Source organism: Nelumbo lutea, chromosome 3 (assembly GCF_056320005.1).
Source record: "Nelumbo lutea isolate HS-2025 chromosome 3, American lotus-T2T, whole genome shotgun sequence".
In the NCBI taxonomy this organism is placed as follows: domain Eukaryota; kingdom Viridiplantae; phylum Streptophyta; class Magnoliopsida; order Proteales; family Nelumbonaceae; genus Nelumbo; species Nelumbo lutea.
This window is the reverse complement of record NC_142686.1, coordinates 1,582,954-1,641,005: the sequence shown is the minus strand read 5'-3', so window position 1 is coordinate 1,641,005 and position 58,052 is coordinate 1,582,954. Positions and strand designations below refer to the sequence as shown.

The 58,052-nt window shown below is 37.8% G+C and overlaps 2 protein-coding genes and 1 pseudogene across 12 annotated transcripts; 2 read left to right on the top strand and 1 right to left on the bottom strand.

The window, feature by feature from the left end:
• The first annotated feature begins 1,334 nt into the window (after nt 1–1,334).
• APO3 (APO RNA-binding protein (DUF794)) lies at nt 1,335–3,082 on the top strand. Its single transcript, XM_088975176.1, has 2 exons — nt 1,335–1,914; nt 2,068–3,082. Exons 1-2 carry the CDS (start codon nt 1,529–1,531, stop codon nt 2,900–2,902), a joined length of 1,221 nt encoding a protein of 406 aa, XP_088831302.1. The 5' UTR covers nt 1,335–1,528; the 3' UTR covers nt 2,903–3,082.
• Nucleotides 3,083–5,468: 2,386 nt separating this feature from the next.
• Nucleotides 5,469–37,315, bottom strand: LOC148862322 (ubiquitin thioesterase otubain-like protein). 10 transcript variants are annotated; one of them, XR_016109985.1, is made up of 12 exons: nt 37,050–37,309; nt 31,604–31,842; nt 19,924–19,989; nt 19,660–19,743; nt 19,395–19,517; nt 18,379–18,431; nt 18,143–18,192; nt 17,970–18,070; nt 13,061–13,349; nt 12,543–12,790; nt 8,053–8,271; nt 5,469–5,817 (listed from the first exon to the last, which is right to left on the bottom strand). XR_016109985.1 is itself a non-coding variant. In XM_088978466.1 (10 exons), exons 2-9 carry the CDS (start codon nt 31,769–31,771, stop codon nt 13,083–13,085), a joined length of 912 nt encoding a protein of 303 aa, XP_088834592.1. In that variant the 5' UTR covers nt 31,772–31,842; nt 37,050–37,315; the 3' UTR covers nt 5,469–5,817; nt 13,061–13,082. The 10 variants fall into 10 exon arrangements, 7 of the variants coding, with proteins under 7 accessions (XP_088834592.1, XP_088834596.1, XP_088834598.1 ...); XR_016109987.1 differs by having other exon boundaries at nt 31,604–31,880; nt 37,050–37,261; XR_016109986.1 differs by lacking the exon at nt 12,543–12,790 and having other exon boundaries at nt 5,601–5,817.
• On the top strand, nt 37,211–57,650 carry LOC148862321 (protein BONZAI 1-like; annotated as a pseudogene). Its single transcript, XR_016110805.1, has 16 exons — nt 37,211–37,288; nt 43,508–43,600; nt 46,385–46,441; nt 49,175–49,363; nt 49,473–49,605; nt 50,185–50,248; nt 50,337–50,439; nt 50,525–50,639; nt 51,507–51,542; nt 52,012–52,029; nt 53,157–53,165; nt 56,060–56,206; nt 56,341–56,495; nt 56,857–56,970; nt 57,132–57,228; nt 57,357–57,650. The product of XR_016110805.1 is annotated as a protein BONZAI 1-like (transcript).
• Nucleotides 57,651–58,052: the final 402 nt, after the last annotated feature.

Below are 58,052 nucleotides of genomic sequence, written 5' to 3'. Positions count from 1 at the left end.
TTTGTGAAGGTTTTTCTACCTTTTCTCTCCATTCTCCACTTTTTCAAATCAAACACAGCCTTGGAAAGGCAATATTCCAACGATTTAGGATTTGTTTTGGATAATATATGAATGAGGGGAAAAATTAAAAACTAACAATAAACTGATTCAATTTAGAGTCGCCAATTTGTGAGTGGTCATGTTTTAGGGTTCGGTTTTAGATAGAACTGGAGAACCACTGACCCGGTGATCAAATCACTAAACTGTTGACTTAAGCTGTGGTTTGTGGTTTAATAAAATTTTATTTAATTTTTTAAAGAGCATTAATGGATAAAATAAAGTGGATATTGAAAGATGGGGAAGGATTGAGATGAGATCAAGGTTTTTAAAACCAATCCGGAGAATGAACCAATCAGGGGTCCAATTCTCAGGTTGAACAGTTTGATCGTACCAATCTGGAGAATGAACCAATCAGGGGTCCAGTTCTCAGGTTGAACAGTTCGATCGTTTGAACTGAAGGGTTAGCCCGTTTTGACAAAAATTAAAAAAATAAAAGACGATCAAAACGGTTCAAATGGTTAATCGCCCAAATCAGCATTTATTGACCAAAACCAACGGTTTTTAAGAAAATTTTGGTTTTGGAAAAAATGAAACCGATCACCTGACCAGTTCCCAGTTTTTTAGATCCGGTTTTAAAAACCATGGACGAGATATTAGATCTGACATCGTTGAAATCAAAGAGAGATAAAAAAGGTTGGGGGAGAAATGTCGCTGCTGCCGTTTCTATCACCACTGCCGTCACCATCAGGTGATTGGTGAACATTGTTTTCTTTTTCTTCCTCCTCTTCTGGTGTGCATGCGTGTGTGTAACCCCTATTTATCCTAATATTCCAATAGGAAGATTAAATCTATCAAATTGCTTAAACCGTTTGACCCTAATGATAAATCATTAACCCGAAAACCGGTGATCAAAGCGATTCTTTTTTTTTTTTTTTGGTTTTTAAAACTTTGATCAGCATCCATCGGTGGGATAGAAGGGGTAGTTGCAAGGTTTTCAAAATTAGTCTAAATCAGACGGTCAGACCGGAAAACTCAGGAACCAATTAGGTGACCAGTTTCATTAACCCAGAATCGTTATTTCGTCAAAAATTATTGATTTAGTCAACAAACCGCTGACCCGGGTGTTTAAACCGTCCAATGATTTGGCCATTTTTTATTTTTTTTAAATTTTTATATTTTTATCAGAACGGGCCGTTTATTCAATTCGAACGGTCGGACCGTTCGACCCGGTAACCGGACCCTGACCGGTTCGTGGTTCGGTTTAAAAAACCTTGGGTAGTTGAGCTAACGGCTCCATATCAAAATATCCATTTTCCTTCGTTGCTCTTGAACAGGTTCTTTTGAACTCGGTCGACCATAAAGCCAAACCAAGCACAAGCAATAACAAACCATGGAAGCCACGATTTGATAAATATCACCTCAGGAGTGAGAACCCAATTGCTGCATCTAAGATTTTCGATGTAATTCCCCACTGGGGGATTCAGGAGAGATGCAGAAGAGAGTAGTGTGTGGAATTTCCCATCTTCGGAAATTGCATTTCCGTTCAAACTCGAGCATCTCTTTCGCCACGGCAAGGACCCGAACCCTAGAAGGAGGGGCTGATGATCCGATGTACACAGACGTACCGAAGCCCCCTAGGAAGAAATCGGAGAGGAAACCCTACCCGACGCCCATGAAAGTTTTGATTCGGAGGGCCAAGGAGGAGAGAGAGGCGAGAAAGGCTGAGCCTTGTAGGATGCTCCAAGAAGCTCCTGCTAACGGCCTACTCGTTCCCGAATTAGTCGAAGTGGCTTACCGAGTCTACCGATCCAGGGAATCCCTTCTCTACGGCCTATCGATGCTCGTCGATGTCGTAGTACCCGTTAAAAGATGCAGGTACCAAATTGCTTGCTTGCTTGTTTCTCGCTTTATCGATCTCCATCACAATGTTCCGATTGAGTTTCAGACCGGGTTAACCAAAACTGCATTGCATTGCATTGCACTGCCCTTGATTAAACATGTTTTTCTACTTTAAACTTGTGTCCACAGATTCTGCTCTGAAGTTCACATTGGCGATGTGGGACACGAAATTAGGACATGCACCGGGCCTAGGAGCGGTTTCCGGAGCGCCACTCATGTATGGAGGCGAGGAGGCATCGAGGATGTGGTGTATTTCCCCCAATGCTACCACCTCCAAGACCGAGTCGGGAAGCCTAGGATCAGGCACGATGAGAGATGTAAGGTCGTGAGACTGCCCGCAATCGTTGAACTGTGTATACAGGCAGGCCTAAACATCATAGATTATCCCACAAGTAGAAGAAAGAAACCAGTTTACTGTATCGAAGGAAGGATTGTAGATTTCGAGTCCAAAGAAGAAGAACTGGAGATGTTGGAAGATTCACAACAACCAGAAGTTCAACCATGGAACGAGAATGACGAGGAAAAGAACATGGGTAGTAATAGTAGTAGCAGTACAGTGGGTATTAGGACACTAAACTCATGGTTTGAGATGATTTCAGGAGCTAAGAAGCTCATGCAGAAGTACAGCGTGTGGACGTGCGGATATTGTCCAGAGGTTCAAGTGGGACCCAAGGGACACAAGGTGAGGATGTGTAGGTCATCAAAGCACCAGTCTCGCAATGGCTTGCATGCATGGCAAGAAGCCACCATAGACGATTTGGTTGGGCCCAACTACGTTTGGCACGTTCGAGATCCTCATCATGGACCAGCTTTAGCCAATGACCTGAAGAGATACTATGGTAAGGCACCCGCCGTGGTGGAACTGTGCGTGCAGGCAGGTGCTCCCGTTCCAGATGAGTATAGAAGCATGATGAGATTAGATGTGGTTCCTCCCCAGCCCGATGAAATCGATCTTGTTGCATGATTTCGTTATCCTATATGAATTAATGCCAGCCTAATTTACACTTTTCGTGTCCCACATCACCATTGATACTCAGATTCACAGTTGGCGTTGCAATTCTTCTTTTTACTGTGTTCTAAGAGACTTTGTTTCTACTCTTTGTTGTTATTTAGAAAAAGCTAAATCATTTTTACTGTGGAATAAGGCTTGGTCTTTGATGCTTGGCTTTGTAAGAACCGTGGTGTATAGAGAGGAAGAAAGGGTTGATGAGCTTACTGAACTAACTTCGGTTTCAGCTAGCCACAATGAAGACTACTGGAACTGCAGTTTCAATAAGATATTGGAAAAACCCCATAGTTAAGTTAGAGGATAGAAGAAAATAGGGTATTTTGGATTTTGGTCGAAGCAATTTTTAAGCCAAACAAGGATAGAGTAGAGTTACGAAAAATTTGTTAGGCACAAGCGACCACATTTGAAACTTGAAAGGCAACTCATGCGAAGCTAATGGAGGGTTTCAAGTAAAAAATATGACTCATCATAAATAACAACTCTTGAACTAGGGGTAATCATGGGCCTAGGCGGAGCTGGTACCTATAAAAAGAGGCAGTGTGGCCCGGCCTTAATAAGCCTGATCAGGGTCAGGCTTCTGGACCTAGAATATACCACAAACTTGCGGGCTGAGCTAGGCAGAGCTTCCCGTCTCGGCATGGACTGCTTCGAACCAATGTTTTAAAAACAGATCCAGAATGGGAAATGTTTTGGCTTTTGGTTCGGCGGTCAACCATTCAATCCAAACAGACTGGCCTGTTGAAAATAAAAAATGGCCAAAATGACGGTTCAACAACTCAACTAGTCAGGTTAATGGGTTGTTAACCAAATTAACGATTTTGGCAAAAAAAAAAAAAAAAAAACAAATTAGAGGTGAAATAGAACTAATTGTTTGGCTGGTTTTCAGGACGAATGGTCCGACCATCTGGTTCAACAACAATTCAAAAACCATTCTAATCATCACCCAATGGCTTAGTCAAAACTCGTTCAGTCCAAGCAATCATAATTTTGTGATCAATTATCCAATTACGGTGATCTTTATATCAATTTTGGATGATGTTTGACATCTATGCGTCCCAATGCACTTGCGTTGTTATTTGTGCCAAAAAAATTCTTTCGATCTCAAATTCCAATTTTTAGCATTTTTATAGATAAAAAAAAGTGAAATAAAATACAAATTAAATATTAAAAATACATGTATATACACATATTACATTAGGATATAAATACACATTATTTTGTTGATATAATAGTTGATACACATAATGTGCTAATATGTCACGGTCTAACCTGTTCAACCTGAAAGATAGAACCAATAACCACAACCCAAAGGCTAAAGGTTCAACCTTCAATCCGTTTTTAAAACATTGACTATGAGCAAGGGATATACGAAGTATCATATCCATATCCATCGCCATGAATATGATATATGCCACGCCTGGATGCATATCATGCATATTGACATATGCCTCTATATGGAATCATATCACGCCATTATTTATATAAAAAATACTTAACAAATAAACTTTGCAAAAATTTAATAAACGTTGAAAAGTATCAATGGTAATTATTGTATGATACTATACATGTTTTAAAGCCCCAATTTTGTTGATTGCAATGTTTCTCTTCATATATCATGTTAAAATGTACATTTTTCATGCATTTGCATCTTATCCATGGATAATTTGACTTTAGATTTAGTATTATTAATATATTTTCATGTGATTTGTATGCATTTCCTTGACATATCCAAACATTTTAATATCTTTCATTTGCATCCATATGTTTCTGGAGTGTTTCTGTATTTGTATCCCTATCTAAACTATCCAATATGATACACAGTACCCATACTTTGATCCTCGAACATGAGATGAATCTTAAGACTTTAATCTTTGACCATTAAAAAGATGCAACATCAAACATGCACGTGCAAATGCACATATACGAGAGAAATAATAGAAGGCAACAAATCTATGGAGCAGCGAGAGAAAAGTAATTGCATTAGATTTTCGCATGGGTGGCCTGAACGTTAAGCCAAGGCAAGTAGATTATCAGATTGCATTATAACAGGCAGGACTAAGGTGGCTTTATTTTCCATTTATAAACAAATCAAATTTCAGATAATCATAATTGGATAAACAGCATCATTGGCAGTATTACACCAAGGATCAAGCCTCAACGCTGCTAGAAGGTATAGAAGTCAGTCTATAACTGCAATATGATGTGGCAAAAATCCAGGTGAAGGGGTCAACTGAAATATGGCTGTGTCAATAACTGCACCATGTCTCCTGAACAACTGAAATATGGCTGTCAATTGACTACAACAAAGCCTAATATGCAAAAAGAAATGCGACGCCTTTAAACACAATGTTCATGTTGCATATACTAGCACACGTGGGACTATCGCATTGGATCTTGTATTAAATGGATCATCCTCGTGCCATGTGCACTAAATGCATTCCATTAAGCCGTTATTGAGCACAAAATTGGAAAGGGAAAGGGTTCAACCACGGAGCTTAAAAAGCAAAAGATCAGGTGGAAATGCAAGCAAAAGAGGTCACACTTTTTACCATCATTCTCTTGGTCAGGACCCACCAGAGGTCTTATATAAGATGATCTCACATCAACTCATCAACCATATCAAATATCAGAGCACCAAAGAAAAAACAGAAAATGAAAATAAAAAGGCTTGCTCCTTTGCATGCAATCTTGTATTCAGAGATGAACTGTCCATGTCTTTTGACTTTCAATGTTTGAGTATACAGTTTGAAGTGATGGGACAACATTTGGAACTAAAATGCAATTCTCTGCGGGAAATAGATCACTTGAAGTCTTCACCTCCCAATCGCTGCATATTGACAACATATTTTCTGCATGATGAGCCTATTTGTCTGCAGTGAAGAATTGCCACGGACTATAATTCAATTGAATTGCCATTTTTTTCTTTTATCAATGGGCTACGAAGTAAAAGAACTGAGGGGGAAGATTAATAGAATGCTCGTTTTTTCCAACGTTAGTTGTTCAATTTCACTTGTTAGTGGTTATTGCCTTTCAAATATAAAACTAGCGGGATGACTGGTTGGCATGAGCATGTAAAAATGGAAAAAATCAAAAAAAAAACAAAAAACTAACGAAATTAGAGATGGGGTAACATGTTGAATTGGAGAATAAAAGCAATTAATAATGTCTAACAAAAAATAAGCAGTTTTTGATAATATACCTAATTTGACAAAAGAATATGTCCCCAAATCAATTCATTGATTCGTTCAATATGATGCCCCCAAATATTGAAGAGAGATTATTTTGACTCAAGAATACTATAAGGATAAAGTAAGGCATTTTTTGGATAGATAGGGCACCCCTAATTAAAAAGCCTAAATAGAAACCCCTCGTGTTCACTTTATATTTGTATATATCATAATAATAATTTTTAGCCAACCCATATAACTGGGGTATCATTTATTATTTCTTTTTCAAGGCTTTTGGAAATGAAAAGCAGGTTTTTTGTTTGGGTAGGGTTCTTTTTTATTCTGGGACCACAAATAGGAATGGTCTAGAGCGGAAATGCCCCACTTCTATGAATTCTATAAAATATAATGTTTTGGAAGTGGAATTCCTTTTTGGTGATTAATAAGCAGCTTTCACCGAGCCACTTTGAAGAAGCTACTAAAACCAGCCTTACTGGAAAGTCAATTTCTTGGCTGAATGAAACTGTCTTCAAAGCAATCCGTTTTTAACCAAATAGCTTCTATGCTGTCCATGTGAGGTCAACCTCGCAAAGCCAGAAGCTACTGCCATGAAAGCCCTCCCAAATGGGCACACAATCAAATTCCATCATGCTTTTTGAATAGTGAAACAAGCATTTATAAAATGCATCTTCTGGTTTCACGGTTCAGCAAAGTTGCAAGAAGTTTGTAGAGCACTTTCTCCTGCATCTTGGGGTTGAGAACCACTATTTGCATTTCCAAAAAGTGGGCTTGGAGGTACTCTTGGAAGCTGGGCTACAATTCTTAAAGGCTTTTTGAGCAGGATCATTTTTTAAAGGAGTGGAATAGCATTAAATATTATTCTCCTTACATTTTCCTTTTTATGGGGCTTTTAAACCATGTATATGTTTACAGCTTTGATGGTGGTAGTAGTAGTAGTAGTAGTAGTAATTATAATCTTATCCCAGTCACCACAAACTCAGCTAGGCTGCTGCCTGCCTTATGTTTAGCTCTCCCTTTGTTTCCTCACGGATCTCACCAAACCCTTGAGCAAAGATATAATCAAACGTTTCTGGTAGCATTTCCAGATTTCATGCAGTAAAATGCACTGGGATATAGGTTTACTCAATCTTTACTAAGGAGATCTAGTTCATCTCAAATTCTCTCATGTAAGAAATTCTGGATCTACTAATCTACAATTCCAATATGGAGAGAGAGAGAGAGAGAGAGAGAGAGAGAGAGAGAGAGAGGAGTGACTGTCCTGATTTGGTACTGGTTGGAGCCTTGGAGGTAATGCCATGAGAAACAGAGGGATGAAGGGAAGGGATTAGTCACATCAGATAGTGGTGAATCGCCAACTAAAGCATACACAATTTTTAAAACATAAGAAAGGATTTGGGATGCTTCCAAAGCTGTAAACAGGGCTGAGCACCAGGGGAAGCAGATGCATTGAAGAAAGAAGAGGACGGATACCTTTCCTGGGTTCTGGAGTGGAAGGAGAAGGGTTTCTTCTTGGCATTAAGTTAAGGAGTTCCAATCTTGATATGAGAAGGATTATTGAAGGGACTAAAAGTAACTTTGGCTAACCATTCCTCAATGATAAACAGGATTTTAAAAGGATTAGTGGGAGAACTGAGAAAATCATTTAAAAAAAAAAACAATGTTCTATATTTGTGTGTGTGTGTGTGAGAGAGAGAGAGAGAGAGAGAAGAGAGAGGGATGAAATTAGTGCATCAGAATAAAGGTGATATATGCAGAAGAAATTAGTGCATCACAATTAGGACATGAAACTTATATCAGGAAACAAAATTTAATTTGTACTATGGAAATCAACTATAGAAACCATTTTTTTTATTAAGGAGATTAATATAGAATTTTAGAGAATAAAGGAGAGATATTTACTAGTATGTTAGTATCTACCTATCTCTCCAGAATTCCACTGCTGAAGAACTACAGTGGCCCGATCCCTCACCAGAGGGTACGTAGTGCATCCCCTCCAGTGGTCTGTCCACTCTCCTTCCTTTTCCCCCCTTTGCATACTTTACTGAACGGCCATTCTATTGGACCTTCAGATGCTCAACCACCGCCTCTATGGAGTCTACCCTCTTTACTGAACGGCCATTCTATTGGACCTTCAGACTAAAAGAACAAAATAAAAAATAAACACATCAGAGAAGATTTAGGAGCATCCAATTGCTGAGAAGATGAGGGAAAGTCAACTAATATGGTCCACATGCAATTCATATACCTAGACGACCAGACTATATCAATTAGAAACTTGGTGCAACTGTGCAAGTAGAAGGTTCTAAAAGAACAAGAGGAATAACAAAAGAAATATGGGCTGAAGTGATAAGAAATGACCTAAGAAATTAAAAATTTGACAAAAAAAAAATATGGTTGTTGATAAAGAATGGCAATGGGACAGGAATTTTTCCATTTGCAGAGTGACCCCCAAATAGTTGCAAATTAAGACCATGTGTGTGTTTCTGTGTGTGTGTGTGAGAGAGAGAGAGATGATGATGATGATGGGGTTAGGGAGGGAAAGAGAGACAAAGAAACATGTTAGATATTAGAGGTTGCATGTCTTTGTACACCATATGATGTAAAGAAAGGAAACAGAGACTTTAGAACTGAAAAGAAATTGATGCCATGATGCACCTTCTGCTTTATGTAAGCCAATATGCCACCAGCCAATGGTGAACATAGTGATTGTGATCTCCCTCCCTCCCTCTCATATATCTGGACCACAATATTATTATGTATGCTAAAATGCCACAAGCCAATGGTGATCACAGCAATTATGACCTCCCCCCTCCCTCCCTCCCTCCCTCCCTCCCTCCCTCCACATTGGTACATTTCAGAGTTGACCACTTAGCATAGGGAATGCCACCAAGGACCAGGAGAAAGCCAGAAGATAAGCCACTTCCCTGGATCCCCTGAATAGCAAACATCATACCTCATTGAAGCAATCACAAAAGAACCTCACACAGTCAAATATGTTAATTATTAAGAAAGCTACCTACCCTGAATCCCCTGAATAGCAAATGTCATACCTCATTGAAGCAATCGCAAAAGAACCCCAAAGTTCCATTTGACTGAGAAATCCACCGAACTAAAACCATGAACCCAGTTAACCCAAACACCCTTTGGAGTTTTAGGCAATGGCCTAAAGCAACTCCCTCTCTTCTATTCATTGCCAGATGTCCATGCCTCAAGAAGCCTCCTCTATTTAACTTCTTAGCCACCCTCCTTTTTTAATGAGATTCGTTTTCTGAAAAAAAACAACTACCATTAATAAAAGAGACTTAAATTTCCATTCAAAGAGTCTCCTTCATCCGCCTGTTAGACGCTTTAAATCTTCTGTTGACACCAACATCCCTTGAATCCTCACAATCCCAACATGTCCCCTCCCCTAAAAGAAAGAAACTGTGAAATTTCATCCTTATCCCTACCCCCATCTGCCACTCCACCTTGATTGCGAGATCCTCACTACCTTCAATGATAATCCAGACTACATATCTTTCACCTGAAAAAGTTAGATCCACATCCAATTGGACAAAAGAAATGTTTGACATCTTATCAGACCTTTGGGCTTGGCTACTTTCGTTGTTTGGGAGTAGTTGGAGCTTACCAGCAGAAGTTCGCATCATCTTTGACCATTCTACTTTCTCTTGGCCTACAAAAAGAGGGAGACTAATGTGGAGATGCACTCGCGCTGCCCTTATCTGGACTCTTTGGGAAGAAAAGAATGATAGAATTTTTCAAGAAAAGGAGCAGTCAGGAACTGAAAGACTGTCTATTGCATAGAGCAATTCTTTGGCTGAAGACTTTGGAAATCTTTCACCAATTCTCTTTTAATGACCTTTGGAGAAACTGATCAGTAGTAGCGAGGTGTTCACCCTTAAAGGACAAGTTAATTACAAGCTGGTCTCCTCCATCTGAAGGCTCACTGAAGTTGAACTTTGATGGAAGTAGCATGGGTAATCCAGGATTATCCAGAATGGGGGGTGCTCTGAGAAATGAGAATGGAGACTATCAGGGCAGAGCTATTAGCTGTTGTACAAGGGGTGCAATTTGCAAACCAGCTGGGGGTACAGAATCTGATAATTGAAGGGGATTCCAAGGTGGTGGTGGGCTGGTTGAAAAATCCTGAAGATGCTATATGGCGCTACAAGAACGAAATGAAGAAATTCAGTTGGTTGACAAGGAATATGTTGGTCTCTTTACAGTGGGTTGGGAGATCAGCAAATACTTTGTTCGATGTGTTATCCAAGCAAGGGATAAATAGGGAAGAATTGTTTTGGGCTCAGCTGTGACTCTTGTATTTTTTTTCCTAGTTTAAATTGTAAGATTCTAGGAGGGGCTGTAGCTCGTGCCTCTCCCTTGGATGTTGTATGAAATCACAACTCTAAATCAGTTTTTGAATTAATAAATTTTACTATTACTCATAAAAAAAAGGATCTTTACCTGTCTAATAAACTTCCAAGTGATGCTATTCCTATCAGCTGTAATGAAGCACCATACATAGAGTGGTATACCAACAAAGAGATATTGTATGATAGAGATGCTGACAATCTTACTGATTTGGAGAGAGAGATGTCAGCAGTAAATCATTCTGATTTGGCAAGTAATGAGGACGTTTTTGGACCAAAGTCTCTGTCAAGCTAATATGGGATTGTAAGGATGGACAATGATGTTTGTGATTATGCCAGTAACTATTCGAGGGAGGGCAAAAGAACCAAAGTAGTTCAATCGCTGATTTGAATTCAGACAGTTCCATTAATATGAGGTTAGTGTCATATCTTAAAGTGGATGTAGATAGAGGCAATGAAGAATTAGAGATGGAGGTGGTAATATTGGAAGCAGAGTTGGATCCAGCTTTCAAGAGAATTGAAACTCCTATAGGCAGGGTGGGGGTGGATCTGAGCTGGATCAAGAAGATTACTAGTGACCTCTCATTGGAATGTTTTGAGAAAAGTATGTTGCCATCAACCGATGGAGAGTCAACTTTGGTGGAGAAGTTGAAACATGGAGAAGAGACTCAAGAATTATAACAGAAATGGATGTATAATTCATGTCTAAAAAATCTTTTCTCAATAAAAGAAAGAGCTATGGAGCTACAGATCATGCAAGAGTTTCAAAAGGTTTACAAGAAAAAAGGAGGGCTAAGGGTGAGTTTCATCCATCTGAATCTAAGGCTGCTGGGATGTCAAGAAAAGATCCTCCACAGGAGTCACTGGACATTACTGTAGCAGTTCCTGAGGTGGAATTCCAGGGGAGAATTTTGAAAGAATTGAGTTGTTCAAGTAAGGAGGGTAAAGCAGTAGAAAAGCCAATTAGAAGTGTCGAGGTGGGGGATACAAACCAAAAGTCCACCATTACTAAGTCTATGTTAGAAAAAAAGTCAAATAGAAAATTTAGACTTAAATAAGGTTTTTTTATCAGTGAAAAAAGAAAGTATTTTATAGATAATAGAAATCTGGTTTTACATCAGTGAGTAGCCTCGGTTACCCCTTACAACAGAAAACAGAAAAAAAAAAACCAGTGTCTTTGCTTTTCAAGGTTACAACTGTGCCGAAAAAACATGTTCCCTGTTAACCCCTTGTTTTTCCAACTGATCAGCTAGATTGTTGGTTGACCTTGGAACCCAATGAACTATTAACTGCATATCTTTTGACAGTCTTCTAAATTTTTTTTATCTCATTTCTGAACCACCATGGGTTCTTTTCCTCTTTTCTCAGCCAGCTTAGAATTATTTTAGCATCACCTTCAATTATCATCTTCTGGATACCACTCTACAGCTTTCTGTAGACCAAACATGACTGCCATCAGCTCTGCTCTTGTGGAATCCCCTTCCCCAATTGGTCCTGAAAACAACCCCAGGAATTCTCCCCTATCATTTACTTAAATAAGGTTGTTGACAAGTTCAGATCAGTAAAAGTTTGGGTTTGTTCTGTTTAGGTGGAGAAAATTTTGCAACAAGAGTGTTTATGGAATTAGAGGTGAGAGAACAATTCAAAAATTCAGACTCATATGACAAGGTTGACACAGGGCAGACTGGGGTTGACACATTTTAAACAAAGTAGACAAGTAAAGAATCCAGACGATATTATTCCGGTAGATGGTTTTTCTTGCCTTGGCAAAGTTGTGAAAGATGCTTCTTCCTGGATGCTTATTTTGGGAGTGGGCGTTGTCTGGAACAAAATTGTTTTTAGAATTATTTGTTTGGTCATTGGTGTGGACTGTAGATTCCAGATTGTATGTCAGGCTTGTTGGGAGTCTTACATACGGAGCTGGAATCACAAAGCTAATCTGCTTCTTGCATACTTTCTTTTTCTTTTTATGCAAATTCAATTTTATTATAAAAAACAAAGATATGATTTGTAGTAAGAAACGATCTAGGGACTTACAATTTGGCAGAAGACATGGCTCTTTGACAGGAGTACAAAAGCATTAGCACAACCAAACATGAAGAAAAATGGAAGCACTGTAAAGGATGTTTGGGTAAAATCCAACATGGCAACATATATCAGATATTACCATCCAATCTAATGTCTAGCACTACGGATATCTACAACGTGCCACTAATTATATACACAGTTTCTCTGCAAAAGCATCATATCCGCTCCATTTATTGGAAGGCATCAGATCGATCCCCCTGTATAAGTCCAACATGAAATGCATTTAAGACCAACAACAACATCCCAAAGATTGTCTCATAAATCATAGCATTCATAAACAAACACTGAAACACTCATTAAGGAGGGTATTTGATTGTCGGAGTTGATGTTTCTTTGTTTGTGCCTTTGTGGGTGATATCTTACAACCTTTCTTGTTTTTTTTTCTTTAATTTTTACTCTTTTTATTTACTATAAAAAAAGTGCATCCAAAGAAAAACAGCATGTTGAATACCGGTAAAAGAGCTTACCTTAGCAGATAAGGGCAAGAGGTTACTTCAAGTAGAGAATGTCATAGTGGCCTGGCCGGTAGAGCAGGGTGATGAAAGGTTTTACGGTGCCAGAACCACCTTCAGCTACATTTTGGAGATCACTAACAGTAGGTAGGAAATCATGATGATTTACAATGACACCACCAGTGTCACAAGAGCTACGATCAAGGTACACTACTCGAATTGGCACGCCTAATGCATCTGACAAGGCAGTGATGTGGACATGGTCACTCTCCTCTCCCATGGGTTCCACTGAGGACTTGCAAAACTGTGAATGAGACATCAGAACTCTGAATCACTAAATTAATGTGTTTTTTATATGAATAGGTGGGTGGATGTGTCAAAAACATGTAAGTAATAACTCTTGCATATCAACTGCTGATTCCATGCATTTTATGTATGTGCATGTATATGGGCTATAGGGGCAATCATGAGAGAGAATTAGGTGACATCTGAATTACTTATAAAACAGAAGGGTACACATTCTTAAAATCAAATATTAGATAAAAGATAGTTTATTCCTCTAAATTACAAAGTTCAGTTTTTCTGTAATCGAACAAAAAAATATCAATTTTCATCTGAGACTTCTAGGCCACTTTGACAGTGCATCTGTTTTAGCATTCAATTAATTAAGTCACAGTATGGTTAATTCAATAGATTTAATCAGATACCAGGAGGCAAAGCAAATAATAATAATAACAACAACAACAACAACAATAATAGCATGCACAAAGGAAATTTTAATAGGTATGTTTATTGAAGAATCGTAAACATGCCCTAAGGCCTCAGGTGGCCTCAAAGTTTTTATTTTTTTGTGCATCTTCAGCTACCTCAAGAAAGAAACTTTTCTTTTCTTTTCTTTTATTTTCTTTTATTTATTTATTTATTTATCTTTTTGATGAATGAAAGTGTCTTACAATTGACATCTGGAATAGAAGATGGGACTAAGTAGTAACAAACTGACAGAAATGAACAACTAATGTACACAATGGATGCATTTTTCCTACAAAATGTAATTAAGGGGCTGTTTGATAACACTGAATGGCTGAACTGAATGACTTATTATGGTGTCTTTTAGTGAACAAAGTAATTATTATAAAAATGATAATCAAACTAACATGCTATTCAGTCATTAAGGAGCTCACAACAAAACTTATCCACTAAAATACAAAGCAACACGCCATTCAGTTGACCCACTTCAGTTACCGAATAACCATATCCACCAAGTATCAAATATTAAGTGCGACACCATTTTCTACGAGTGTATAATGTTAGAATTCGAAAAAAAATATGGATTATCTTAATAGTCTGTACGTTTTTTAAGATTGGTAACTGTAACTTTATTAATATGATGCAAAGAATACTATGTACAGAATAATGTAGTATGCTTAACATTCCTAGGGCAGCAATGCTAACACTTAGCTGTCTGCCACTTGCAATCACTTACCCAACTCCCCCATCATAGTTCTCCAATAGAAGTGAGTTCCACTGACACCTTGCCTAGCCAAAGTGTAAGTCAGACTATTACTAATTCTATCAAAAAAAAATATTAATTCCCTTACCAGACCTTTTACTTCTCTTAGAGTATATCTATGTTGCCACATGCCTTCCCTGCCACCTCTGAGCCAGACAATAACCAGATTTGAGTCCCTTCCACTACAATATCCTTATAGCTCTGCTCTTTGCCTAATCTAAGACCTTATATAATGCTGCTTCCAGTTCTGCATTGATTGAATATCCTTTTTTTTATTTCTTTTGAAGGGCTACACAATGGGGGGTAGCCCATCCGCCAACCCAGGTGCAGGCAGGATTCAATCCCAAGTCTCCGCTATGACCAACCCACTGGTTGGCACCTTGCATTGATTGAATCTCCTTGACCAATTGGTCCCAAGTAAATAGCAATGTATCCCTTTTGTCATTCCCAAACACTCCACCAATTCCCAAAGACCCTATGCTTTCAATGCTACATCCATCTCCATCAAAGTTGAGTTTGAGCATGTAGGGTGCCAGTGGGATCTAATAATTTAATGTGCTTCTTGTAACAGAGGATGATGATGCAACCCATTGCCAACTCCTTTTTTTATAAGTAAAAAAGAAATTTTCATTAATCAAACCAAAAGAAAATACAATTCAGATAGGGTGTTGAGGACCCACTAACAAAATCCAACTCACAACTAATGACAACACACTACATCAACAAAAGAAACTATCAATATCATAACTTTGTAACTCTAACACCACCCATAACCTTTCCCCCAAATTTTCCTTTTTAATTTGAGCAAATTCCGGATGCACCAACACCCGTTCTGTACTTCTGCAGCAGCTTTGCCAATAGACACCGCCAATCTTCTCAGACTGCAGCACTTGTCTTCATAACATATTCTGTTTCTTTCCTTACAAATGCACCAGCACACAGCAAAAGGAATATAGCTCCAAAGCACTTTAGCCTTCTATAGTTCTTACTACCTCAGATCTTCAGCACGAGAAAAAAAATTGTGCAGGAGAACCAGGCTGGATATATCTCACCACAAATAAGGCTGAGATTCTGAGAACAGCTTCCAAATGAAACCAGCCACTCTACATAAAATAAATAGATGACTAACTGATTCATCTTGCTCTTTACATAAGTAACAAATAATGGCCTAATAGAATCCTCTACTCTTAAGATGATAAGCACTTAACACATTATTCATAACAATAAGCCAAGCCAAAACCTCCACTCTCGGGGGCACAGGATTGCCCCAAATACCTCCGAACTGATCAAACTCCATTTGGCTCCCACGTAAAGCTGAGTAAAAGGATTTAACAGAAAATTTTCCACTGGAGCCTTCCTTCCACCAAAGCTCATACCTCAAATGGTCTGATACCTTGACTCTTTCCAACTTTTCCAGCAGATGTTTTCCAGAAGAAGAAGAAGAAGACCCAACCAGCATCCCCAAATAAGAAAAAGGCAGCTCCCCTAATCTGCATTCAAAAGCTGCAGCACATTCTGAAAGGATTTCCCTTCTAACCTCCTCAAGTCCAATCAATGTGCTCTTTGATTGGGTCTTGAATTGTTGATTGGGCTCTTACTCATTCTGAGTTTAAAAATATAAGCAGAATTGACTTTGAGGAGAGATTGTGGGATACTTTAGAATTTTGTAATAGGTAACTTCATAGCTGTGTCTGTCGGTGCTTGAGATATCTTTTGTTGTATTATTTTTGGTTAAAATCTTCACCTATATGTATCCTCTTTTTTTCAATGAAATTGTTATCACTATCCGCATACACACACACACATCCCAATTATATGGCATTGGCAACATAAATCCGTTTCTGCCATTGTGCTGTATTCAGTTCCATAACCCATTTTTCACATCACCTCAACAAAAAGCCTTTTCTTTACTCTCTTAATTACCACACATGGTAGGCTGTCTTCAAGATCTCTTTAGAAGTGACAAAGGGAAGCACAGTGCATGATACTCCTGCCAACGTGAGGTCTGGAGAGGGACAGATGTACACAGCCTTATCCCTACACATACAGAGAGGCTGTTTCCAAGATCTCTATACAAGTGACCTTGATACATATACATACATACATACACACGGACACACAGTTTCTTATTACTTCATTCAATCATTGTTATGGATCCCTTCCCCTTTTGTTTAGCATCTCTCACCATACTTCCACTTTTTCCCCTTTTGGGCTGCTGTAGTTGGTAATTGTGGCCTTGTGGGTATTATTTTAGTTTGTAATTTCTATGACAACCGTTTCTGATCATGGGATGTAGTGCAGTCTATTTTCATTTTTTTTCTTTTTCTTCTAGTTAACTTTTATATAATAATGAACATATATTTTACCTTTTTCCCAAAAAACGGTGGCATATCCATTGTTAAATTATGGATCCCCCAAATCATTTAAAACTAATTTGATCCATGTCCTTTTTGGCCTGCCTCCCAACTCTTCTAGAACCTTCAATTCGCAAGAGATTACTTCTTACAAGTTCCTTAGATGGTCTTCTTGGACTACTTTCTCTCGTTTTCTTACCTATTGTTTGTGACTACTGCAAATTCTTCACCTACCTCTCTAAGAAAAAATCCTCAATATACCTTTTATACACTTGCAAGGAAGCACTATCAGTTCCCTGCAAAGATTCTAAGGAAAGCCATTAAAAGTACAGATATCAAATAAATCAATCACTCTTACTTCACTCTCCCTGTTTGGAGGTCTTCCTTGTGCAAAATACCAAGCTATAGACTGTGAAACCAGTTCCCCTATACAAACATTTGAACTCCCTTAAAGTGACTATCACAGACCTTCAAACTTCCATGCTAAACTGGCCCCGTTTATGGCCACAAGTCAAGATCTGATTCAGGTCAAAACTGCACTCATGTTACTTTAAGGACTATTACTACCCTAATGATCACCTCCATCAACATGACCTGAGGATCCAACTGGCCTCAAGAGCAATTCAAGGGGACAAGGACCAGGTAGCATTTAAACCAAATATCACATGGGGAATAAATGCATGCAATTATTTTGAAGAACAAGTTTGTGTTGATATATAAGTTACAAGCATCTACCTTACTATGTTCTGGATATATATTTATCGCCATGTTTATAAACAATTTTCTGTGTATGTCACTTCAGAACTTCCATACATTAGCCTTTTTTGAGTTGCTGGTGCTGAGTTCACTATAAAACTTTCATTTTTTATGCCAATTATCTTGTTTGTTCCAAATAACTGATTTTTGTTTATATTTTGAGTTTTGAATACTTACTGAAGACTATCTTATATCTTACTGAAGACTATCTTGTTCTCAAGAATAGAACAGAAGACCAAGCTAATATAGAAAAGGCTGAAAAGCTAGCCAACCTTTTTAAGTTGAAAAAGGAAATAAAAACAACCTGCTCAACTGATGCATTTGTTAAGCCCAAAATAAAGGGTTCAAAAAAATCAGAACGTCTTCGTATCTCCCCAGAGGTGACAAATCTGAAGAACATCACAACTGACAACAAATATTATTAGAAGAAAAGCTAAAGCATGAGATTCACAAACACCTAAATTTAATACCTCTTACCATAGTCAGAAATTGACTGATCCCTGCTCCTTGTCACAAGCTCATCATGACTGGAACCAAAACCGATTATAGTTATTGTCATTGTTTAAAGAACCTACCATCATACAGGAAGAAACCATTGCAAAAAATAAAAATAAAAAGAAGAAGAAGAAGAAGAAGCAACCTTTAACTACATAATGTTATATTTGACTCCTGGTTCTATATCTAATCCTTGATGGAACAAGTCCAAGCCTCACCTTATTGAACTATCACTTCCTTGCAACACACTTTCCAGCTGCTCCAGAAATAACTGAAAGTTAAGTTTTCAATGTAAATAACATTTTGGTTAAAAAAATAAATCATACAAATAAAGTTTTCTGTTTTTCAAAGTCTGTGGTAGGTATAAAGCTTTAACACAAGGGACTAGCAAATGTCAAGTCACCATTCTCTTGGAGGAATGCACCTTGTAGAATAAACTGCAAAGTTTTCTCCATTTCAACTTAAAGAGTTGGGGATACACGATGATTGGTCTCCCTCACTAGGAGATGAACTTTCTGTCACAATGGTAGTTAGCTAGATGTTTTGCTTAACATGCTGAGAAACATTGGTGAATGAAGTTGGATGCCACCAGATAGAGGGTTCTTAAAACTCAATTAGGGGAGCCCCAGGGACATCAGGAATGGGAAGAATTTTTAGAGATAAGGAAGGTAATATCGCTTTGTTCTTCGGCCCAATTGGAGCAGGAGACTCACTAAGGGATGAAGTTTTGGTGGTAATGGAAGGTGTGCAGAGGGCAAATGAGATGAATGTGAAAAAGCTAATTATTGAAGGAGATTTGAAATTGGTGGTAAGCTGGCTGCAAAAGAGGGAGGCTGCTTTATAGTGTTGCATTAATGAAGTAAAAAAGTTTAGGTGGTTGACTAGAGATGTGGAGGTGAGGATTCAATGGGTTCCCAGTGTTTTAAAAGTGCACGGCGCCAAAAAAAATCGCATAGATTTTTTTTCTTTTTACTTATTATCAAAAATACCTTTCGTATAGATCTTTTTCTTTAATGGGTTTTTACTTCACTATAAATATGCAATAAAGAAGAAAATTTCATTGGAATTATTTGACTATATTCCTGTTGGAGCAGTTGAAGCTGTCTAAATCAGCAATTTAGCAAGAAGCATTTCATAAGTACATAAGTTTTTCCTTCAACAAATTATAAGGCAAACAAAAAAGCAAGATAACAAATGGAAGAAAGGAAATGAAAATAAAAAGAAGATAGATTACCGCAAAAAAATCTTCAAATGTAAAATCTGCATATCCAAGGCTTTGGAGCGTCTTCTTGCATTGTTCAACATTTACAATGATACGATCAACTTCTGCTTTATCTTGCGACTCCAGAATATGCTCCTAATTCCGTAATATCACAATTTTATTAGTAGTTAAAACCACAAAATCATATTAATTCCCCTCCAACAACCAGCTGGAGGGTAGATACTAAAACTACATATGAGCAGAACAATCCATCAGGATTTGTGTTTTAGGAAAATACCAGATATGAAAACATAAAGCTTCTAAAAAAGCAATTCCCATCTCCTCGTGTTCGTCTTATGGCAGTATATTGTTCACCAAGAAGCTATGTATTGGAAAATAAAATCATGTAGTTAAGCCAAGGTATCCTTTTAAAATAACTCTATCTAGAAGTAATACTGTCGGTCACAAAGGCATAGTAATAGCCTAATAGGAACAATACTAACAAAAATAACAATGACTAATAAATCGATAGAGAAAATAAGTTTATTGGCTTAAAACAAACCTTTATTTTTTCCTGTAAGATAGGGCTGCCTGACTGATACTCAGCTGCTAATGCAGATAAAGGTTCCTGCTGGACCATAAAGTATATTACTACTAAATCCATATTCAAAATACCACCCTGGGAGGGTGGGAGGGAGGGAGGGGGAGAGAGAAATCATCTCAATAATGTGAAGTGCAGATATAATCTAAAACTGTAATTTGTTGAAGACCTCAAATCATGTTAGAGAAATACAGGTCCAGAAGTAGTTCCTGGACCAGCTGGAAATATTAGCATGCATTTGAACAAAACACAGTACCAAATGGGTGCTTAATAACATTAGGCTAAGTGAGCAACATAGTAACGTAGTAAAAGTTTTCAAAGCTGGTAAATCCAAAGATATACAAGTATTAGAGAGAAGGAAGAGCATAGATAGTACTAAACTAGGTGAAGCACACAACAATGACCGGATGCCCCTTTCACAACTTAACATCAGCCAGAATGTTGAAATTGGCAAATGCCATTTTGATTAATGTTATGATTTATTGGTTTTGGTCCATCTGGAAAGAGAGAAATAGAAGGATCTTTGAAGACAAGGCAAAGAATGTCGAATACCTGTTAGCAGGGGTAAGCAACTCGAATGCAGCCTGGGTTCTCAGTCTTCCAGAGTTTGACCAAGTGAACAGGTCTGATCTGATAGAGAAGGAGTACTCTAGAGTCGAATCCCTGTAATTTTGCGTCTTTTATAGTGTAATTTTGTTCAGTAGTTGGCTTGTCAATTAGACAACCATTTTTCTGAGATGTACTGCTTTTTTTTTCAGTTTTATGAATTTTCCTTTTTATCCTTCAAAAAAATGATTTACTGGTTTAGTCAGCCTGTTCGTGCAATCTTTTGCATCTTTGACTTATCTTTTTTTTATCAGAAATGATAACTTTCATTAGAGATAAATTAAACTGAAATACAGAAGTCAACCCTTATTAGAAAAGGTTGATCCAATAAACATCAAACATTACAGCACTGCCCAATAAAGACTCTCCCTTACAGTCCCTTGTTTTGCTAGGGTGTCAGCAAAACCATTTGCTGATCTCCTTACCCACTTGAACCAAACACCCACCTCCCTTGTTATGCTAAGAATTTCCCTTATCAGCTGTCTATATTGCCAAATTCCCAGCTGCCCTGATTGCATCCACCCAATTACCAACTTGGAGTCTCCCTCTATCTCAATGTAGCCCCAATTGTTTGGCCAGTTTTGCACTTTGATGTAGTGCCAAGATTTCCGCTCTTAAGGAATCTCCAACTCCTATTGGACCTGAAAACAGAACCATTATCTTGCCTTCATTATCTCTGAAAACACCTCCTGTACCAGATGGGCCAGGATTACCTATAGAGCTTCCATCAAAGTTCAGTTTCACCCTTTGTTGTGCCGGTGGGGGCCAAACTTCCTGTATCATAGCTTTGGAAGTAGTAGTAGATACCACAATAAATGTCTTCAACTGAGAAATCCTTAAAAAGATCATAGGATTTCAACCAATGGATAACCTTAGTAGTTATTCCTTCCGCAACCTCTTCTTTGGATCTACAACTGCCTTTGAAGGTCCTATTGTTTCTTTCCTCTCACACTGACCACAATGCAACAACTCTAGTGGCTCTCCACATAATCCTTCCACAAACCATTGGTTGCCTGTAAAAAAGCTAGATCAAAGAGGTTCACCATGCACGAGGATGGAGCCCACTTGCAGCCAAAGAGAGAAGAGAACCAAGACCAAATAAAGAACACAAAGGGACATGAGATTAGTAAATGTGAAATTGTCTCACCAAAACCCAAACAGAGGCAACAAACATGGGGGGAGAGGCACATATTTGGCCTCTTATTCTGCAATAAATCCAAAGTGTTAATTTTTTGAGTACCACTTCCCAACAAAAGGCCTGAATTTTAGGGGGTACAGAGCTACCCCACACTTCCTTTGAAGGAAAGTTCCCTACAAGGTTAGAGGTCTAAAGCAAAATGTTATAGAAGAAAGAAGAGCAATTGAAAAAACCAAAAGGGGTAGGTTTCCAAATTCTGCTATCTCTACAGAACTGATCAAGAAAGACTTCCCCTAACTGAGTGATCAAATCATCAACCATCCCCACTAGAATCCCTTAGACCTCTTCTCGAGCCCAAATCCCAAGAGTTATCAACAAACACTAAAGAGATCACTTTTCTTTTGTTTTCAGACAAGGAATAAATAGAAGGAAATCTATCTCTAAGGGAGTTTTCACCAACCCAAACATCTTCCCAAAACAAGACTTTATTTCCAACGCATACATCATATTTGAAATAAGGAAGCATAAGAGGCAAAATACCTTGAATATCTTTCCAAGGAGAACATTGAGAAGCCCCAGGGTCGAGTCCTGCATCCCAATCGTTATCTGCCAATCCATGAATACTAACAGTCACTCTAGACCAAAATCTGTTATGTTCCATTGGTAGTCTCCAAATCCATTTCCCCATCAAAGTTGTGTTTCTTAAACTTATATTTCCTAACCCAAGGCTTCCATCATCCCTACTCCTAGAAACCACCTCCCACTTCACTAAGTGATCCTTCTTAGTATCCCCTGGTTCCTACAAGAAATCCCTCATTATCTTCTCTAACTGGTTAGCTACTTTCATTGGTACTCTAAAGGTAGACAGGAAATAAACTAGCAGGTTGGCCGAGGTTGACTTGATTAAAGTTATCATACCCCCCCAATTTGCTAACCTCTTGGAGAATCTTTCAATTACAAGGTACCAAAAACTCAACCATTGGGTTCCCTCCCAGTGGTAGCCCCAAATATTGTAAAGGCCAACCCCCCACTTCATAACCCCAAAATCCTAGCTAGGGAATCCACCTCCTCTCCCCCTAAATTGAGCCCTGCCACAACTTTTTCCCCAGTTCACATTAAGATTGGACTTCCTTTCAAATTGAAGCACTAGACTCTTTAAGTTCCGTAATTCCCCTTCCTCCCCATCACAAAAACAAGATGATGTCATCTGCAAATTGTAAGTGTGTGACCACCACCTCCTCCCTATCAATCCTCCAACCTCCCATCAAATTGTTAGCATCAACCCTCGAAATCATGGCACTCAACACATCAGCTACTAGGGTAAAGAAGAATGGGGACAATGGATCTCCTTGCCTAATACCCCTCTTTGCAGGAAAGAAACTCCTAGCTACACCATTCACCAATATTGAGAAAATGACATGAAGAAATGCATCCCTTTACCCAACTGCACCATCTCTCCCCAAACCCTCTCCGCTTGAGAACCTCTAGTAGAAAATCCCAGTCCACCATGTCATATGCCTTTTCAAGATCCAATTTGTAAACCAACCCCTTTTCCTTTCTCCTCCTCTTCACTTCAACACATTCATTGGCAATAAGTATTTGATCTACAATTTGTCTTCCTTCTACAAAGGCCCCTTGATACGGTGAGATGATCTTATACATGCTTCCCACCAGGCTTATAGGTCTGAAATCCTTTGGTTGGAGAGCGTTCTTCTTCTTAGGAATCAAGGCAATAAAAGTTGCATTTGCTCCCAAGTTAAATTTGCCTCTCTCATATAACTCTTCAAAAACCTCCAACAAATCCTCTCTAATTATCTCCCAACAATCTTGATAGAAGGCCATCGAAAAACCATCAGGCCCAGGAGCTTTAGATCGATCCATGGAGAAGATTGCATTTCTCACTTCTTGGGCCTCAAACTTTTTTCCAAAGAGTCCAATAGAACACTATCTTCCACCCTCCACTCCAAGTCCTCTAAGCTCTCACTAGGTCTCCCTGGGTTGTCATACACTAATTTGAAGTGATTAACCAAAGCTTGAGCTACATCATCTTCCCTTGTCAACAATTGCCCATCCCATTCAATTTTGAAACAGAATTCTTCCTTCTCCTCCCATTTGCCAACGAATGAAAAAACCTTGTATTGATGTCCCCTTCCTTTATCCATTTGCACCTGGATTTTTGCCTCCAACTTATCTCCTCCTTCCTAAGAAGATCTTCCAGTTCCTGTTTCAAATTCAATATTTCCATCCTACCCTCTTCCCCCAACCTTCTTTCAGCTTCTAGTCCATCTAGCTCCTGCACTCTCTGACTGATTTCCACTTTCCTTTTCTCTAATCTACCAAAAACCTCTTTATTCCAAATCTTGAGTCTAGCTTTCAAGAGTTGTAGTTCCTTGTAAAACCTATACCCCCTTCCATCGGAATTCCACTTGGTCCACTTCCCACCATTCTTTTACCTTAGCTAGAAACTCTGGATGAAGTAACTACATGTTTTCAAACCTAAAAGGGCACGGGCCTCCATCTAGTCTTTCTTGAGACAACCTGATTAGGCAATGATTTAAAATAGGTCTCTGCAATGCTGCAACACCTAAAATCCCCCATTCAGCTTCCCAGTCTGTAAGAGGAACCTATCTAATCGACAACAGGTAGGGCTTTCTTGGAAGTTTGACTAGGTAAAATTTGCTTGCTGAAGAGGGAGGTCCCGCAATTCAAAATTCTCCACAAAGAGATTAAACTTCCTCATGTTAGATGTAATCCTATGACTGGGGTTATTGAACTCGTTCAAGAATCTTATTACATTGAAATCCCCACCCAAACACAAAGGGCCATCCCACAAACCCCTAACGGCTACTAGTTCTTCCCAGAAACCTTCCCTTTCCTTGTAAGAGGTAGGACCATAGACATTAGTTAATACCCAAGCCCACCCATCTTCCTTTCTCTTCAATTTTATTGACACCAAGAAGTTCCCAATTAATTCTTCTTCACACTCCCAGTCTTCATTTCTCCACAAAGTAATAATTCCCCTTGAAGCTCCCCACGATTGTGCAAAGGCCCAACTCAAGTGTGGTTTAATAAAATTTACCTTATTGTCCAAGCAAAAAGAAGGTTTGACATTCCAAGTGTGGTTTCTTTCCTTGTACTTCCAAAACTAAAATCTGTCTCAATGCCTAAAACCCCAACTTGTCTCAACGATTCTTTCTCTTATTATTATTATCAGTAATGTGAAGAATTTATCAAAATCCAAGAGGAAATATAGAAGAGTACAAGAGGAAAAAAATCTAGATCTTTGGACTATATGAGATGTATCGCCCTAGCAGTCAAAGATTAGCCACTCTGATGTGGTGTCTCAACAGCCAAGGACCCTCTTTACCATCCCTTATCGAACCTATCACTAACTCGTAAACATCTTTCACCACCACCAGTGAACCAAGGTCAAGCACAAATACATAACATTTATGCTGATACAGGACAAAGTCACCTGATACCACCCTTTTTACCACATAATCCATCAAGAAGCACCTAAACTCCTCTCTGTTCAGATTGAATCATCGAATCTGATACCATCCTTCCATTCATCTCATTCTATATTAACTACAAGATATCATTTACTGATCTCCTTCCCTGAAAGTGTCAGACAAAAAAAAGGCCCAGCTTTAAAAGAGCTAAGCTGGAATCCTTGAAAGTGCTTCTGACACCTACCCAAGATCATAGTAGCCCGTTGTGATTTCTTTTTACTTCATCCAAATCAGTGTACTTACTCTGAAAAAAAAAAAAAAAGCAATTATTTCTCTCTCCAGATTGTCCAAATGATAGCTGCCAGAATAGCATTCCATAAGACCTTTCATCTGGTGCTGTTTAAACCCTGTAACCTCCACCCTTGAAAGTTGAAACAGCTGCAATGGTATTTTGGGGAGACAAAACTCCTCCAAAACATGAGATAGCCATAGGCCATAACTGGTATGAGAATTTGCAATGAATGAAGCAAAGATTTGAGGATTCCAGAACTTCACTGCCCAAAGAGCTCTTCAAAGTCATTCCTCTTCTTATCAGAAAATCTGTAGTTAAACACCTTCCAAGAGTAGCAATTCATACTAGAAAAAACTACTCTTGATGGGATGTGAGAGCACCAGATTCTAAACCAAGAGAAGAAAATTTCCTGCTGGTGAACCAACTTACTGTGGAACGACTCGACTAAAAACTTGCCTGATTTCTCACACGACCATACCCTTGCACCAGCATCCAAAGTATTAGGTTTTATACGTTGAATCAACCTTAACAGCTCAGTCATTAGATTGATTTCCCAATCATTTATCATCCACCTGTTCTAAAAGCAGGACTCCAAATCACTTCACCATTCACCTGTTCATAACAGTCCTCTATCATAGCATTTCTTGCAGTGTGAGGTCTCCACACCATCTATCATTCCAGAACCTGATCATTGCTTTTTCCAACCTTATACCTGATTCCTTTATGAAAAATTAGGTAGAATTTTTTGGACGCCATTCCAAACTGTACAGCCCATAGGAATCAAAGCAGGATCAGGGTCCCACCCTCAGCTTGTAAGCGCATATTTGCCTGTAATTACCTTTCTACACAGGCTTCCTCCTTCCCTATTGAACCTCCAGGCTCCAGCACCATTTTCCAAGAAATGATTTGTTTGTTTTCCTAAGATTTTGATACCCGATCCACCATATTTTCTTGGATGACACATTTTATTCCAATTCACCAAATGAAATTTAAAGTTATCCCTCCACCCAGCCCATAGGAAGGTTCTCATCTTTTTTAATTAGTTGTTTTGCTACTGCAAAAGAGATTTTAAATAATGATAAATATTTAATTGGGAGGGATGATAAGAAACTTATAATCAACGCGAGTTTACCTCCCTTTGGTAAGTACTTTGTTTTCCATAACCAGCTTTCTATCAAACCTCTCAAGGATAACATCCCATATCATCTTTGAATTGCATTTGGAACCAAGAGGCAGAATAGATATGTGGTGTGGAGCTTCCCAATGCTGCAGCCCATTTCTTCTTTAAACCCTTTAAACAGAGAGAAAAGATTCTATAGAGATGTATTAGAGGGGCTGTTTTATGGACAGTATGGGAAGAAAAGAATGGAATTTTTTTAAGAATCCCATTCAAAGGAAGTGGTAATAGAAAACATATTGATAAAGGTGGCTAAAGAAATATAAATGGCTGACAAGGAATATGTCTGTTACAATGCAGTGGGTGGGGAGATCAGTAAATGCCTTAACTGATATTTTGGAAAAACAAGGGACAAATAGGGAAACACTGTTTTGGGCTAAACTGTAATCTTGTAGTAGCACTCATGTACTCTTTTTTCTTTTCTGGTCATAGCACTCATGTACTCTTTGCTATAGTTCTTAGGGTTTATATGTTTTTTGGGTTCCCTGTTTTGGAGAGGTGGCATCTCGCGCCTTCCCAAGGGTCTGTAATTTCCTCTTGATTTTAATGAAATGTGATATATTATTTATCAAAAAAAAAGGTGGTTTATAGATTTAAGATTTTGCTTATTTTTAATCCATTCTCTATAGATGACATTGTATAGGGATGGCCATATGTAGCAAACTCCTCTACTACGAGAAAACCATAGTTCTCCTCTTGGATAGTTCCCAATGTCAATAACGTAAAGCTCAACTTTGATACGAGTAGAGTAGAAAATCCAGGGTGATCAGGCATTGGTAGGGTGTTTAGAGACTGGTGTAATTTTGGCATTGTATTCAGGACCCATAGGTCAAGGAGATTCTTTACAGGCTGAACTTTTGGCTGTACACCAAGGATTGGAGCTTGGAACTCTCTAAACTTGGAGAAATGATTGAAGAAGGTAGCTCCAAACTTATTCTGAACAATTAGAGTTCAACTCCTATGGATGAGAAGGGAAGCAAATAATTTTCTGATGCCTTAGCCAAACTCATCTTCAGCCACCAATCCCTCCTCCAACTCTTTTGGATCATTACCTTCAACTTTCTATTTTCAAGTTCCATAAACCCAAAATGACTACTGACATGAACTTCCACGTCCCTCCCTCCCTCCCTCTAATCATCTTGACTTTTCCCTTTTTTCCCTCTGATTTGCCAAATTCCTTCTGATTTCTTTGTTTAACTTTTACCCACCTCTTTTAAACCTTTTTGAATTTGTTGCTAGGTTCTGTACCAATGAAGCCTTCTTTCAAGCAAGAGAAAGTCAGAAAACTTTGGTTACATGAACAAGATTACAAATTGTTTGGTCCTTTTAGTTTCCACCCTCTAATCATCCTGACTTTTCCTTTTTTTCCCTCTGGTTTGCCAAATTCCTTCTGATTTCTTTGTTTAACTTTTACCCACCTCCTCTTTTAAACCTTTTTGAATTTGTTGCTAGGTTCTGTACTAATGAAGCCTTCTTTCAAGCATGAGAAAGTCAGAAAACTTTGGTTACATGAACAAGATTACAATTGTTTGGTCCTTTTAGTTTCTTTGAACTCAAAGCAACTCCACCCTCTTCAGTCCTACAAAATCTCTATCCGTTGTTTGTCAATATCCTTTCCCAATTTACCTGCAAAAACTTCTGTAACAGACCCTTCAAATTCTCTATCTTCTGCTCCCAGTTCTGCTGTTTCCTTAGGTTTGTCAAAGCCTTCATCAAAATTCCTATTGATTTCTTTCTCTATTCTTACCTCAATGGGTTGTTCACTTCTATCCGCTGAACTCATCATCACCAAACCTTCACACGTGTGGTTCAAGAGATGAGAGGAGGAAATTTAGGTGGCTGGTTCAGGAGATGGAAAGTTAAGATCAACTGGGTGAAAAGATCAGCTAACTCTTTTGCTGATTGGTTAGCTAAGCAAGGAGTTGAGAGGGAGTCAATGTTTTGGGCACAAGTGTAATTTTCCCTTTTTCTGTTCTTGGGAGCTCAAGCTCCAGTTAGAAGATAAGAAAGTTTATCTTCCTCCTTGTAATTATTTTTGTGATTAATTAACGAATATGGTTATTGACCAAAAAAAAAATCACACGTGTGATTGATTGGAAGGGTCCATCTCTGAAGTCCACTGCACATGTATTATCTCCATCCATATTCAAACCCTTCCCAAACTCAACATCTGTTTTGCGAGCTAATTCATTCTTACTTGTTCCTGTTCAATGCTGCAACTTCCAAGCCATGTACTCTTCTGATCCTGCTTCAAAAGCCTAACCAACAACTCTATCCCCGTCCTCTGTTGAGTTGTTACCAAGATCACTGGGCCCCATGGCTTTCTGTTCACACCCATCCATCGAAAATTTCTTGTGATTTTCAAATACCACCCTTTTTCACCCACTGTTAGAAGCATGGAGCTTTTGTAGATTTGTTTTCTCCTGTTTATCTCTTTGTTGTTGGTGATGGTGGGGTCATTGGAGTGGCAAGTGGTCAAGATGACAGCTGAGTTCTTTGACGTGCAGAATGATAATCACAGATACAGGTTTTCAATCCTTTATCTATGCAAGTATGATGGTGGTCAGCTTCACTTGTATAGTGTGATGAGATTTATGTAAATTGTGTCTAGTGGCTTTGGGGCCCCTTCTTGCTTGAGACACAAAGCTCTTCCGGTTTTGCTTCGAATTTTATTTAATGGAACTTTACCTTATTATCAGGAAAAAAAAGTTTTACCCCACAATACTTATTACAACTTTGAAATTCACTTTTGTTTTTAAGTATGCAACATGGTGCTCTTTTTTATCAGCAATAAGCATTCCATCCCCTTCTATCCACTTTTGTTTTAAGGAACCACCTGAATGAGCAATTCAGGTTAGAATCTAAAAAGCTCTTGCTTCCCTGACTAAAAATATAAAAATCATGGCTTCATTCCCCTAGTATTAGCCAATTGATAACAACCCAATACCCTCCTTCAACTATTAAATCAACCCATCCCACCACACTAACAAGTTTTAGCCCTCAAATTAGGGATAATCATCTTGCCTTCGGAGAATTACCAAAGTGCAGCTGGGTGAAGAGATCTGCTAACTCATTTACAGATAGGTTAGCCAAGCAAGGGGTGACTAGGGAATCTTTATTCTGGGCTCAGTTGTAATTTTGGTTTTTTCGCTTTGAGGGCTCTTGCCTCTGTTGGGAGAGTTAAGTTTATCTCCCTTCCTTTGTAATTAATTATTCTGTTTGATTAAAGAAATCTTTGTTATTTATCAAAAAAAAAATACCAAAACCAACATGACCCAAATATCTTAATTTCCCCCATCGTCTCTTACCACCACACCAGTGCTGAAGCTCTCAGGTAATCAGGTTGCCTAGACTGCACCTATTGAAGACATGTTCAAAACTTTCCAGAAGGGCACAAAATTGGGAGACCAAATTCTCTTGTTAGAACCAAAAGGATGCAGAAAGACATTTTTAAACTTTACAAAAGGTTTATCACTTCTGTGTAGTTTTTAGAGCCTCTCAAACCCCTTCTAAGATCCACATCCAAAAAAAAATGCCCACACTAGCAAAGTGCACCATGTCAAAATGAGCTTCTTTTCATTATATGACGAAGCAAAAGTTTTATGCTTGTACCAAGGGTAAACCACCCCACCAAAGAACCTTCTCAAAATTCCACCCTACTCCTTGTGATAGGATCAATATTTAATGTGCTGTAAAAACAAAGTGTGGATGGCCATAATAGCCTTTCCAAGAGCACCTGAGCATGGTATCTCTAGTGGGACCTGAATCCCATCCATTTTCATTAACATACTTTTAACTATCAAATACCATAGCGAGATATTTTCAATAGGGAATCTCCAAAGCCATTTTCCCAACAAAGCAGTGCTTTCATCTTTTAACCTCCCTATTCCTAGACTTCCTTCCTCTTGCTCATGCTAATCATATCCCAGTTTGTGAGATGATCTCTTCTCAAGCCCTAGCTCCCATAGAAAATATCTATGATATTCTTCATTCTCTTCAACACCTTTATGGGAGCCCTAAACACAAAAAGTAGACCAGAAGAATTAAGGAGGTCAAATTTGATAAGAGTAACCCTTCCCCCAACTCAACTCAACTAAGCCTTGTCCCAACTATATGAGATCAGCTACATGAATTCTGATGTCTTTCCTCCATCTTGTGTAAAACTTCCTTAACCTCAAATGCTTTAACTTTATGAAAATACATATAGTTTCTAGCCACATAGGAGCTACTAACCCCTCTACAGCTCACACTGTCTGTATATTCTTCATTTAATAATTTTTTAAAATAGCTCCTCCATCTTTCCCTGATTTCTTCATCCTTTACCAGAACCCTTTGATATTTCGATTTAATGCCTTGAATATCTTTCTTTTTAGTTTTATTTTTAGTGATTTTATTTATATCTTCCCAAGTTTTCTACATTTGTAGTCTTTTCCTAATCTTTATAACATGATCATATGAGGAGATCTTTTATTGAGCACTATTGAGCAAAACTGAACTTAAATATAAATATATAAAATCTGCCATTTAGCTGTATTGAGTATAAGTTCAGAAGCAGTAATTATAAAGAACAAGGAAAATGGTTTGTTAGACCAGTGGAAACAAGCTCCAGATGGAAGCAAATTACAGATTTAAATGCCTAGGCATTTACATTGTTTCCTATTGGAATACAATGAATTAAATGAATACAAAAACACTGATAAAATTAGAGGCCCAAACTAAGTAAATAATGCAATAGAAACAATAAGAAAATGCACAACCTTGCCATTAAAAATAGGAAAGTCTCAATGAGAGATAAAGGGGAAGGAGTAAACAACAAAATGAAGTCCACAAAGGATACCATACAGAAAAAAAAATATATTAAGATGAAATTAGATTTTAGAATTTGTCGAATTTGATTCCAAATAACAGTGATAATCAATAGAAGGGCAGAAATGCAATATAAATATAATTACAAATGTGCCATTAGTTGCTCTTGCCTTGTCACCAACAAATGGCATTTTCTCGGCTTCCTCAGCTCTTATTGCAGTTTGTTGTTGCATGATATCATCATCTCTGAAATTTTCCCAATCATCCATGGAGAGTAATGGATCAGAAGTTGCAGAATCCAATTCCTTGTCTGCAACAAGCTCCTCCTGAGGCTGCATTGTCTCCCAAACAGAAGAAAGAAAACCACTTGCACACTATCTCTTGTAGCTTCCTCAGTGGAGTTCAGAAGCTGTTTACAGAAAATCTTTATCTGCTGAAGTACAGAAACTACAACAAATAATAGAAAACTGTGTGCATTCTGCACAAATGCATACTAGAAAATATGCAATAAAGACAAAAGCACAGGAGCAACAGAAAGAAATGTACAATCTATTGATCCAAAAAAAAAAAGAAGCATACTATCTATCACTGCATTAGTTTCTTATCTCCAGAATGAATTTAAAAATTAGAATCCTTCAAATTTGTCCAAGAATCAGTACGATTCTAAATGTGCTATGGTTGTTGTCCATGTTCTTTCAGAAGGAAAAAAAGATGGCATATGATGTGCTATAATGACCAGGAACATTCTAAATTTTTTTTTTTATCAGCAAATATGTGTTTTAATAAAATTCAGATTCAGATTGTAAACATTTTATACAAATTAAGGATGGGACTGTTGATCCCTTTTCCTTACTCTATTCATCCCTCATTACAATGAAGCCCAAAGTAACTGTCTCAGTGCCCCTTGTTCTGCTAATCCATCAGCTAACCCATTTGCACTTCTACGGACCCATTTGAATTCAGCCTCTACCTCCTTGGCAATCTTCTCCACTTCCCTAATCACATGTTTAAATGTCCATGGGGTGTGGCTGCTATTTGTAACCCACGAGATTACTACTTTTGAGTCCCCTTCCACTTCAACGTGTCTGCATCCTAGTTGTTTAGCTAGCCTTAACCCTTGTAATAATGCCAGTAGCTCAGCCTTCAGCGAGTTTCAATTGCCAATTGGCCCTGAGAACATATCCAATATCCTCCTGCCAGGGGTTCTTAATACTCCTATTCCTGAGATTCCTGGATTTCCATATGAGCACCCGTCAAAATTCAGCTTTACTTTGTTGCCTTCAGGTGGTTTCCACTCCAGTCTTGATTTATCTCTTACTCTCGAAGATTGTGCTACTTCGGACCATGTTCTTAGAATATTTGTAACTGAGAAGACTTGAAAGCAGTCTAGGAGTTTTACCCAATGGGCTACTTTCACTTTGATATTATCAATCACTTCCTCTACTGTTCTACTTTTTTCCAGGAAAACTCTGCTGTTTCTCTCTTCCCATATTACCCAACATATTGCTGCCTTTGTTGCTTTCCACATTACCATCCCTCTTTTCTTTCTCTGTCTCAAGAAATCATGGTTGAAGAGTCCTACCACATCTTGAGGGGGAGCCCACCTGCAGCCAAAGGGAGTACAAAAGAAATCCCAAATTCGATTCACAAAAGAGGAAGATATCATCAAATGAGAAAGGGTCTCACCACTTTCCTTACACAGTGAACACACATGAGGAGAAAGGCACATATATGGCCTTCTTTTCCGCAGCATATCACAAGTGTTTACCTTATCAAGGAAAACTTCCCAACAGAAAGCTTGGATCTTAGGGGGAATAAGCTTGCACAAGATTTCTTTCACAGGGAAAGTCCCACATAGAGGGTTGGGGGAAGATAGTACTTTGAAGAAAGAGGAGCAAGAAAAGAGGCCATCTGGAGAGCTTACCCATACTCTTGAGTCTTCCAATGAAGGGTCCAAGTGGATTTGCCCTAAGAGGTTCAGCAAACGAGTTAAGGATTCACACTCATTTTCCCTTAGACCCCTTCTAAAGCCTAAATTCCAGTTCACACCAGTTGGACACATGGATCCTAACATGGATATTGCTTTCCCCTTAAGGTTAGATAATGCAAAGAGATCAGGAAATTTATCTTTTAGTGGGGCTTCCCCTACCCAGAGATCTTCCCAAAACAAAATTCTATTACCTTGTCCCACATCAAACCGGATGGATATGAGGGAATGCATTAGAAAAATATTGTAAATTTATAGGCAACATTCTAAATTTATAGGCAACAAACAAAAAATATTGCAAATTTGTTACACAAATATGTATAATCACATTCCCAACAATCATAGAATTATTAAATGACAACAAATATCCAAAGGATATGAGGGAATGCATTAAAAAAATTCTGAGCTGGTAGGGATGTACAAAATCCTTCCATGATAAGAATTTGATCTAGATGTTTGGGAAGCAAATTTAAATCCTTCCCTCCCTCCCTCCCTCTCTCTCTCACAGTTCTCTTTCCTCTTCCCTAGCAATAGTCTTCTTGAATAAAGTTAATTGATTGAAAAAAATGAGCAACACAATCAGCGAATCAGTAGAAGCATCACCGGATTCTAGTTGATTCGAGTTTAATACTTTAATGGGTCTTGCAACTCTGTAGATATTTTGGTGTGGCAGTCATTTTGAATCATACCTCAGAAGATCCTTTGCATGGGGGAGGGATGGTTTTATATATTACCCATGGCATGTGCAGTGTTGCAAAAGCATCTATTGTAATCTCAAGAGTTTGTATTGAGGCAGCAAAGTGACAGCACCACACCAACACGGTAGTAGCAGTGTAGCACTGCACCAGCAAGCAGATACCACTCCAGCATTATTTTACTTTATTCACTCCGATTAAATAGCAGTGTAGCACTGCACCATGCCTTATCCCAACTATATGGGGTTGGCTACATGAATCTTATTTCCAAATTCAAAATCCATTCTATTTAAAGCCATATCTACTGTTAAATTGCTAGTGCTTAAATCATTTTTACTACTTCTACACATGTCCTTTTTTGGTCTACCCCTAGCTCTTCTAGCCCCTTCCACTTGTAATAAATCACTTCTCCTATCCAGAGCTCTTGGTGGTCTTCAATGCACGTGACCAAACCATTTTAGTCTATTCTCTCCCTTCTCCAATTAAATAGACAAGTGCTCAAAAACTTTTAATAGCCCTGAAGTATATTGCAATCTGTCAAATTTGAATCAAATTAAGATATTTTTTAAGAAAAGGTAAAGTATAGTATCATTTATGTTGGCCAAAAAAACATGTACAACGAGTTGCTGTACACAGGGATTATAGAATCACTGACCATGCAGCCTTATGCCCCCAAACCCTGCACAGCAAAAAGATTATCATGTACAAAAAAAGGGAGCTCTTATTTCTATATTTAAATAATTTGTTTGCAGCAAGCCAAGAAAACATTCTTCCCAAGATTTTCTGAAACACTGTCTGTAGAGCTACTTTTGTTCTTGAATATACTTGTATTTTTCTCCTGCCATGTCCACCAAAAAAAAAACCACTGCAAGAGTAATATTTCATGCCACTTACCCCTCTTAGTTAGACCTCCAACTATCCAACCCTTTACAAATTCCACCACCAATTCTGGGGAGCAATTTTTCATCTCAAACAGGTTCCAAATTTTTTACCATACCTCAAAGAAAAGTTGCAGTGTATCAACAAATGATTTACCGGTTCTGTTTGCTCCTCACATAGAACACAATTAGTAGAATCCAGCATCATACCCTTAAGAGATAGTTCCTAGTTAAGATTCTGTTCAAATAGGCAGTCCATACAAAAAAAGGCTAAACATTCTTTCACAGTTGCACCAAACAAATTATTTGGTCATCAGATCTTGAGATAGAACTGTAGAAGGATTTAACAGAGAAATTTCCAAATTTTATCATTTTCTACTGATGTCCACTTGAGTGTTATCAATCTATGCATCATCTCCACCATTGAATCTACCTCACAATCTCTGCATACAATCCACCAAACAAGCTTCTTTATCCACAGCCATCTCAAAAAGGGCTGGAAAGATCTCCTTTAATGATCTATTTTCACACCGTACATCCAAATTTTCATACGAAGTCCATATCCAACCTTGAATCTCAGTCCAGTCCCTTTGAAGAAAATATCATAGGCTTTCCCAATGCCCTTCCAAACAGAGCATCCATGGGATTGGTTTGGCACCCCTGGGTCACATCCCATGTTTCTATATCCATATTTAGCTGCCACCACCCTCCTTGATTCTCACCAAACTCTCCAAAACCACTTTCCCAAAAGAGAAATATTTATGTTTTTCACCCTTCTTACACCCAAGCCTCCTTGATCTTTAGGTTTACACTCCTTATTTCAGATAATTGATTATTTATACAATTTCAAATTCAGTCGGTCTTTTTTAACATCCATCAAATGTTGAATTGAATTCAAATCACCATTTGCTTTGTCAAACTCAAATTTGAATTGTGCCAGATTCAAGTTGAATTTGCTCTGTTTACAGTGCTACATAAAGATGGAACCAATGCAACAGGATCTGCTCAGAATTGCCAGCAAAAATTAGTATTGCTAAATAAGGAGATCTAAACACTCTTGTTCTGGACAACCTCGCACCGATGAGGCTGCATAAGTAACATGTCAATTGGGTTTTGGCAATGAGAAATTCAATTTATGTATTTATGGAAATTATTGATGAGTATCCCTAGAATTCTTCCATCAGTTGACATAACAAGGTAATATTTGAAACATGTTAATTGAATACAGTTGCATTGTCTTTGGCACCAACTTCTGACAAAATCATAAAAAAGGGAAATTAATTCAATAATTTCTTATCCAATCAAAGATTCCAGAATGTTTTTTTTCAACTCATCTACAACATAATATCAATTCATTTAAACAAATAGGAGATTATATTTCTTTCGATGTAAGAAATCACTGGAAAACTTCGTTTTCTCCATGTGTCAGCAAGAAATTAGAACAAGCACCAGGTCGGTGGATGTGATGCCCAGTAGAAATGCATGTGAACTGTGTAAATCCATGCAAACTAGATTAATTGCAATTTATATAAAATTTCTCAGGGAATACCACACTTACGTATCAAAAAATGGGACATTACCATATGTTGGTCCCAACTATCTGGGTTTTGGGACGGGCAGGTTACGGTCCTAACCTTTGGCATTTTCTTGCACAAAGTGACCAGTCTCAGACTCGAACCTGCGTTTTCACGCTTGCCAGCTCAAGATTTTACCATAACACCCAGTAATGGCCCCTACCACACTAACGCATCAAGATTCTCCAAGTGTAGACAATTCTCTCTCTCCCTCTCTTTGTCTCTCTATATCCGCATTAGATCACATTGTCTGCGGAAAACCAAAGCTCTAAATAGAACTATGCACAAACGAGAGAGAGATTACATTTTTCGAACCTCGTAAAGCTAAGTAAGACGTCGATTTGCAACTCGAAATTTTCACCAAAATAGCCAATAACAAACAATTTCATCAAGTTACAGCTGAAAGTAATCACATCAAGTTCAAAATAACCACACAATTCTCTTCTTTAACGTTTCCTCGATAAAACAATCTAAATAATTACCTGCCCTAAGATCAATAGAAGATCATCAATTCTTCTTTCACTCTTCTTCTTGTTCTCCAGTCAAATCCGAGCTTTTCTTTTCTGAGAGAGAGTTCATGAGAGCGTTTCGCCGATCAACCGTTCAGGTTTGCTGTTTTAATGGGAGCGTCAGGATCACGTTTATGACTCGTATGCAATTTGTTAGGGTTTTACCGCTTACAGCATTTGTAACTGAGTTCGGATTGGCTCCCCATGGAGCGGTAAGTGATAACAGAGTCAATGGGTCTACTTATCAAACATAAATAAATAAATAAATAAAAATATGGTCATTTATTAAAATACCCCTATAATTTCATAATTTATTAAAATTTACCCTCTAATTTATATTTTACTAAAATATCCCTAAAATTTGCAATCAATTTACTTAATCGACCTTTCATTAGATGATAAGTAGAAAATGACAGCTTTAATATTAATTTCCATTCAGTTAAATTTAATCAAAAGAAACTAAAAACAATAATGATATTTTTGCCCCTATTAAAACACATACAACCACTATATTTTTCTCTATTTGGTCAATTTTGTTTTCTACACAATAGTGTTAGGGATACTTTTGAAATAAACAACCATTGATCTATACCCTTGAACATTTTCTACTAAGTTTAGGGGTACTTTTGGAATTAAAAAGCATGGGTCCGTGCCCTTAAACATTTCCATTTAGTTTAGGTGATCATATTACTATTTTCATATGGCAAAACAAATAGTTCTTAATTAAAGGTCGATCAAGTAAATATGTAGCAAACTATAAGGGGTATTTTAGTAAAATATAAATTATAGGGTAGGGTTAAGTAAATCGATGAAACTATAGGAGATGTTCTATTAAATGATCCTATAAAGTAAAAATAAAAATAAAAATAAAAATGTTAGCAGATCCGGTATACCTGTCACAAATTAGAATGAACCAACCAGTTATATAGGATCTTGTTATGGTTTTCTTTCATGTCCCAATCATAATCGGGTTAGGAACGGTTTTAAATGCTCCAAGCCAATTAAAACTCAAACCAACTATTTTAATGGTGTGAATGTGCCTTTGGTTGTGTTTGGTTGCAATGCAAATATATTTGTATTGATGCAAAACCATGGCAGTGCAAATGATTTGAGTGTAAATTCTGACCTATTTTTGTTTAAAATTTTAGCTTGTTTTGTTTGATTACAGTATAAATGAAGTATAATAAAATAAAATTAAAAACAAAATTAAACAAGATTTTGCATTTTTTACATTTGCACTCCTATTCACTTGTACTAGTGCAAATAAAATTGCATTGCAACCAAACACAACCTTTGTATTTTAGAAATGCACATGAAATTCTGCTACCAAATATTATGATAGAACGAATTAAAGCAAACGTAAAGGATAAACCATCCTTTTGAGGGTGGGGGAGAGAAAAAAAAAAAGAAGAAGTCAACAATGATGTTAAAACAACAATAATTCAGAAAAATCCTAAAGTCACATATTAGTAAATTATTATTAAGTAAAATAAACATATGAGTAACTTACTTCAATTACTTAAATAGGTGCAAGTAAAGGGAATAGAGAGGAGGTTTATGTAATTTGCCCATTAATATGATAAGTCAACTTAGTAAACGTTATATTTATTAATTTGCAATTACATTAATTAGGTTATCTTCCTTAATATCAAAGTTTTATTTGAAAACTTTAGGGTAAACCATTGAAACCTCCTCTGAAGTTTCTAGTTGTCGCTGAAACCTCCCTTTAAATTTGGTAATTGCAATCACCTCCTCTAAACTTTATAACATAGTTGCAATTATATTCCATTTGTTAGAATCCCTTCAACTTATGCAATTACTCGTTTACCTTCTTCCCTAAGTATTTTTTTCTTTAATCTCTTTGACAAATACATGATTTGAGTTTGTGTCATCATCCCCCTTAAACATATTTCTAACTCATCTTTATCAAGTAGTGGAAGCTCTACAACATCATCCACTCTCCATCCTCTATGATGTCAACGTGTTCAACCTCAATGGGATCATAGTCTTTAATCTTCTTCATACAAGTTATGATCAAATAATCATAGGCCAATAGGCCACAATCTAGTTGTGAACAAATCAACAATTTATAACTAATGAAATAGAATGAATAAGAAGATGAGCGACTAAATTCATACCTACACTTCAAGCATATGTTATAATGGACATATATAAAGTCATTGAGTCCTTTTTCTGCTATAATGTATTTCATTTATTTATATGTATACGTTCAAAAACACTCCAATTACACTCACATCCAAAATAACTACAAGTTTGGCTATGAATCCTCATAGCAACTTTTTTAAGAGCTGGAATGCTACAACAAAACATATTCAAAAGTGTTGCCAAATGCCAACTTGAAGCTCAAAGTCCATATTCGGGCTGTCAATTGCAGGTTGCAGCTTAAAAAATCGTGGGAAAATTGAAAACAAAAGGAAATTATACTAAAATGAGTGAAAGATGAAAAAAATGCCTGTTTCGAAGTCAAGCAATGATGTATTGGTGTTTTCATATTCTTATTTCCCCCTCATCTTTGTTATTTCTCGATAACCCTATGTAAAAGAATGGAGGGAGGAATAAATAAAAGGAAGGGGTTTTGGGCTAAATCTGGGACATGAGGGTCATTTTCAAAATTTTAAACATAAAATAATGAAAAAAGTAATATGAAATTCAAACCATCACCCGCTAACCAGGTCGTTTGGTTCGATGGTTTGACTGTCTAAGTCGATGGTTTGTTGACTTAGCCATTGACTCCGTCAATGGTTTTTGGTGAAAGGGCAGGTTTTGCTAAAATCGACATGGCAATAGTTTAAATAGTTCAACCATCTAAGTCAACAATAGGTTCAAAACCTTGGAAATGACAAAGAAATGAAGAAACAAAAGGAAAAGGGAGTTCAACTAAATATGGGACACAAGGGTTATTTTCAAATGTTTTAAACCTAAAATATGGAATGAAAGAGTCTTTCAAAATTCAAACTATTGCCTAGGGGTGAGCAAAAAAGCCGAAAAAAAATCGAACCAATTGAAACTGAACCGAAAATTCGATTAATCAAACCAATCGGTTCAGTTTTGGTTCAATATTTTAAAAAATCAAAGGTACCAGTTAGGTTTTTGTTAACCAAAATAGAAAACCGACGGTTAATCGAACTGACCGATATACATATATTTATATATATTTTATGTATAATTATATATTACATATATTATATCTTATATTTTTTATATATTATAAATTAATAAATAAGCATTATATATAAATATATAAGTGCATATAATATAATATATCATTTATTATATATTTATAGTATTTTGTTATATATTTATATATTTTTCTATAATAAATATTGTAAATAATAAAAAACCAAAAAATCGACAAACTGAACCGGTTAACCGGTTAACCAATCAGCTTCGGTTCAGTTTTAGTTACTAGTTTTCCAAAAACCAATAACCCCGGTTCAGTTTCAAAAATTAGCCAACGGTTTGGTTAACCGAACCGTGAGCACCCTTACCGTTGCCCCACTAACGAGTCATCTGGTTTGACCGTATGGGTTGACAATTTGTTGACTTGGTAAATAATTTGTTGTGAAAGGGAGAATTTTGCTAAAACTATACTCGAAAAGCTAACCAGGTGATTGTTTAAACAGTTCCACCATTTAGGTCAATGATGGGTTAAAAACCTTGTTATGTACTAAAAGTAATGTTTTTTACAAATCTCAAGGCGTGTTTGCACCAAAAATCAGAGCAAAGTTTGCAACTTTTGCATTCAAAGTTAATAAATATTAAAAAGGTATATTCTAGTATTGGGATTCATGCTTGTGCCTATTACAACTAAAAATCGTTTGGCAAGAAGGTAAATTTATAGTGCAAAAATAAATCAACTTTGCATTTACATGGAGCAGAATGCACTCTACATAGTTGTATTTGCACTCTTCCCAAATGGAGCCTTATGGGACTACACAATCGGGGTAGCCCATTGCCTATCCCTTTAACCCACAACCCTAGTGGAGTGGCATATTTCAATATTGGGAGTTGTGTTTGCACCCATCACAACTAAAAGTCATTTACTAAAAATGCAAAAATTATTGTCACAAAATTAAACCAACTTTTCATTTTCATGCATTTGCACCGAGCTCATGAGCCTAAAACTATGTTTAAGCCCGATAAAGAATGGGCTGGGTGAAGCCACCCCATCATGAATTCATGGTACAGGACTAACATCGTATTGGTGCGTGATGTTTGGCCTAGTATTAATAAGAATTCACATCTGTGCCCCACAGAGGGCACCCCACAAAAGCCCCACCAACCGTGTATTGGGAACATCTCCCATTGACAACTTCACTGTAGATAACATGACAGATTTAAATCACTCCTTTCCTTTGAAGAGGGAAGAGTGAAGGAATTCACATCTGCGCCCCCAAAACCCACAGAACATCCGAACCTTACATGTATTGGGGACATCTCCCAATGACCATAATCACCATACCAATTCCATTTCTTTTTACATAAGGCACACTAGACATTGTCCAGGTTTTATGACTGAACACATGTCTCAGAGAACCATTCAACCTAAAAAGCTTAAGCTTTTAAGTGAGGTTCTTGATTAGGTTTTATTCTCTAACATGCCCCCTCACACGGAAGCCCATTAGGGTTGAAGAGAAAACAGCACAGCCCACCCATACCTTGTGCTGAAACTTAATTAATTATAATGGAGGTGACGAGTTTCAAACACTAGACCACTTGGTCAAAGTCGCTCTGATACCATCTCAGAGAACCATTCAGCCTAAAAGCTTAAGCTTTTAAGTGAGTTTTTTATTAGGTTTTATTCTCTAACAATGTGGATTCAAACTCTCCATATCAGTTGAAAAAAAAAATAATAATAGTAATAGTAAAAAAACTGCCAAATACTTGCTACATAATACATAGTGATAAGAGATTAGTGGGTGATGAATGGTCTTATTATTTTCCTTGCAGAATTTGAGTTTTTGTAGATCTTAGACGAGATACACATATATACATAGTATGTTTCTATTTTACAGGGCTTATACATTTATTTACTTGAAATTTTGAGTTCTTTGGGCTTTTTATTCCTATCAGTAATGGTTAGAAAAATTATTACGAATGGGTCTTGTATGCATGGATTTACAATTTTATGGTTATAGTTGTTTATATGCTTTAAGTTTGGACTTCTATAATCCCATATCCTGTAGCTTGCCATTTCTGGGCTAATGAGTTTGTTGGTGGGTTTTTTCCTGCTTGGGCTTTCAATAGCACTGCCAGACTTGGATGCTTATATCCATAGGAAATACTTTGAGATGTTTTTTGCTTTGCCAGGGTCCCATGGTTGATTAAAGTCCTCACCAAGGGGTTGTCTTGTTATGGATACTATAGACATTTGTAGTTAATTTTATTGTATTTAGCACATCCTTTTTTTTTTTTGGGTTTAATATTGACCTGACCCTGGAAAACATGTGGGACAGTTATCACTATCTGCATCAAACTTGCGAGATCGGGATATTTTGTCTATGGTTTGTCATTAACTATTTGTAGAGTATAAATTACCATCACTTGCATTGGATCTAAGTCATTCCGCAATTTGAATATTTTGCCTTATTGTTCCTAATATAATTATTTTGGTGAGTAGTTTACATCTAAACATCTTCCCTTCATTGCTCATGCTATCAAATTTTTACTATGCTTATCCATCGAGGGACAATTGGGTACGTGTTGGTACTCTTGACTCTTGTTCCCATCTTTAAGTAAAGAATAGGCGTGGTGGTAATATGGCAAAAGCAGAAGGGGCTATAGTCTCATTCAATATGTGTCCCCTTTTAATACTGTTATATGCTGTACATCATACTCTAAGGGAAGATTGAAACAGCATATACAGTATTAGAAGGTTGAAAAATAATAGTACAAGGGGGGGTATATTGAAACTAATATACTACCTCAGGTGCATGTGAATACCTAATTGGATATTGTATCAAGATTGTTGTGATCTCTAATCACCTCAGGCTGTAGTTTTTTTTAAATGTTTTTCCAACAAATTTCTGAAGCACTCTTGAATCAGTCAGGATTTTGTCAGTTTTTGTTTTTCATCATGATTGTTGTGATTAGGCTGCATGGAAGACAATTTAGTTTAGGTGACAACTTGCCCTAGTTTCATGCAAAGTATGCCAGGACAAATATTAGAGATATGAACATTTTCTAATAACTCAGTTTGTTTATGATCCGTTGCACAACGCTGAGAACAACTTACTTCAACTGTTGTAGCCAACTTAAGCTTTACATTCTAGCCTTTAAAATACTATGAACCAAATAACTTATAAAGTCATTTGTTTAAAGTTGTGTGGTTTTGCTCCATAGTTCTGGAAGTTCTGTAATTGTTTCAGTATGGTTTGCCTGTTATCTGAGAAGTTTCATTTTGCTTGTAGAGTGACCCCATGTCAGTTATTTATGCAAAAGGAAAAGATGGAACAATTGATGAGCTTGGTCGCACTGAAGTAGTGTTAAATTCATTAAATCATGTATGGATTACAAAACATACTCTTACTTATCATTTCGAGGTTGTGTAGACCTTATTGTAAGTCTAAATGCTTATTATCATGTTTGTTTCATTGGTTGCTACATTTTATCACAGTTTCTGTGGTGAAACATTAATCATTATTAGCATGCATGAATTTCCAAATAACAAAAGAAATCTCAGTGTGCTACTTTAAGATTGTTGTACATCTATTTTGTTGTATTCATTTGTAACACATTGGAGGAACTGATTTCTTTTTTTTGATGAATTGGGGAAACTGATCTAATGAATATCTTACTAGTAGACAAGTTCTTTTCTCCATATGATTAGCAGGTTAATCCTTAAAGGTCCATTTGCTTCCTGAGAAGATATCCCTTTACAGAGAAATACCCATTGTATCTTTAAGGTCATAGTGATAGTCAGGCATTTGAACTTCTTCATGAAGTCCTTAGAAACCCATATGACTGTCTCCAGTTTCAATCTTTTAAACTTCTTCATTAAGGTCATAGTTGCTAGATATTTTATTAATGACTACCACCAACTTGGAATCCTCTTCAATAATTGCCTTCTCCAAATTCAATTCTTTTTCAATCTGAACCCCTTGGAAAACAGCAAGAAACTCAGCTCTTATGGAATCCCCCACACCCACTGGACCTGAGAACAGAGCAATATATTACCATTAGTTGATCTTCTTACCTATTGTATCTATAAGGAACAACCTTTGCCTATTTGCCACCTGATTATCTTTTATTTTTTATAATTTCATTTCTTACACCAATTGCAAAAGATCCGATAATGGGTTCTGGGTTATGAGTTTTGCAAACTGGGGAAATTAAAATATTAGAGTCCCCTATTGAAAGGCTTAAATGGTTGAACCACTAAATGATGTGTTTGGGTCCTCAAAATATGGAATTGATCATGGCAATCGTCACAGTATACTGCATACCATCATGATTGCGGCTATTTTTTTTTATTAATTTTATCTTTATCTTATTCATTAATAAATATGAATAAGACAAAGAGTATCAAACTTCAGTTGCTTTTGTTGCTTTATTAGAACTTGTGCAAAGAAAAAAACAAATAATGTTAGTATTTAGTAGAGGATTAATAAAATAGTTTTGGTATTTAGTAGCATTGGGACATGAGACACTAGAGGATTGAAAAGAAAAGCATGTCCACATACATATACATTTATGTAGAAGTGCTTAAGGAGAGCATTCACAATTTTGGAGCATGGTTTTCAAAACCGGACCAGACCGGATGGTTGGACCGGAAAACCGGGAACCGATTCCGTTTTCCCCCAAAACCGTTGATTTTGGTCAGCAAACCGCTGAACCGGCCGATTAACAGTTCGAATGGTTTTGACCGTTTTCCATTTTTTTAATTTTTTTGTTAGAACCGGCCGGCCGTTCAAGTCGAATGGTCAGACCGTTCGAACCGGTAACCAGACCCCTGACCGGTTTGGTCACCGATTTGTTTTTAAAAACCATGTTTTGGAGAGTTGATGTGGTGGGCATTTTGGAAAATCTGTCTGATTTGTACTTTAGCGGAGCCTAACATGTATTTTGAAGAGTCTGACATGAGTGGACTTTTGGACACGGTGTGAACTTGTGAGACTCCTCCAAGGGTGGGATGGGATGTCCATGCAAAACTGCTTGGAACAGTGGACTGGATATGGTGTTAACCTCCAGCATATATGAAGAAATCCAATCATAGATGAAAAAAAATGGTTCCCTCATTTGATCCTCTGCCAAAAAGTGAGATTCAAGGCTATGGATAACCAAATCAATGAATTTGAATGAAAAACATGCATGTAGATCTATTCATTCAAGGTCTATAAACAACAAATCCTTTCTTTCCTCTCTCTCTCTCTCTCTCTCTCTCTCTCCCTCCCTTTTATTGTTTCTTTGTGAAAGGCAAAACAAATTTTATTTATCAATAATTTTGAACTTTTATTGATATATGGAAATGAATGAGTTAAAATACAAGTGTGCCAAGCATCCCTCTTAGTTTAGGATGGCACCAGCTACCTAACTCATAATCAAGAAATATCCAGTGGCATACAACCTCTCAAAATAACATTCTTCAATCTTCTATTAATCCCTTCCCTTTCTGGTGCATCAACAGGGCTATTTGCTGATCTATGGACCCATGTGAATATTATATTACTGTCAATTCTGTGGTTGACTGTCTTCTCTCTCTCTTTTTGTGCCTGTAGCACAACCAGCCATCATTATTGTTCTTAAACTGGCTCACCACTACCTTTGAGTCACCTTCCACCAAGAGGTCTCTATAATCAAGTATTTTTGTCGATCTCAATCCCTGTAAGATAGCCAAGAACTCTGCTCTTGTAGCATTTCCACAGCCAACGGGACCCTAGAACATGGTCATTATATTTCTAAAAGCTCTACCCATACAAGACCTGCCTAGATTGCCTAAACAATACCCATCAAAGTTTTACTTGATGAGATGAGAGGCCAGTGCACACCAGTGCAGGCTAGTGCTTGTCCTTGATGTTGACGTCAAAGTCGCTATTTGTCATTCCCAAAAAATATCTTCCATGGAAAAGGTCAGCTTCCTTTGTTTGAGCCTTATCGTTAAAAATTCTGGCATTGTTTTTCTAGCAGAACAGGCAAACTTTTCCCGAATGTTTTGGGGAAACTTACATAGAGTGAATATATTATTGGATACTTGCTTTTCTGCTTTTGGCATCAGTTATCTTTGTTCAATTTCAAAGTTTTCACGGCTGAAGTAATATATTCATTATATGTTTTCCAAACACCTGCAGATGCTAAAGCTGGAAGAGCAGCAGTTTCTTGAGGAGGCTGCTTGTTCCCTATCTGAGGTAATGCCTTCTGTTATCCTACTATGGGTGAGTTAACTGTTTGAGTCATTGAAGAGAAGCACTCTGTTAGTCCCTAGGTTTGTTATGTAACAGCACCCCTTGTTTTCTATACCATACACTGCCAGGACCCCAGATAGCTAGGACCAACATTGGGTGATGACTTTTTTTTATTGTCTAAAACTAAATTCAAGTCAACTAAGCCTTGTCCCAATTATATGGGGGATGGCTACATAAATCCTGTTCTGACATTCCATGCTGTTCAGTAACATATCCGTTTTTATATTATGGGCCCTCAAATCATTTTGCACAACTTCAGTCTTCAACTCATATCCTTTTTGGTTTGTACCCAGCTCTTCTAGACCCACAACTTGCAACAAATCGCTTCTCATTGGTGCTATAGATTGTCTTCTTTGCATGTGATGTAATCATCTTAGTCTACTTTCTCTCATTTTATCACATATAGGGGCTACTCCTAGGTTCCTACACAATATGTTCCTTCTTGATCCTATGCTTTCTATTTTCCCACTTGTCCATCTCAGCCTTAACATTTTTTCTACACTCACTTTTTGGACATATTGTTTCTTCACTGCCCAGCACTCTGCTCCATACAACATTGTTGGCCTTGTAACCATGTGTCCACATAAACTTTCCCCATCTCAAATATTCTTTTCTTTCTCTCTGTTATATCTGTGTATCCATGGTCCCTTACAATTATGTCTAAACCATCACACCACAACTTTAGATCCCCTTCTTCCATCAAATGCATGTTATTGGGCTCATTCTCACTGACAGCTGTGAGTAGACTGTGGCCACCACTCTTCTTATAACCTCATCAATTTCCACTTCCTTATTATCAAAGTTTAGACCATTCACATGCTAACCTTTAAAGATGTCCTATAGTGTTCTGGGTGTTTATACTCTCTAGGAAGTATTCTGACACCTTTGAACTGAAAAATCATTGAATAAACAGATGGTCCACATTTTCAACTTCTTTTTTTGCATAAAACACATTCAGAAGGTGATAGTTCTATACCTCTTCAAGATGGTCTCTTGTGAGGCATTTCTCCAGGACTGCATCCAAAGGATGAATAGCAAACTGGTTGAGTTTTTGGATTTCCAATTCCCAAATCTCCTTAGCTGGGAAAGCGTTGTGACTGATTGGCAGTAATTGGTTTGTGAATGACTTCAAACAAGGTATTTGTAGATGCAGATCATTGAAGAAAAGTTTGGCTCACAAAACCATGGATGGGATCCAGGTGATACAACCATATCTTATGGTTTCTCATAATGGAAAATATTTGAGAAAAATCGTATGGAGTTCATGAAAAGGGTAAACTATGGTTTAATGTATGGTGTCACAACAAGACTCAAGGGCGTTGTACCCAGGTTTGTATGCTGTAGCCAAGGATTGGGAGGCAGTAGTTGCTCAAATGTATGCTTTAGTAGGGGGAAAAGCAGTCTTGAGAGTTGAGACCAACTTTAGAAGAAATCTACAAGGCTGGGAAATCAAAGCGGTGGCTTGCCGCACTATTATAGAAATTGTAAGAGCACATACCATATGAAAATAGGAAGTACAGTAGGAAATGGAGATAAGAAAAGTCAAAACATTGTTTTAGTTTTCATATTCCCAAGCCCTTCTTTTCTATTGAGCTACAAGCTTTCTCTAGCTCTATTTATATGAATTTTATTGTCATCTCTCCAGCCACCTCAAGGATAGTCCCTTTCAATATTTTTCTAACTTCTTCCTACCTCTTCCAGGATAGGAAATAAGGATAGAAAGTAAGATGGGTGGTCGGGTAGTGTGCTTTTAAGGTGACTTTGCCCCCTTTTTGACAAAAATTTTTCCTTTCAAGAAGGCAACTCACCACCGAGTCCCAAATGGCACTTTATATGCTACCCAAATATCTAATAAGGAGCCTACTCACCCACAACCAAGCAGCTCCACCAGGCTTTCTATGCCTTATTGGGGTTATGACACTCTTCCTAAGATCAATATTCAAAGTTCAAACATATTTTATTTTAAAGCCTCTTACTTCTATGGCATCTCTCCATAAATCTGGTGTTGCATTTAATTCTTCTCCAGTTGCATCTATTGGTACTATATCAATCAGATCCAAAACCTGCAGGGGGTTGTATCAGTCAGAACCTTTTCTTCCAAATTTGGCATTAGAGACACCATCTTCTTGCCTTCAAACTTCAAAGCATTGACAACAGTTTCTTTCTCCAATTAATATTCCTTTTATATTTTAAATCCCTAAAGGTTATTGTGATAAAATGATCTTTAAAATTAACTGATAGGCATTCTTATCCAAAAAACATGATCATTGCATTACAAATCAGTAAGGCTTTTGGTTTCCATAACTGTGATTTTAGTTCACATCTTGTCCAGGATGTGTGGGCTTGAATCAATGGATCTGCTTTTAAACACATGGTATATAGTAGAAACACTGCAAATAGTCCTTGGAATACCATACTCTTTTATTGGATGGCTCAAACTTTTGCTGACGAATTTGCACTTATCATCTTTTACTGCTTTGGCTTGTTCCAATTTTTGTGCTAGTGGTGAAATGAAAATCCACTTTCTGGATTTCTTTTTTTACTAAGCAAAGTTGCTTCCAGGACATATTTGAACATAAGTTTATTCATCTTATCTCTATTACAAAACGCAACACATTCTGTTGAATGTTTATTCTGTCTACTTACTGCATGTTTGTACCTTTTTGTCTCTTGCAGATAATCACTAAATCAAGTCGGTCATTGACCATAAACCTTGTATATAGAGAAGAATCTATTAGATCTGGTTGTCCCAGAAACTTGGGTGAGCTTACCATTCGGGCTGAAGAATATGTTGGCTCAAAGCACATGACAGAAATTCTCTTACGGTGTTCAGATCTAGAAAACAAGGATCTGTTCTCTACATGTGTATGGAATAGCATTCTATTTCTATTTCTTTACCTTTTTGAGTACATGTACCCTGAGTGACATAGGAGTATTGATTTACAATGATATGTGCTTTCATGTATCTTTTCAGGACCCCTTTTTGGTAATATCAAAATCTGTGGAGAATGGACTATCTATTCCAGTTTGCAATGCTGAAGTGAAAAAGAATGATCTCAACCGAACATGGAAGCCAGTATTCTTGAATCTTCAGAAAATTGGAAGCAAGTCTTTATCAGAACCTAGGTTTATGTACAGAGGAAATCTGGTGTCTTTCCGTGAAGGCCCACCTCTTACTGTGCAAGGCATACTTTGTACACTTATAACATGTGGATTATCCAAGATTCCAAGTTTGAATTGCTAATTGTGTGGTTTCTGACAAATAGGATCATTTGGATCATCTTGATTATGGATACCTCTCAAATAGTTAACAAACACTTTTATCCATATTACCTGAAAGAAAACTTCCAATTGGTGTATTGTAGTGTTTAGGAAACCAGCCCAGACCGGCCGGTTGAACTGTGACCTGGACCTATGTCCGGTTTAGTTGCACCCTAGAAACTGGATTATAGGGAAAACCGCTTAAAACCAAATGATCCACTGGTTTAACCAGAAAACCGTTCATGGTCCCGGTTTCTTAAAACCACCATTTAAAAAAATCAAAGAAGTAACCATCTATCCACCACATTTAAGTATAATAATATCTGTATAATATATTATATAGTGTCTTTGCCCAGAAGTCACTGGGTTTCCTTTTTCTATTGCTATTTCTCTCTCTCTTTTTGTTGATATCTTTCATTACGTGCAGGATAATCCATTAACTATAGAGTGCTTTAACTTCAATAACAATGGCAAACATGATCTGATTGGGTACGTAGATACCATTTTTATTTATTGTTTTTTTTTCTGTGTTTACTGGAGTTTTGATTTTTTTTTTTCCATGTCATGAACCAACCAGAAAAGTTCAAAAATCACTGGCAGACTTAGAAGAACTGCAGACTAGTCAGCAGGGAGAAAATTTATTTCTACACTCTACCGTAGGAAATAATTACCACAACAAGGTCATGGTCATTCTTATAAGGTGGTTGTTCCCATCCAGTCGGTGCTTGATTGTTTTCTTTAATTGGATGTTAACTTCTTTCTCAGGTATTAAAGAGTCGGTTATTTGTTGATAAGTTCTCAGAGAGTGTCCAATATACCTTTTTGGATTATGTTGCTGACGGGTGTGAACTGAACTTCATGGTGGTCATTGATTTCACAGGTAAGTTTATGCTAAGTCACTTTAAACAACTCTTATGAGGAATTATGTTTAACAGCTAATCCCAAAAAGAATGGGTAAAAATAAAGAAATCTTCCATAGCCCATTAATTATCCAAAAAAAAAAAATCATAGCCAATTACTTGTGAGGATCAGAGTATTATCCTCCCATTATCTGCTCTTTTTGTTGCATCAGTCATGGTGTATTTGAACCATGGATCCCATCAAGGAGATCCTTGGGTCAAAATGGTGCAGCAATAATCAACATTATATGTTTTATGTGAATTAGAATGGTCATGGGAATGGTGATGCTCTACAGAAGAGTCCACAAATTGGATTTCGAAGATTATCTGATGGCTTCATCTAAAAAGGGCATCGCAATGCGCGCGGCTCCTACCAATGTGGGATCTGGGGAGGGACAGATATATGCAGCCTTACCCCTGCACATACAGAGAGGCTGTTTCCAATATTTGAACCCTGATCACCCAGCTCACAATGGAGCAACCCAACCATTGCACCAAGGCCCACTCTCATTTGATGGCTTCATCTATTGACCTCAAAAATTTCTTTACTGGTGGTTGGTTTGTACTTGCTGTCCTGCTGTACTTCCTGAATTTCTTCATAGTCTATGTTGTAGAACCATTATTTACTGTTATTTACCAGTGAAAGATATCTTCTAAAAAATTCTCTTTACTGTGGTTGTTTTGTACCTACTATCCTGCTGAGCTTCCTAAATCTCTTCAAGGTTTATGTTGTAGAACCATTATTTACTATCATTTACCATTGAAGATATCTTCTGATATGCACTAGTTTTTGTGATGGCAGAGGCATGGTCAGTTACTAAATCTAACCATAATTTCTTGTTTACCAGCTTCAAATGGAAATCCCTGTCTCCCAGATTCCTTGAGTTAAAGAAATAAAACAGAAATAGAAAAACCAAATAAATGAAAAATGGTTCGATGGAATTGATGAACCATTCGAACCCTGTGTATTTATAGATGAAGAAGTACAGTTTGGGTACAACAATAGTTGGAGAGAGTCAGATAACATTGAACTCTATCAGATAGAGTTTATCATAGATTTAAACTCTATCTGATAGGGTCTATCTAGTTAGTTGAGTTCTATCTCAATCTGGATAGAGTTACATTTGTAGAAGGAGATCTATCTGTAGATGGAGATCTATCTGATGACATGGCAGCTCCTGATGACATAGCAGTAGGGTTATCCTCAATACGCCCCCTCAAGAGAATGGGCATTGGAAGCACATGCAACTTGTCCATAATAGAGGAAAAACGAGGGGAAGCCAATGGTTTTATGAAAATGTCAGCGAGCTGATGCAGGGACTGAACATGATGGAGTTGAAGAGTTTTCTTGAGAATATGATCCTGTAGGAAGTGAAAATCAACTTCGATATGACGAGTCCGAGCATGGAAAATCGGATGAGCTGCAAAGTAACAAGCTCTGACATTATCACAATAAAGTGATGGAGCAGATGGAAGTCGAACTCCAAGATCCTGTAAGAGAGACTGCAACCAAATTAATTCAGTGGCAGTATTGGCAAATTGAAATTCTGCTTCTGTACTAGATCTAGCAACAGTCTGCTGCTTCTTAGCACTCCAACTCACTAGAGGAGAATCAAGATAAACACAATACCTGCCAATAGACCGGCGGTCATCAGGGCATCCTACTCAATTAGCATTAGAAAAAGCCAAGAGTCTGGTAGAGGACTGATAGGAGAAGAACAAAGCATGATCTAGGGTATATTTGAGGTACCAAAGAATACGCTTTACTGCTATCCAATGTTCATCAGTGGGATGATGTAAAAACTGACAGGCCTTGTTGACTGCAAAACTGATGTCAAGCCTAGTGAGAGTAAGATACTGCAATCCGCCCACAATACTCCTATATTGAGATGGGTCAGAGAGAGGAGACCCATGAAGTCTAGAGAGTTTAGCACTTGCCGCCATAGGAGTAGAGAGAGGTTTATTACCAGCTAGCCCAGCACGATGAAGAAGATCAATAATGTATCGGCGTTGGCAGAGATAAAGTCCGGTGTGATCCCTGTGAGCCTCAATACCTAAAAAATAGTGGAGATCATCAAGATCCTTGAGCTGAAACATACGACTCAGTTTGGCAATAACAGAATTGATAATAGCTGAGGAAGTGCCAGTAAGTATAACATCGTCCACATATAACAACAAGTAGATATGGTGAACACCATGAGAGTAAATAAAAAGAGAGGGATCACAACTAGAGGAACGGAATCCCAGTTCAACAAGCTTAGAGCTAAGGCATGAAAACCAAGCTCTAGGAGCCTATCGAAGCCCGTAGAGGGCTTTAGATAACTTGCACACATGATTGGGCCGATCTGCATCCTCAAAACCCTTAGGCTGCCGCATGTAAATATTTTCAGTTGCCATACCATTGAGAAAAGCATTATCAAAGTCCAGTTACCGAATAACCCATTGATGAGAAACGACAAGAGAGAGGATAGTACGAATGGTAATGGGTTTAACAACAGGACTAAAATGTCAGAAAAATACACACCCAGTATTTGCGTAAAACCCTGCGCAACAAGCCGGGCTTTATAGCGATCCACAGATCCATCGGGTTTCCATTTGACCTTGTAAACCCATTTAGAACCCTACCACATTCATCGAGGAATGATACGGAACAAGATCCCAAGTCTTGTTTTGAACAAGAGCCTGAAACTCCTTGGACATAGCCTCACACCAATGAGGATGTTTAGAGGCTTGGGAATAAGTGCTAGGTTCAGATTCAGTAGCAGCAACATAAGCAGTATAACAGAGGGGCAAAGGATACCGAGTAGCCAGAGAGGCTTGAGTGTGCATGGACCCGGTGACCATAGAATGAGTGCACTAAACTAGAGCAGGGACAGGTTGTGTGGTGTTCATTAAATCCTGAACCAACCGAGTCCAAGGTCGGGTGTGTGGAAGTTCATCTGAAGCAGAAGGAGGACCAGCGCTTGCAACGTCATTATCACTGGAATTGGAACTGGGTACATTTGTCCCTGAAGATGTCTAGGGTGATGACGAAGCTGCAGGAACAGATGCTAATAGTTGAGACATACTTACTGGCAGTAAGTGAACACCCGTAGAGTTGGGTGCTGGAGCTGAAGATGGCGGTGGCAAGGTAGGGAACCGATCTTCATCAAAGATGACATGGCGGTAGATATAAATTCATCATGTCTGAACATCATAGTAGCAATACCCCTTGTGAGAGGAGCTATACCCCAAAAATATGCAGAGGGAAGAACAAAAATCCATTTTATGTTTGTTGTACGGACGAAGAAACAGATAACATGCATAGCCAAAGGTGCGAAGCGGAGAATAATCTGGTGTGCAATGAAATAAAATTTCATATGGTGACTTGCCTTGAAGAGTGTGAAGGAATGCGATTAATTAGAAAAACCGAAGTTTCAGCTGCATTAGACCAAAAATTCTGGGGGAGAGAGGCGACGACCAGTAAGGTGAGGGTGGACTCTATCACATGGCGATGCTTCCTTTCAACTATGCCGTTTTGCTCATGAGTGTGCAGATAGGCGAGACGGTGTCCAATGCCTTGAGAGTCAAGGTACTGTGAAAGTCTCCGGTATTCCCCTCCCTAGTCAGATTGAATACATTTAATTTTTCTATCAAATAATAACTCAACATGCCGTTTAAATTTGAGAAAAATCTCAAACACATCAGATTTATGGCGCATAGGAAAAATCCAAGAAAATTTAGAAAAAAATCAACAAATAACACATAATATTTAAAACCATTATTTGACTCAACTGGGGCTGGTCCCCATACATTTGAATAAATAAGTTCTAAAGGACTATTGTAAGACAACGACGAACTAGGGAGGGGAAGACAATGACTTTTTCCTAATTGACAAGCATGACAAACTGAAATATAAAACAAACCATGATAAGGAAGACTGAACTGAGACAACACTTGTCAAACTGATTTAACTGAAGCATGCCCAAATTGATGATGCCAAACTCGAACTGATGCTTTCTCACCAATAAATGCAGTCCTGCCGGAAGACGAAGGAATGGATGCTGAGGCGGGAAATTGATAGAGTCCACCTTTACTGGGCCCGCGGAGTAGAACTCTCCCCATGTGATCCTTCGGGAGAAAATACGAAGGATGAAACTCAAAGACAACATTGTTATCTTTGGTAAATTTGCTGACAGAAAGTAGATTCTTTGTAATAGAGGGAACATGATAAATATCCTTAAGATAAAATTTATTTTTGTCATAAGAAATAATAGAAGAACCAATATTTTTAATTTCTAAACCTACGCCATTACCAACTTTCACTTGGTTAGACTCACCATAGTTTGATCGAATTTGTAGATTGTCCAGATCGGATATGATGTGGTGTGTGGCTCCAGAGTCTAGATACTAGGCTGGATCAAACTATGATGAATAACCAGTGTGAAAAGCAGTAGCTGGATTTGGTGTGGGATTTTGAGCAAGTTGTCGATTTGGACCAAGATAGGAGATATCAAACCTGCGTCTACACTTCTAAACACCATGGCCAGGGATGTTGCACAACTGATAGATAATATTGCTACATCCACAATCTCTTTTGGAACCATCATTCTGGTTCCCACGGCCGCCTCTACCTCTGCTGTGCTGTGAACTATTGCACGACTGTTGGGAGTGTTATGAGTTGCTTTTATTGTTTGAAGCAAAATTGGCAGAAGCTCCATCATCAGTCTTAGTAAAATGATTTTCTTTGAGCCAAGACTCATGATTGAGTAATTGGCCAACAACATTAGCAATTCTCAGTCTATCAAAATTAGGTCTATTAGGAATAGTAGTAATAATGGACTCATATTCAGATCAAAGTCCACTCAAAATACACATAACAAGATCTTGTTGAGAGTCAGGTTTAGAAACAGTAGAAAGGTTGTCAGCAATATCTTTGGCCTTCTGTATGTATTCAAAAATAGAAAGAGTACCTTTCTTGATGCCCTGGAGTTGTCTCTTTAATTGCAAGACTCTGGAACGTGAGTGGGAAGCAAAGGACTCTTCCAACGCATTCCAAACTTCAGAGGAAGAGGACATACCTACGACCTGAGCTAGGATACCCTCAGTAAGTGAAGAAACGATCCAACTAAGTACTAGTTGATCCAGTTGATACCAACTATCGAATGCTGGGTTGATAATCTTCCTTGATGGATCTTTAGGATCATCAATTTCTTCAGGAGGAGCAGGAGTCTTCCCTTCTACGATACCTATGAGTTTGTGAGTACGAAGAATAGGAAGAAGCTGTGCTCGTCATAGCAGGTAGTTGTTGCTATTCAGCTTGATAGGGAGATAGTGAGAGACATTTGGAATTGAGCCTAGCATGCCTGTTGCAGATGATGGTGTCAACGACCCTGGGTTGTTGATCTCTCCTCCTGTCGAGCTATTGAAAGAAGTCACGCAATCTTGGAGGTTGGAGAGGTATTGCAATTTTATGATTCAGATAAGCGATTTCCAGCCTGGAGCTCGACCAATAGATGGCCCCGTTTCTCATTGTTTTAACTTGAATGGAAGCAGTTACAATTGTGAGGTGAAAGGTTGTCAAAATCTGTAATTGTCAGTAGCCTTTGATGAGTCTAATGGTTTTAAACGTGTGGCTTCTGATATTTTATATCTTGGTTAACATTCTACTCTACTAAGCTGATCATATTATATGCCTCTCAGGTTGAAGGAATCCCAGGGATTATGATGGCTTATACAAGTGCCCTCCATTATGACGGCCAGCTCTTTTTGGGCCTGTTATTAACACTGCTGCAACAATAGCCAGCCATTCTCTTGCCAGCAGCCAACAAAAATACTATGTTTTGTTGATAATGACAGTAAGAATGAGAACTTGGGGTTTCTATTGAACAACAACATGCATGTAGCAAAGATCCTTACTGTCATTTTAACCACTTAAGTGGCAAGCTTATAGTGGGTGAGGTTCGCATCTTATTTTTCTCACCTTGGTCTTTTTTATCTTATGCCAATCCTCTTTAATACCGTCATATTTTCTCTGGACTACTATTGCAATGTGTTCTCCAATAGCCCAGAAAATGTAGTAGATTCTACCAAATGGGTATGACATTGGATCTTTGTTGCCATAAATTTCTCCTGTGAGGCAAATGGTCCAGGAATTGATGGTTGGCCATACTGTGAGGTCCCATTTCCATACCTCTATAATTTGAATTACCATTTCAGGATGTGGTAGTAACGAATCTCCAATAAACAAAAGATGCTCTTGTTAAGGCTTCTGATCTGCCATTATCCATTCTCATTGTGGGAGTTGGTGGGTCTGACTTCAAAGTCATGGAGGTGCTGCATTTTCCTCAAACTCTATCTTCAAAGAGAAGCGTTTATTTCCATCTGTTTTTTGCTGGAAATTCAACCTGAGGCCTAAAAGTTGCATGCGCTAAATCTGACTTGATACAGTTGTTTTTGCACCTCATGTTCACCTGACTGCTTTCGTTTGGTAGGCCTTGGACGCAGATAAAGGAGAGAGACTTGAGAGTATCATTGGACGAGTTGCATCGCGCGATATAGTGCAGTTTGTTCCATTTCGGCAAGTACAAGGTGTATCTTTATAGACAATTTCTCAACATTACACTAGCTTTTCAACTAATCACTGTTTTATCTTGAATTTGCTGATAACAAGCTATTTGATATTGGTTTACATCGGTGGATTTCACTTTCACTTGCAGGTGGAGAAATCTCAATTGTCCAATCACTTCTAGCAGAATTACCTGGACAGTTTGTGACCTACATGCGAGTAAGAGATATTCATCCATGTAGTTGATTGTTGGCAAAAAAAGTTACATGAGTTTCTTTGTTTCACTGCTTTTCATCCCAGATGCCTCCACCTTAAGTTGGGCCCATGATGCCAACATGAGTCTCTCTCTCACCTGCCTCCCATAAGTTCTTAGGTTCTTTGATTCATTAGTCAATCATATCATATAGAGGGTATAGATGAAGGAAAGATCATCTGAATGTGGATATAAAATACCGTTTCTTTTTCCTTTTTTTTTTTGGGGGGGGGGGGGGGGGTAGTGGTGGTGGTTGGGGATGGGGAGTAAAATTGTGCTTGTTCTCTTATATGCCTTATCCTGCTTTAATTATTATCCTGCCCATTTTTATCAACTTCCATGGTTTTACCCAAGATTTAAAGTAACAAAACATATCAGAGACATTGCCTCAAATTGGCATGTCTTGGCCCCTTGTATCGGTTTATTTAACCGTCTTTTCACTCAACGCCTCATTGGTTCTTACAATAAATCCTACATTGTCTCTCAACTCCTATATTTAAGGGTTAAGGTTTGATGAAAAGAAATTGCCCCACTTAAACTTATTATTTGAAAATTATATGTTGGTAAAGGGGTTCGAACCCAAATCATCATAAA

Excerpts from the sequence above, each read along its gene's own strand:
- LOC148862322 (XM_088978466.1), bottom strand. The coding sequence starts at position 31,771 with ATGCAGCCTCAGGAGGAGCTTGTTGCAGACAAGGAATTGGATTCTGCA. Across the intron at positions 19,990-31,603 it reads TGCCATTTGTTGGTGACAAG|GAACCTTTATCTGCATTAGC; the intron begins GCAAGAGCAACT and ends ATGGTCCAGCAG. Across the intron at positions 19,518-19,659 it reads GCTTTATGTTTTCATATCTG|GAGCATATTCTGGAGTCGCA; the intron begins GTATTTTCCTAA and ends TTACGGAATTAG.
- APO3 (XM_088975176.1), top strand. The coding sequence starts at position 1,529 with ATGCAGAAGAGAGTAGTGTGTGGAATTTCCCATCTTCGGAAATTGCAT. Across the intron at positions 1,915-2,067 it reads GTACCCGTTAAAAGATGCAG|ATTCTGCTCTGAAGTTCACA; the intron begins GTACCAAATTGC and ends TTGTGTCCACAG.